The sequence below is a fragment of the Nuphar pumila genome, chromosome 14, assembly GCF_984573655.1.
Source record: "Nuphar pumila chromosome 14, dmNupPumi1.hap1.1, whole genome shotgun sequence".
NCBI classification, from domain to species: Eukaryota; Viridiplantae; Streptophyta; class Magnoliopsida; order Nymphaeales; family Nymphaeaceae; genus Nuphar; species Nuphar pumila.
Genome location: NC_143262.1, coordinates 26,934,254 through 27,006,342, shown reverse-complemented (window position 1 = coordinate 27,006,342; position 72,089 = coordinate 26,934,254). Strand labels below are relative to the sequence as shown.

The 72,089-nt window shown below is 36.2% G+C and overlaps 1 protein-coding gene across 1 annotated transcript; it reads right to left on the bottom strand.

Moving 5' to 3' along the window:
- Positions 1–41,319: 41,319 nt before the first annotated feature.
- Positions 41,320–44,576, bottom strand: LOC149816679 (glutamine synthetase nodule isozyme-like). Its single transcript, XM_089987169.1, has 13 exons — positions 44,503–44,576; positions 44,370–44,409; positions 44,166–44,269; positions 44,021–44,069; positions 43,807–43,913; positions 43,554–43,641; positions 42,892–43,020; positions 42,737–42,811; positions 42,572–42,625; positions 42,186–42,223; positions 41,944–42,103; positions 41,794–41,854; positions 41,320–41,646 (listed from the first exon to the last, which is right to left on the bottom strand). Exons 1-13 carry the CDS (start codon positions 44,574–44,576, stop codon positions 41,555–41,557), a joined length of 1,071 nt encoding a protein of 356 aa, XP_089843295.1. The 3' UTR covers positions 41,320–41,554.
- Positions 44,577–72,089: the final 27,513 nt, after the last annotated feature.

Genomic DNA, 72,089 nt, shown 5'->3' with positions numbered 1-72,089 from the left:
AAAGGCTTATATCTAGCAAAATCCAGTAATTTCTAGATATTACTGGATAAATCCAGAAAAGCCAACATATTTTCATTAACCAAGTTTTCTAGTTTTGTAGGTACATTGAAGACTTTATTTTTCATTTATTTAAATTTCAATAGTGATGTAATTTGTAATTAAACTTTGGAATAAGAATTTACATTTCCTGCTTAGCTTAGGTTGCATTGCATATAGTTTATAATGTTAATGTGTGATGAATGATGATTCATGCATATTTTTATAAATTCACCATGGTCTACACGAATGGCACATGCACTAGCTTTTATGAAGTTTATAAACTTGGTGGAATTTGTATTTATGGCCATAGTCAGAATACGAATGATACTTAGATTTATGATCTTCACATTAGCCACATTCAGCCTACACTTTTAGGCTAACTTCAAAATGCACTGCATTTCTCAAAATACAAAAAGTATTTCTCAATTCCTCAAATCCATATTCATTCATTTCATGCATTTACCAATTCCAATTCAAATTTCAATTCAGAGAAATCAGTTTTCTCAGTCTTATTCAAAAATCGATTTTCTCAAAATATGGATTTGCCAATGATATTTCAAGTGTTTCTCAAGTTCAAAATTCAAAATTTCAAGTTATATTTTCAAGTTCAAAGTTGGAATTCAGAGAAACCAAGTTTTCTCAGAATTGGTTTTCATAAAATCTCAAGATTTCTCCATAAATCTGCTTTCCTCAGAAATATTTTTCAAGTCCTAATTCACGATTTTCCATGTGATATCATTTCCAAGATTTACATTTTTTGAGTATTTCTAAGTATTTCATAGCAAACATCATGTTTTCAAAATGTGCATTTTCAGAAAATTCATAGCACATGCCTGATTCTATGTGCATTTAGAAATTAGAATATGATTTAGACAAGTTGAATAGAGTAGAGCATAAGATTGATCCTTGGTTCAATTACCTCTGTTAAAGGTGGCAGGAACGGTTGAACCTCGTACCGACAGGCGAGTCCCATTCTTTGGAATTATCCCGCATTTTAAAAACGGAGGTGAGTTATTTTCAAAAACTTTTTCAAAGGTCAGTTTGATTTGCAAAAGTAAAATTTTGCGATGATAACAGCAATGGAATCCACATACATGTACTTTCTGGTTCTTGTGGGGAGAGATGACTCTACTACTGGATGAATTTTCAGAGAATATGGGTCTACCTGAGCTAAATGGTCAGCCAAAAGATCCATTAGAGTAGTAGTTTCTTATCATCGTTAAGGAACTTGACTCTTGAAATGGTTTAGCTAGGATGACTGGATGCAGATCCTGGCCACTGATAGAAGCATATGAGAGTCAATGTCTCGACTTGTTTGAGTTATACCAACACTATGGGGCATTTGAATAAGTCAATTCTTTATCTCGAGCAGCGCGAGAAAGGATTCAACATGCAATGGTCTTGTGCACAGTAGGACTAGCCTTCCTCTAGAAAGGACAAAACTACGTCGACATCAGAATAGTGCTACTTTTATGAAGGTGGAGAAGTCGGCAGACCAACCGTCTCTCGATCGCCATGGACACACTTTCCTTCTTGTATCGTGGATTGACCCACTTCACGATCAAAGATTCGATCTTAGTAGAAGGGTGCATTTACGCATTACTGTCTTGGTTCTTTCGGCATGTGCCAGCTTGAGAAAGTTCTTTAAGATATAACAGCAAAGAGCCACTACCTATTCCTCAGTACAAATTCTTGATCGAGAACCTCCATGAACAAGAAATCGTGTGGAACTACTTCGACCGCCGAGAGTCACCCCCTCGATACACTTATGCGCATGGCAAGCGACTCAAGTTACTCAGACCATTCTTCTCCATCTTTTACTAGCCAGAGCAATGCGTCAGACAGTTCTCGTAGAGGCAAAAGTGTATTGATACTCGATTATTATCAGACATTGTGCCAAAATTTGATCTAAAGTCTGCTCATTGGTTCAGAACATACCACTCTGCTAAATATAGTTGGGGTTCTTTTATCATCTTTATTGTCTTCCCTGGTTCTCGAGTGTTCAATGATTATCTTGAGTGATGGTAGATTGTTTTTCAACCCCCTCTTTGTCAAGTTTATTATGTTGAGAAACTATGTTTTGATGATACATGATAAATATGATATGCTTTCATAATGCATATATATGATACATGATAAATACATGATATGCTTTCATGAGATATGATAAATATGATATGCTTTCATATGTGAAACTGAATATGTTATATTATGACTGGATATGATGTGCCATGTATTTAACGAGTATTTGATGCAAGGTTATTTCACTTAAGAAGAGTGAAGACAACTTGATCAAGTGCGACTATTTGATGCAATCATACTACTTTGAAGAAAAAGCTTGATGGGCCATACATTCATAAAGATTATCCAAGAAGATTGGCTACCTCAAGATGAAGATTTTTTTCTTCTTTAGAGTCATATGTAACAGAACCTTCAGAAGCATGCATATTTCATATTAGACTATATGCTTTGAAATCATACAAGCCATTTATTTACAAAAAGTTAAGCTTTCATAAAAGGATACGTTATGTATATTGTAGCATTTCAAAAACACCTTTTTGAAACAAATCATTGTACTTCCTACAAGCATTTATGAAGAAAAGACAAAATGTGAAAAGTTATATTGGTTCATAATACATAAGCATTTATGTAAGAAAAGACAAAATGTGAAAAGATGTATTGGTTCATAATACATAAGCATTTATGTAAGAAAAGACAAAATGCATTAGTTCATAATACACAAATTTTTACGTAAGAAATTTTGGTTCATAATACATAAACATTTATGTAAGAAAAGACAAATTATGAAAAGATAATACACAAGAATTTATTTGAGAAATGACTATTTGTAATGTAAGTATTACTTAAGCATTTAGTGTACTTCACAACCATTCATTTTAGAATTGACGATTTGAGAAATTAAATATTATTTTATTAAAATAAAAAATGACCATTTATTTCTTTAAGCATTAAATGCCACCTCAAAAAGCATTTGAGAAATGACTATTTATTTATAAATAAAACCCACACTCAAGAATGTCGACTTACTTAAAGTCATCATTCCTTCTGTAAACATTAAATGCTATTCCAAAAAGCTTTTAAGAAATGACCATTTATAAATAAAGTACTCAAGAAACATTTATCACACTTACATACATTTATTATAAGTGACGACTTGTAAGAAAAATATTAATATACTAATATTCATTAAATTGAGTAAAGACAAAATTACATGATAGAATATATTCCAACGTTCAATGTACTACAAACCATTAAATTGAGTAAAGACAAAACTACATGATAAACTACACTTCAACGTTCAAAAATACTACAGAACATTTATTAGGAGAAAAGACCTAATACAAACAATAACTCATTTAAAATACATCAACGAATAGTGTACTCCAAAAATGCTTCGTATGGAAAGAAGACTTTTTGAAAAAACAATATAGTACACTTATCTTTTTCATACTAAGTTGTTTTTGAAATGACCTGACTTCTTATATCCCAAAAGGACAATCATTTCAAAAAGACAACGACTAGTTTTCTAAAGACTATATATATACAAACACAACAGTGTGAAAAGACAAGCAAGCTTTCAACGAGAAAAATTCCTGCTCAACACTCTGACAAAAGAGCTTAGAAAAAGAAAGAGAATAAGTCAAGAAAAGCTCTCAAAAAAAATACAAGAGTGTGTAAGAAAAGAAAAAGATTATTCTGAGAATCTTCTTACGTGCATTCATACTCTGCATATCATTCTGAAGGTTCTATAGGAAAGTGTTGTAACTTTCTGATTTCTGTTGTATCCCTTCTCTGTTGAGAGAAGTAGACCTCTGTGAAAGAGGGTGTTTCCCTTCTCTGTTGAGAGAAGTAGACCTCTGTGAAAGAGGGTGTTTTCCCTTCTCTGTTGAGAGAAGTAGACCTCTGAGGAAGAGGGTGTTTCCCTTCTCTGTTGAGAGAAGTAGACCTCTGAGGAAGAGGGTGTTTCCCTTCTCTGTTGAGAGAAGTAGACCTCTGAGGAAGAGGGTGTTGTACTATTTATCCCGGAACAAGGATTTTATAGTGGAAGGCTCAAGTGTTTTACTTGGGGACTGGATGTAGGTCAGTAACTCGGCCGAACCAGTATAAATCCTGTGTTTATTATGTTGTGCCTTATTGCCTTATTTTTTATTTTATCGATCTGCATCATATTTCACTATTCACCCTCCCCTCTAGTGGAATTTCATTTGGTATCAGAGCAGGTTCTGCTGGTTTCGACATAACAAGTCTTCCGGCACAAAAATGGCATCAACCTCTTATGCTAGTGACATCGAAGGTCAATACTCATCTCGCCCTCCTTTTTTTAATGGCACTAACTATGGCTACTGGAAATGTAGAATGATCATATTTCTCAAGTCTGTAGATTTTGTTGTATGGAATATCGTAGAATATCCGTATTCTTCTCCTACATCAGAATACTCTTCATGGACTAACGAAGAAAGAAAAATGGCAAACTTAAATGCAAAAGCCATGAATGCTCTATATTGTGCCATAGACCAAAATGAATTTAACAAAATATCCATTTGTGATTCTGCTAATGATATTTGGCATTCTCTGGAAGTTATTCATGAGGGAACAAACAGAGTAAAAGAAGCTAAGATCTCATCATTGGTTTGAAAATATGAACTTTTCAAGATGATCAAAGATGAAACCATTACTGAAATGTTCACTAGATTCACCAATATCACCAATGATCTTAAATCTCTGGGAGAAACTCATTCCCAGAATGATAAGGTAAAAAAGATCTTGAGATCTCTCACAACTGACTGGGAGAAAAAGACTACAGCTATTGAAGAAGCCCAAGATCTTTTCAAACTTACTCTGGATGACTTAATAGGAAATCTTATGGCCTATGAAGTTCATATGAAGGAAAGAAGGGAAGAAGATCAACCTATAAAGAAAACTCTAGCCTTCCCAGCCCTTTCTGAGAATGAGAACTCAGAAAAAGAGTCTGAAATTGTGCTACTTACTCGAAGATTCCAGCGCTTCATGAGAAAGAACAGGTTGTCCAAAAAGCACAAAGATTCTAAAGAAGACACCATGTGCTATCAATGCAATAAGCTAGGTCACGTAAAACATGACTGTCCTCTACTAAAGAGAAGATCTAAAGTCGAGGAACCAAAGAAAATGGTCTTCAAGAAAAAGGCTCTCCATGCTCAATGGGATGATTCAGAACCATCCACTAGTGAAGAGTCAAGTGATGATGAAGCCGAAACTGCAAACATGTGCTTCATGGCAAACAAAAGCTCTGTAAGTGAAATTTCTGACTTTTCCTTTGAAGAACTTCTAGATACTTTTCAAGAACTATTTGAAGAATCTAGAAAAATGAGTCTCAAAAATAAAGTTTTAAAATCTAAAAATTTAGAGCTTTCCCAGAAAAATGAAAAACTCAATATTGAAAATTCTGAGTTGAAAAAGAAAAATTTTATGCTCACTTCTGAAATCACTTCTACCAACTTCAAGACTAAAAATCTTCAAGTAGAAATTTCAGAATTAAAAAGTAAAACTGAAAACCTTTTGAAAACGGTTTTCAAGTTTTCCAAAGGAAAAGAGAACCTGGACAAACTTCTTTCCTCTCAAAAATTCTCTTTTTACAAGAATGGTATTAGTTACTCTCATTATATTAAACCTTCTTGTACGAATCAAAAGACCACTTTTGTCAAAGGTTCTATTGAACCTAAGCAGGAGTATTATAATTTCAATTCCATGCACTCCTCTAAGATTATAGATAAACCCAAATCAAAGTGGATATGGGTTCAAAAATCTAACAAAAAGGGACCCGATCGGGTACCAAAAAGAATTTCTACTTGATCTATTGCAGATATTGAAAAAGAAGAACAAATGGATATTAGACAGTGGATGTTCAAAACATATGATAGGACATCCAGATCTTTTTGTTGTTCTTCATCACAAAGAAGGATGAACCGTCACCTTTGGAGATAACAACAAAGGTTTGATAATTGGTATTGACAATATTGGTAATATCGATAAACCTCTTATCAAAGACGTTCTCCTTGTTAAAGGTTTAAACCACAATCTCTTAAGCATCAGTCAAATGTGTGACATAGGATATAATGTCAGTTTTAAACATGATGCATGACTCATAGTGGATACAAACGAAAATATTGTTTTAAAAGGTATAAGGAAAAATAATGTATATGAATTATACTTAGATAATATTACTGAACATTGTCTCATAGCAAATAATGACTCTCAAAATTTATGGCATATGAGAATGGGACATGTTAACTTTAAATATATCTCTAAACTGACTAAAAATAACTTGGTTCGTGGGTTACCTAAAATTCCATTTAAAAGAGACTATTTTTGTGATGCTTGTTAATTAAAAAATTGTCAAAATCAACCTTCAAATCAAAGAATGTTGTGTCAAGTAAAAGACCTTTAGAGCTTCTCCACCTGGATCTTTTTGGTCCTTCTAGGGTAGCTTGTATTAATCATAATAAATATGCTTTTGTCATTATTGATGATTACTCAAGATTCACTTGGGTAATATTTTTGAAAAACAAAAGTGATACGTTTTGTGAATTTGAAATTTTATGAAAAAAATACAAAATGAAAAATCCTCTTCAATTGTTAAAATTCGTAGTGACCATGGAGGAGAATTTGATAATAATCTTTTTGTAAATTTTTATAACTTGCATGGTATTTCTCATAACTTTGCCTTTCCTAGAGCTGCACCTCAAAATGGTGTAGTAGAAAGAAAGAATAGAACCCTTCAAGAATATGCTAGAACTATGCTTCAACATAACAATCTTGCTAAATATTTTTGGGATGAAGTTGTTAATACTGCATGCTATATTTCAAATAGAGTACTTATTAGACCTTTGTTGAATAAAGCTCCCTATGAATTATTCTATGACAGAACTCCAAGAATAGACTACTTTAAAGTCTTTGGGTGCAAATGCTTTATCCTGAACACAAAAGATAGCCTTGATAAATTTGATGATAAATCTGTTGAAGGCATATTTCTAGGATATTCAAGTCATAGTAAAACATACAGAGTTTTCAATAAGAGTACTAATACTATTGAAGAATCTATGCATGTCAGTTTTAATGAATCTATTGGTCAATCTGTTCATAATAAGACTAATGATGATGATCTTGAAAGTACAGATTTTCTTTTAGATAACACAACTGAATCTAATGAAGATGATCATCAAAGAACATTTGCTGAAATCAGAGATCATCCTCAAAAGCAGATTTTGGGAGACCTGACCAAAGGAGTTCAAACTAGAGCTCAGCTGGAACATATTGCAAACATGACATTCATTTCTCAACTTGAACCAAAGAAGATTGATGAAGCCATCATTGACGAGTTCTGGATGCTAGCCATGACTGAAGAACTAAATCAGTTCCAAAGAAATGATGTGTGGGATCTTGTACCAAGACCAAAAGGTCATCAAATCATTGGGACAAGATGGATCTTCAGAAACAAGCTGGATGAAACAGGTAATGTCATAAGAAACAAGGCAAGGCTAGTGGCTCAAGGATACAATCAGGATAAAGGTATTGACTTTGATAAAACATTTGCTCCTGTTGCTAGACTTGAATCTATAAGAATGTTTTTAGCATATGCAAGCTATATGGATTTTAAACTATATCAAATGAATGTTAAAAGTGCTTTTCTAAATGGTTTTATAAATGAACAAGTTTATGTAAAACAACTTTTAGGTTTTGAAAATGAACAATTTCCTGATCATGTTTTTAAACTAAAACGTGTTTTATATGGATTAAAACAAGCACCTCGTGCGTGGTACGAGACTTAAAACTTTTCTATTTTACACTCGAACTAAACACATTCAAATTAGACACCACTTTTTAAGAGAACACGTTCTAAATAATAGAATCAAACTGGAATTTATACCCACTAATAAACAATTAGCATACATTTTCACTAAACCTTAAAAAAATGAAGACTTTGTAAGAATTAGAAGAGATTTAGGAATATGTAAATTAAGTGATTTATAAAATTAATTCATATGACTAATTAAAATATAGAAAAATGAGTCTACTCGAGTTCACCTTTATAAAATATTAAAATATAATCTTTACTTGACAAAATTCATCTTAACCAAAGCTGAATGGTAAATTTACTTTATGTCAAATCTTGGTTTCATTTACAAATTATTTTTTATCATAATCGAGTGTTTGTATTTCTTATTATTTTTATTTTGTCTTCATCCCATTCACCACCTTTTTCAAAGTAAAAAAAAAAAAAAGGTCCTTCATGTATTCACGTACATCACATGTTACCTTGAAAACAAAGACTTTATGTCATTTTTTTTCTATCTCTTAAAGTACAATCTACTTTTTGTCCTATCATCTTTCACACTTTTCTATAAAAAAAAAAATCCATAAAAGACTCATTTTCGACAAACTTGTCTTTCATCTTATCTTTTAATTATTAAATGTTCTTTTCATTAGTATCTTTAGTACCATCCTTCTCTCTCTCTCTCATACGAATTAAGCCTCCATTTTTTTCAATCCGTGATTTTGACTCCTTTACTAGTTTAAAACTTAACTTTATTCTCTAAAAACTATGAACTTCCTATAATCGAGTTTCTTTAAAAATATGTTTATCAAATAAACATTAATTCATGTCAATCATAACTTTATTTTATGTCTTTCATCTCATATCAATCATGAATTTTTTCTTGTTTTTTTTTTCTATCCTACTCGAAAATCCATATATGTCATCTCACTTTTCTTTATGTCTACTCTTACTCCTTCCACGCATATCCATAAAAATACTTCTTATATAAGCAATTATTACTCTTCACTTATGAATATCTTTTGTCTCCTCATTTCATCTCTCGAATACATTTTTTATTATATATTTTAGATTTTTGAATCCGACTCCTCCATGTCTATTCTTATTTTTTAATCTATCATTTATCAATTCTTATTTTTTTTCGAATATATTTTTAACTCTTTCTCTTTTTGTCTCATCATCTCTCTTACCACTATTCAAAGTCAAAGTGTGTCCTTCTCATATTTACGTATACTCATAAAAATTACAAATATGAAAACACATTAATCATGACACATTTTTTAAGTCATTCTATTCTTTCAAAAATGTCATATCTTTCAAAGTACACATCACATGATCACCCTATGACCTATTTCCTTTCACGTCTATCCATAAAAACTATTTATATATTAAATAAGCAATCATGACATTTTTTTATCTCTTTCATCTCATATCACCCATTAATTATTTTTGTCCTTTTCTCTATCCATGTCTTATTTGAAAATCCATGTCTGTCATCACTCTCTTCATACACCCAACTTAAAATTTCTCATTATGTCTTTTCAGCTTGACTTTATCTCTATTCATCTCTCACACATGAATTGAGCTCACTTCCTTCTTTACTCTGTCTCAAAACAATGGATCGCCCCGTGTATTTTTTGAAATCCATTTCTTGACTTGTTGTCTTCAACTCTCAACTTGCTTCAACCTGGTCTATAATATTAACTCTTCGACTCTGATCCCTCCTTTTTGTAAATGACAAAGGGGGAGAGAAAACCTACCTCTCCTATGTAGGAGAAAAACGTTTAACTCTTTATCTCAAACACATGAAGTATACACAAACTTTTTTTTGTTAATTCTAGTTTTTTTTTTATGATTACTATTTCTATGCATTTTTTATTTTGGATATCATATTTAAGTCATTATAATATATATGGCTTATTGACAGGGGGAGCATATATTGTCATCATAAAAAAGGGGGAGAATGTTGAGAAACTATGTTTTGATGATACATGATAAATATGATATGCTTTCATAATGCATATATATGATACATGATAAATACATGATATGCTTTCATGAGATATGATAAATATGATATGCTTTCATATGTGAAACTGAATATGTTATATTATGACTGGATATGATGTGCTATGTATTTAACGAGTATTTGATGCAAGGTTATTTCACTTAAGAAGAGTGAAGACAACTAGATCAAGTGCAACTATTTGATGCAATCATACTACTTTGAAGAAAAAGCTTGATGGGCCATACATTCATAAAGATTATCCAAGAAGATAGGCTACCTCAAGATGAAGATTTTTTTCTTCTTTAGAGTCATATGTAACAGAACTTTCAGAAGCATGCATATTTCATATTAGACTATATGCTTTGAAATCATACAAGCCATTTATTTACAAAAAGTTAAGCTTTCATAAAAGGATACGTTATGTATATTGTAGCATTTCAAAAACACCTTTTTGAAACAAATCATTGTATTTCCTACAAACATTTATGAAGAAAAGACAAAATGTGAAAAGATGTATTGGTTCATAATACATAAGCATTTATGTAAGAAAAGACAAAATGCATTAGTTCATAATACACAAATTTTTACGTAAGAAATTTTGGTTCATAATACATAAACATTTATGTAAGAAAAGACAAATTATGAAAAGATAATACACAAGCATTTATTTGAGAAATGACTATTTGTAATGTAAGTATTACTTAAGCATTTAGTGTACTTCACAACCATTCATTTTAGAATTGACGATTTGAGAAATTAAATATTATTTTATTAAAATAAAAAATGACCATTTATTTCTTTAAGCATTAAATGCCACCTCAAAAAGCATTTGAGAAATGACTATTTATTTATAAATAAAACCCACACTCAAGAATGTCGACTTACTTAAAGTCATCATTCCTTCTGTAAACATTAAATGTTATTCCAAAAAGCTTTTAAGAAATGACATTTATAAATAAAGTACTCAAGAAACATTTATCACACTTATATACATTTATTATAAGTGACGACTTGTAAGAAAAATATTAATATACTAATATTCATTAAATTGAGTAAAGACAAAATTACATGATAGAATATATTCCAACGTTCAATGTACTACAAACCATTAAATTGAGTAAAGACAAAACTACATGATAAACTACACTTCAACGTTCAAAAATACTACAGAACATTTATTAGGAGAAAAGACCTAATACAAACAATAACTCATTTAAAATACATCAACGAATAGTGTACTCCAAAAATGCTTCGTATGGAAAGAAGACTTTTTGAAAAAACAATATAGTACACTTATCTTTTTCACACTAAGTTGTTTTTAAAATGACCTGACTTCTTATATCCCAAAAGGACAATCATTTCAAAAAGACAACGACTAGTTTTCTAAAGACTATACATATACAAACACAACAGTGTGAAAAGACAAGCAAGCTTTCAACGAGAAAAAATCCTGCTCAACACTCTCAGAAAAGAGCTTTGAAAAAGAAAGAGAAAAAGAAAGAGAAAAAGTCAAGAAAAGCTCTCAGAAAAATACAAGAATGTGTAAGAAAAGAAAAAGATCATTCTGAGAATCTTCATACGTGCATTCATACTCTGCATATCATTCTGAAGGTCCTATAGGAAAGTGTTGTAACTTTCTGATTTCTGTTGTATCCCTTCTCTGTTGAGAGAAGTAGACCTCTGTGAAAGAGGGTGTTTCTCTTCTTTGTTGAGAGAAATAGACCTTTGTGAAAGATGGTGTTTTCCCTTCTCTGTTGAGAGAAGTAGACCTCTGAGGAAGAGGGTGTTTCCCTTCTTTTTTGAGAGAAGTAGACCTCTGAGGAAGAGGGTGTTTCCCTTCTCTGTTGAGAGAAGTAGACCTCTGAGGAAGAGGGTATTGTACTATTTATCCCGTAACACAGATTTTATAGTGGAAGGCTCAAGTGTTTTACTTGGGAACTGGATGTAGGTCAGTAACTCGGCCGAACCAGCATAAATCCTGTGTTTATTGTGTTGTGCATTATTGCCTTATTTTTTATTTTATCAATCTGCATCGTATTTCACTATTCACCCCCCCTCTAGTGGAATTTCATATTATCAATAAAATCAGTTCCTTTCAATAATTTTCATTCTATCATGGCTTGACGACCTTGCCTAGGTAACAAGGCATATCTTAGTTGCTCACTTATTTCATTAAGAATGGTAATGCAATTGTCATAATTCTAGTGACAACCCAATCCTTGGTAATGGGATATCCTTCAAATTGTAGACCTAATCTCCCTCAATCATTTTCCCTCGCTTCATCCAAATCGTCAGCCTCAAATTCTAACCATCCACTTCATTCTGTAGAGAGCATCAATATTCTTGAGTGGTTCAGACAAGATCCAGCTAGAAGATTGTATCATCTTAATATGTCAGTTAGAGTAGCAATAACGAGCAAGAGATGAGTTCTCCAAGATCTGCCAGAGGACAGGATCAGACTGATAGAGATGACATCGATCTCGCCGCATATCAGCTATTCAAAAAAATGATGATTAAAATGATGTCTGAGCAAGCTAAAGCCGATTCCAGAAAGGTTCCCGTCGAGAAGAAGGCACCTGTCACCTTCTCCATGAGCACCCCCCACAACAATGACAACAGTATGGGAGGTTCTAAGCCCGACATAAATAGCGATGGAAGCAAAATGAGAAGTACCTTCAAGCAAGACAATAAGCCTTTCCAGTCGAGCTCTCACCAGAAATTCTGACAGAAAGAAAAGACAAAGCGTGATGGTTGGAGTTATAACCACGAGTTCACTCTCTTGGATCAGCCACATGAAAAAGTTCTTGAATACATATTGACTAAAAGATTGGCCAAGCTCTCAAGAGTCTCTGATCCTCCCACAGTCATGGGAAGATTCTAAGATCAATTCTGCAAGTTTCATTGTACAATGGGACATGACACCAAGCACTGCTTCATCCTGAAGAACATCATCAAAGACTGCATCAACAAAAATCTCTTTATTGAGGATAAAAAAGAGGACCATTTGATTGTCCTGACCAAGCCTCAATAGAAATCAAGCACTCAACAAAAGATACAGCGCGACGGTTGGAGTCATGATCACAAACTTACCCCACTGAATCAAACACTTGAGAGTATTTTTTAGTACATGCTGACAAAGGACATAATAAGACTTTCGAAGGTTGTTGATTTTTCTGTTACTATGAGAAAATGGAAGGATCGATTCTGCGAGTACCACCGAGCAATGGGGCATGACTTAGAACATTATTTCATCTTCAAGAACATTATGCAAAATTGCATCGACAAAGGACTTCTTGTGCAAGACAAGGAGGAGGATCAACCAGCTATCTCGCCGATACCTTTTTCCAGACGTGAAGAAGAATGATGATGCCAATGCTCCCTCATCTCTTTCATTTTGCTTTTGTCATTTTGAAGGAACAATGTTGTCTCAATTCTTTCCTCGATTTGTCGTTCCTCTTCCAATGCATCAATAAGATATCAACTTTTCTCATAATTGGCGCCATCTTCTTTATATATTGTTGCTCTTTGTCCTTTTGTAATGTCTTTTATGATAAGCGACCTCTTTCAGAGTGCCTCCCGAATCAATCAAGAAGCTCATTGTCAATCTTTCTCCTGTTATCTTCGGAGAGCGCTCTTCAAATATCAATTATTTATGTATTTGTCAAATATCTTACTCCCTAGTTATACTGGGGCATTTTTTTTGAAAATTTGTCTTTACCTCAAAACGTCTTGTATGTAGGCAGGATCAAACAAAATCTCTCACCATTCATTTGCATTAATTTGCATCAAATTCATTTGTCCATTTAGGACAAAGGATAATTCTGAGACCCCGACAGTTGTCTAATTCATCGTGAGGGTGAAGATTGAAAATCTCCCATCACAATCATCAAGTGCTTTCAAAACACCTATCTTTTTCAAATTCGACCTTCGGGTTGAGTCTTTTATCAAAACTATTTTTGTCGGTCATGTTAAAATCAATCTTCTGGTTGAGCCTTTTTTCAAAATTGTTTCAACCAGTCCTTTTTCAAAATTCAACCTTGAGGTAATTTCTTTTTCAAAATTCAATTCCCAGACCAATCCTTTTTTAAAAGCAATTCTATTTCAAAAATCGATCCTTAGGATTTTCTATTTTTAAAGACTGTTTCGAACCAAATCTTTTCAAACAATCTATTTTCAAACTGAACCCTTCTTTCAAAAATCCAACTTTCGAGTTGGTCTAGTTTTCCTTTACAAGATTCCAGTTTTGACTCAAGTTTCCTTTCAAATCCAACTTTCGAGTTGGTCTAGTTTTCCTTTGAAGATTCGAGTTCTGACTCTAATTTTCTTTCAAATCCAACTTACAAGTTCATCCAATTTTTCTTTAAGATTCGAGTTCTGACTCAATTTTTTTTCAAAATCCAACTTTTGAGTTGGTCTAGTTTTCCTTTGAAGATTCAAGTTCTGACTCAAACTTTCTAGTTTTCCTCCAAAGATTCGAGTTCCGACTCAGATATTCTTTTGAATCCAACTTTCAAGTTGGTCTAGTTTTTCTTTGAAGATTCAAGTTCTGACTCAAATTTTCTTTCAAATCCAACTTCCGAGCTGGTCCAATTTTTCTTGCGAGATCCAAGTTTCGACTTAGACGTCCTTCCAAATTCAACTTGGTCTAGTTTTCCTTTGAAGATTCGAGTTTCGACTTGAGTTTTCTTTCAAAATCCAACTTCTAAGTTGGTCTAATTTTTCTTTGAAGATTCAAGCTCTGACTCAAACTTTCTAGCTTTCCTTCAAAAACCCAAGTTCTGACTAAGACTTTCCTTCAAATTCAACTTTTGAGTTGGTCTAGTTTTCCTTTGAAGGTTCGAGTTCTGACTCAAACTTTCTTTCAAAATCCAACTTTCGAGTTGGTCCAGTTTTCCTTGTAAGATCTGAGTTCCAACTCAGACGTTTTTTCAAATCCAACTTCTGAGTTGGACTTACTTTCAAAATTCGGCTTTCGAGTTCGTCAAACTTCCAAATTCAATTTCATGCTTAATGCTCATTTTTAATCAAGCAGACCTTCGGGTCAACCATTTTTATCAATCAAACTCTTGGGTCAACTATTTCATCAAGCAAACCTTTGGGTTACCAATATTATTAGTATCGATCATTTTCTAACCCACAGATTGCATTTTGCCAATCATGGTCTTTCAAGATTCGACCTTCATGTCAGACTCGTTCCTAATTGGCTCAGTACCAAATATCCATCATCTTTCTTGCGAGGGACCCTGTTTCCAGGGAGAGTTCGAGGGAGCTCATTCCTTTCGCATGCAATCAGTTCTTCGTTCGCAAGAACCCTTTTTTACCAAGAAGAGTTTGAAGGGACTCATTTCTTCATGGACAGTTTGCAAAATAATCTTTATTGTTACGCAAGGAACTCTATTTTCAGGGAGAGTTTTGACGGAAGCCCGTTTTTCTTGTGCCCCCCTCCCGCCCCCACAATACCTTTTTTTAGGCCATCCTGCCATCGAGGACCCTCTTTATATGGAGAGTGTGATGAACTCACTCCTATATGACAATTTGTCGACCTTATCCAATCGTTCACCTTTCCATAAGAGAAGCCTGAAGTTGGGGAGTTTTGACGAAAAGTTAATTTCTCTTCGAAAGTTTGTTTTGCAAACACCTCCTCTTCAGGGAAGAGAGAAGTATATTTTTATTACTTGTTCAGGTAAGAGTCAAGCCTGAGTCTCTCCTTTGAGAAAAGGAGAGAAGAATCTAGTCACGGATGCATTAATCGGATGTCAGGCACTTTCTTTCACCAAGAATTTTAAGAATATTTTGACAATTTGTCATAAAAAATAGTTGTTGATCTCAAAAAAATCTTATTACATAAAATTTTACCTCAAATTACCTTTTGTATTCTTTCTTAAAGGACAAAGTTCTTGCGAAGAAAGAATGATATGATCGGTAAAGAAAAATTCAATGATGTTGAAAAGCCATAAGTGAATCAGTATTGATCATAGTTATGGCATTTTTTTAAAGACTATTCTTCTGGTAATAAGGCAATGAAAATATCCTGAGTGATAAAAAGAATCTACCCAATCTCCTTAATCATTCAAGCTGCAATTAACTATCTGCAAAAGGGATCTCTCAACTATTGTCAAGTTGAAGACTGATGGATAAGTTAGACCCCCAGGGCAAAAGGAGACTCAGATCATCTCCAAGTTAAAGGAGCATGTGACGTGTTCTTTCAAGAAAAGTTTAAATCATCACCAAGTTGAAGGCTGATGCGATGAACCTCTCGTCAATCCCTAAAAGATATTTGAGCATTGTTATTATCAAGAGATTTTGACTCAAGAGACAATATTGTCAATCTAATTTCTTGGATCAAAGAAGACTTGAATCATCTCTAAGTTGAAGGAATATGTGATGTGTCCTTCTAGGAAAAATCAGAACATCACTAAGTTGAAGGCTGATGTGATGAAATTCTTGCCAAACCCCAAGAAAGCGCAATCTCTATGTCTCAAATGGGTGCAAAAAGATTATCATGGGTAAACCTCAGATATCAAACTATCAAATCCACCAAGAATTATCTTTATTTATGTGAAATTCTTTTATCAATATCCTTTTATAAATCACTTTTATGAAACTAAGAATAATTCCTCTCTTTTCATATCAAAGAAATTAATAGATTCATTGAAGAAAACCCAACAACAATAAATTGATTTTGATTATGGATTCTACGGAGTTAACCCAGTTGAAAGTAATGCTCTAGGTAGAAGAGGAAATATATTTTCGCACAGATGTGCACATTTCAATTACTTTGAATCAACTACAATTTTTATCATTTTGGCAACATTTTCTAGCTGTCCTAACATGAAGCAAGAGATCGATGTTCATTTCTGACATATCTTGGCATCACCTTATACTTCTTCAAAAGAGTCACCTTATTCGTCTTTCACCTTGTTGAAAGAATTACCCTACTTCTCTTTGAAAGGATCACCTTATTCGTCTTTTGCGTTGTCGAAAGAATTGCCTTACTCCTTTTCGAAAGGATCACCTTATTCATCTTTCGTGTTGTCGAAAGAATTACCCTGCCCCTTTTCAAAAGGATCGCCTTATTCATCTTTCGCATTGTCAAAGAATCACCCTGCTCTTCTTCAAAAGGATTGTCTTATTCATCTTTCGCGTTGTCCAAAGAATCACCTTATTCGTCTTTTGCATTGTCGAAAGAATCGCCTTGCTCCTCTCCGAAAGGATTGCCTTATTTGTCTTTCGCATTGTAAAAAGAATCACTTTGCTCATCTTTGAAAGGATCACCTTATTCATCTTTCGCATTATCGAAAGAATTGTATTGCTCCTCTTCGAAAGGATCGCCTTATTTATCTTTCACATTGATGAAAGAATTGTCTGCTCCGCTTTAAAAGAGTCACCTTATTAGTCTTTCATGTTGATGAAAGAACCACATGCTCCTCTTTAAAAGAGTCGCCTTATTCGTCTTTCGCGTTGTCAAAAGAATCATCTTGCCCCTCCTTGAGAGAGTTGCCTTATTCGTCTTTCGCATTAACGAAAAATTTGTCTTATACTTCTTCAAAAGAATTGCCTTATTCATCTTTCGAGTTGCCTCCTTCAACCCCATTTTCTTCCTTTTGCAAACCCCTCTCAGATTTATCGTGCGAAATCTGAAGGTTCCATCATGGTTTCTTCATTCGAGGATTCCATTTTCATTTCCCGATCAAGTAAGGGTTGCACCTGAGGCTTATTTCATGAAGTATATTCATGCCCGTTCAGGTTAAGGGTTACACCTGAGCCTCCTCTGCGAGGTATCTTTTTCTCATTCAGGTAAGGGTCAAGCCTGAGCCTCATTCTCATGAGGTAATTTTTTTCACCATTTCCTTCATTCCATATCTATTATTATCATCAGAGCTAATTCTTTTATACCTAGTCAGATTCTTCTAACTAGGGTATTTTTGTAGCTCAAATTTGGTGTATTTTTCTTTGTCACTAAGCTCGGCTTTCAATCGACTTAGTAGCAAAGAGAAGCAACTGTAAACACCCCAAATTTTCCTTGTTCATTTTCAAACACCCCCTTTCAACAGATGTCAATCCCCTTAGGTCAGTCTACCCTTGGGTTCGGTCTAGTTTAGGTGTCATTTCGCTTTTTTTGTTAATAAAAATACCATTTTACCCCTAGGTCACCTTAGATCCATGTTAGTTAGACCCAATCAAGCTCATTTTAAGTTTAGAAGAGTTAGAATGTATGTCATTTCTAGTGCCTCTGAGCTCATGATGAGTGAATCTTGTTCATTTCTGACTATTTCAGCTAAAATCGATCTATTTTCTGAGGCATGAGCTCAATTCTAGCTGAAATTCTATCCAATTGTCTCTAAGTCAGTCAATCTTGTTCCCCTAAGTCTAACTTGAGCTCACCAGGAGTTAAAGTGATCCAATTTCAGTTCAAATCCAATTTTCGCAGTCTTGGAGTTCACTTTAGCCCATTTCAACTCATTTCAGCTAAAATTGAGCTAAGTCTTGTTAGTTTTGTTAGTGTTTAAGCTCCAAATTTAGTTCATCTCAGTATTTTTGACCTTTATTTTAGCTCAAACCCAGTGCATTTTCATGATCCACCTCACTTCAATATTCATTTCTTATCATTTCTCTGAGAATTAGGTCATTTATCGATCATCCAGTCTAAGAGTTTAGTTGGGTCAGTGTCTTTTTAGTTCACTTGAGTTTAGAAACCCTAGAATATAGTTTAAACTAGTTTAAATCTCATTTTTTAGTGTCACGCTTTGCCCTGCAGGGGCAAAATCATTTCTCTATTATTTTATCTGAAACATCAATTCTACCATCTTCTCAAGTTGGTACAAGTGTCAATCTGAGCTCAGATTAATTATTTTTCTGAAATTTTAGTTATATACGAGGTTCAACTCATATTTGGATCGGATCCAATATCGGATCTAATGTCCAATACTCAATTTTCGTCCTTAGACTGGATTTTTCAATTCTTTGTCTCTGTCAGAAGTTCGAGACTTCAAATCCCTCATCCAGAGTTTGCATTTTGTATGTCATTTTATTGCATTTCATGTCATTGCACATCATTTTTGAGATCCAACACTCTTATTTTCAAAACATCAAATCCAGACTCTATTTTAAAACCTTTCTTTCGAAATCAATTTCTTGGATTCATTTTAAACTTGATTTTTAATTCAACTTCTAATTTTTACCAATTTTCTTTAAGTGGGGCCCACCCTGTAAGGGCGCCAACCCTATTTTTTCCACCTTTATTCAATTCTATTTTATTTTCATGTTTTGTTTATTTCAAAATACAAAAATTCTAGTGGATCTAGGTGTCTTTTAAAGCCTCTTGAAAATCTTATTTTTAACCCCTTTATTTTTACCCATTTAAAATCATTTTAAAAAAACCTTTTTCAATCTTTATTTTAATCTCTTGAAAAACCAAATGGGGCCCACATTAGGTGGCGCCACATTTGAAGGCATTTAAATTAGTTTAGGTTTAGTTAGCATTTTAACCAAGTTGAAATTTGAAAAGTCAAAATCTAATTGATTTAAAAAAAATCGTTTTCGTTTTAGCATTCTGGCCTTGTTTTTAACTTTTATTTAGGGTTTTTAAAAACCAAATGTGGGCCCACTTAGGTGGAGCCACATTTGAGTATTTACAAGCTGATTTAGGACTTAATTAGGTTTAGTCAAAGCCAAACCCCATTAGGAGTGTTCTAGATAAATCACTCCCCTTGTTTCTCTCTTTTAATTAAGAGAGTTTCGACTAGATCGAAACTCTCTAAACCTAAGCCAATTTTAGTCTATAAATAGAGCCCTCTAGGATTTTGACCCCCTCACGCTTTCTTCTCCTCTTCGGCTCTCTTCCAAGTTCCAGCAGCCTCCTCCATTAAAGTCTAAGGTGAGCACCTTCTTCCCTTTTCGTTTATTAATTTTTTTTACTTGTTTTTTTATGATTTTCCATAGAATCCACCATTGCCGCCCCTTGTAGTTCATCTCTTTCTTTTCTTTTTCATTCAAGAACCATATTCATGATTCAAGAACATGATCAGCTGAGTGTTTATTGCTCTTTACACATTTTTGATTCATGAATAATGTTCATATTTCATTTATTTTGTTAATGTTTAAAAAAGATTGAGATTCGATCCCTCTATCGATCAAATTCCTCTTTTAATGGCTAAATCAAATTTGTGACCATGCTTCCCTGTGTTTTTATTTTTGTTTCATCATGTTCATGTTTATTTTTAGTTGTTTATACATTTAATCATGATCTATGACGTTGGTTACACGTTTTTATTGTTTTTAGTATGCTTAATCAAGATTTATTTTGTTCTAGGGTTTTAGATTCCATATCTTGAATTTTGGCCGTTTGTTAATGCTATTATTTTACCAGCTTATATTCGTTGTTTAAATCTAAATTTTTTATGGTAGAATAATGCATATGCCCACGGTTTTTAATAAAAAAATTGAATTTTTTTGATATCTGTAACTATGTTTTCAAAAATTAAAGTCGGAACTTGTTTTCTGCACCGGCAGAAAGCTCGACAGAATCAGGTACAGCGTGCACAGATCATATCTCCCTCACCGAAGATCGTATTTTAGATCTGTAAAAAGTGACATGTTTGTCAGGGTGTCTAGTTTAATAGGTGAAATTTTTATAAATTTCTATGACTGATTACTATTTTTCTTTAACCCAACATCAGAACCTATATTTCTTAAACCGACAAGCCCGATTTAGAGCCAAGTTCATCTTGCCGGAACAATTTCTCCCTAACCGAAGATCGTATCGACAATCTATAAAAAGTGACTGATTCATCTGTGTGTCTACTTTTTGTGTTGTGATTTTTATAAATTTTCACCATTGTTTTCTATTTTCTTGAAGTCCAAAATTAGAGTATGTGGTTCTTGGATTGCCAGGTATGGTTAACACCCTGGTTTATATTGTCAAAACGATTTCTTCCTCACCAGAAATTGTATTTCTGATCAGTAAAAAGGGCTTTTCTTGTCATTATATATAGTTTGTTTCTGAAAAAAATTATGAATTTTTATGATTGTTTTCTATTTTTCTTGAAACCGGAACCGGGATCTATCTTTTTTGCATCGTTATGCATGGGCTTGAATCAAGTACATTTTGTCGGAGTCGTATCTTCCTAACCATAGATTGTACTTTAGATTTGTAAAAAGGGTTATTTTCATTGATTTGTCTAGTTTCTCTTTGTTAAATTTTATAAATTTTTATTTCTATTTGATATATCATTCTGGTCTGACACCGTGACAGGTATGGAACCGCAGGTAAAATAGCATATTTTCTCCCTTTTGATGTAATATTTATTGTTTAAATAATCTTAATTTTTTTTCAAGTTTATTTTATTTTTAGGATTATTAGAGTGTCCATGTCAAATTTTATGATTTTTGGAATTCATTTTATATGTTATTTAGTTATTTCATAAAAACAGGATGACCGTAGAGTCCTAATTCAACTGAAATACGAGTAAAAATTAATATTTTTCTATTATTTCATAATTTCATGAAATATTTTATATTTTTAGGATTTGATCATATTTATAATCATTTTAGGATGCTCTCCACTTGATTTGGCATCATTTTGAATCTGTTTGATCCCTAGATTAAGCATATTATAAAAATCTTTTCTGAAAACCCTATTTTTAACCCTCTTTTGTAAATAATATCAATTTTAAGGGTATTTTGGTCATTTTTTTTCTCAATTCTGAATTTTCAAATTATTTACTTTTATTATTCATTTATTTATGCATCATCTATTATGTTATTTAATGATTTTTATTTTAGAGAAGCATAGAAAAAGGCTTATATCTGAATAAATTTCTCAATTTTCAGATATTGTTGGATAAATCCTGAAAAAATGACATATTTCTACTAACTTGTTTGTTAATTTTGCAGAAAAGCTTAGGATTAGATTTCTTTTATTTTTCCTTTTTTCTTTTATTCAATTATTGATGTAAATTGTAATTATAATATTGGAATAAAAAATTTTCTTTTATGCTTAGATTAGGGCTGCATTTGCATATAGTATAATTTTAATATTAACTATGATAGATGATGATTCATATGCATACTTCAAATCCACAATAGTTAACATGAATGACACATGCATCTGCTTCTAGGGAGTTGATAAACTGAGTAAAATTTGTATTTGTGACTATATTTAGAATATGAATGAAACTCAAATTTATCATCTTCGTTTAAGTTACAAGCAACCTACACTCTTAGGCTATCTTAGGAAAACATTGCATATTTTTAAAAGTTTTTCTAAGTATTTTCCCTTTTAGAATCAAATGAAGTATATTTAAAATATATTTGTTGCCATAGTCATGGATATATGGCAAATTTATTTCATCTAAATTCTATAAGGCACAAAAATCCTTTTACAAATGATTTTTCTCAAATTCTTGAAAAAATATTTTCACAAACTGCATCCATGCATCATATAGGTTTAGATTGCATGATGAAAGAGTTCATAAGGTCACACTCCCATCCCTTTTGAGTTATTTCAGGGTTTAAAATTAGACAAATCAATTTTCTTAAAGTTACTCAGTTTTCTTCAAAAATCAATTTTCAAGGTTTTTCCCTTTTTCAAATATTTTTCTAAGTCCAATTCACGATTTTTCCAAGTTTCTTTAAATTCAAAAGTGCTTTCCAAGTGTGAATCATGATTTTCCAATCACCTCCTTTTTTCAAGAATTTTCAAATATACGAAGCATACATAATGTTTTCAACTTGTATTTTCCAAAGTTTGTAACACATGTCTGCTTCTTTGTGCATTTAGGAACAGAATAATGATTTAGACAGTTGAACAAAACAAAGCACAAGATTGATTCTTGGTTCGATTACCCCTGGTTATAGCGCTAAGAACAGTTAAACCTCGTACCGACCGACGTCCCGTTTCACAGAATGTTTTCACATTTTAAAACGAAAGTGAGTTCTTTTCAAAACTTTTTCAAAAGGTCGGTTTGACTTGCAAAAGTAAAATTTTGCAATGATAATAGTGTCCTAATGATCGCAAATTCATTGAAGGCTATGCCGTCTACCTTTGACCAAATTTACTTTCATGTAGCTCTAAAAAACAATCAATTGTTGCTTGATCCGACACCGAGGCAAAAAAATTGCAAGCAGGATCAAAATAAGGTTGAAAGTTCGAGATCCAGAAGAAAGAAAGGATGAAAATCACCTGGAGTTTTGAAGAAAATAAAGGAGAATTTGGAAAATTGTCCAGGGTTTGAATAAAACAGGAAATTTTAGACAGTATATGGAAACAGATGGGAAAAATTAGGGATTTTTGAAAATCGTTTAGTATTTTAGAAAACTTATGGAAAAATGTAATAAAAGAAACTGACATTCAATCACATACTGTACAAACAAGTATGCACATACAGCATTCCCTAAAAGCTGACTCTAGATGCACAAGTTTTGACATAGTTGTAGGACCTTAATCCTAACTCTAAGGTTCAGATCATCTGTGTCCAATCAAGCTATGCCTATATACTCAAGTCAAGGCTCGATGTACGTGACATAAAATCAATTTCCCCAGTTCTAGGTTCAAGTTTTCCAACATCCTTGAGCACCTGCCGATATACGTTGGACTATGGCCCTTGGTATGTGGCAGGGGGGTGTTAGCCCAAATAAGTGGCCCAGTTGTGAGGCTTTGTCCCGAACTATGTTTCTGGAAGAAAGCCCAGCAACATGAAGACCGGGTAAATATAGGTGGGGTGGTTTTTGAAAACATGAGCACATGCAAGAAAATTAGAAGGCTCTAAAACCTAAAGAGATAGAGACTTTAAAAATTTTGAAGAAGCAAACATTGTTTTTAATCAAGCCTAGATTGAGGAGGGTTGTATTAGACCTAAGTCTATGTGAGCATGAAAATTTCATCCTCAATATAGTCCTACCAAACCATACTTAGTCTATATGTAATCCATGTCAGCTGGGCTCAAGTCTAGGCTCCTAGGTTCACATGATATCATGAAATAAAAGCTGACATTCTATGGAACACGATTTTGACAATTTGAACTAAGTTAAGCACACAATTGATCAGGCGAAGACAGGTTCCATCTCGGTCGCCAAACCTGCTATCATCACAAAATTTTTACTTTTGCGAGTCAAACTTGTTATCATCGCAAAATTTTTACTTTTGCGAGTCAAACTGACCTTTTGAAAAAGTTTTTGAAAATAACTCGTCTCTGTTTTAAAATGCAGGATAATTCCGAAGAATGGGACTCACCGGTCGGTACGAGGTTCAACCGTTCCTGGCGCCTTTACCAAGGGTAATTGAACCAAGGATCAATTGTGTGCTTAACTTTGCTCAACTTGTCTACATCGTATTCTATTTCCTAAATGCACAAAGAATCAGGCATCTGCTATGAATTTTCTAAAAATACATATTTGAAAACATGATGTTTGTTTTGAATATTAGAAAATATTTGGAGATTCTTGGAAAAGATAACACTTGTAAAATCATGAGCTTAGTGAGAGAATATTTCTGAGGAAAATGAAAATTGATTTCTGAAGAATATAGAGTGTTTTGTGAAAATGGATTTCTGAGGAATTGCAAGTAACTTTGAAAAACTTGATTTTTTTTAATTAGAACTTGAAAATTGAAGCTATAACTTGGAAAATCAAATTTTGAACTTTGAAAAATACTTGAAATGTCATTTGAAAACTTAGAGTTTTGAGAAAATCGATTTTAGAATAAGACTTAGAAATTTTGAGAAATTTGATTTCTTTGAATTGAAATTGGAATTTGCAAATGAATGAATTAAATGAATATAGATTTGAAAGACTTGATTTTGAAGAATTGAGGAAATCCTTTTTGTATGCAGTGCATTTTTTAAGTTAGCCTAAGAGTGTACACTAAATGTGGCTAATACGAAGATTACAAATCTGGGTATCATTCGTATTCTGACTATGGCCATAAATACAAATTCCACCGAGTTTGTCAACTCCATAATAGATAGTGCACATGTAATTTGTGTAGACCATAGTGAATTGGTAAAAATATGCATGAATTGGCATACATAGCAGTTATATATCAAAGTTTAAAACTATATGCAATGTAAATCCTAATCTAAGCAGGAATTGAAATTCTTATTCCAAATTTAATTACAATTTACATCACTAATTGAATTTTAATGACTGAAAATAAAGGAAAATAAAGTCTTCAATGTTTCTGCAAAACTAGAAAACTGATTAGTGAAAATATGTTGGCTTTTCTAGATTTATTCACTAATATCTAGAAATTATTGGATTTTGCTAGACATAAGCCATTTTCCATATGATTCCCTTATATAAACTTAATAAAATATGAAATAAGATGGAATAAATATGAAAATGGAATTTGGAATTTCGAAATTGGGGTCAAAATGACCAAAAAACCCCTGATAGCAAGACTATGGCCTTGAAATGAGGGTTTTCAGAAAGATATTTTGTAAAATACAACTTTTAAAATCCAAATAAGAATAAATCAAACCAAATATGATATTACATGATTAAAAATGTGAAAATTAGGGTTTTGAATTTCGAAATTGAGGTCAAATGACCAAATTACCCCTGATAGCAAGACTATGGCCTTGAAATCAGGGTTTTCTGAAATAGATTTTGATAAAAACTTGAGATTTATGATGGAAATAAACACAAAATCAAATATAAAACATCCTAACATAATTCTAAACATGAACAAACCCTAAAAACATGAAATTATACCCAAAATCAATAAATATCACAAATATCATGATTTTGACAGTGTTTTTGGATCTTTCAGGTACCCTGTTTTGCAATTTGATCTGTTCAAACATCAAATGAATTCCAAATCTCATAAAAATTGGCACATACACTTATTATAACCCTAAAATCAGATTGGAATTGAAAAAACATATTTTTGACATTATTTTAATTCAAAATTTGCATTAACAACCTAAAATAAGCTATTTTTACCCAAGTTCACAGACCAGTTTCAATGTTAGACCCAAATCAAGGATCAAATCACCATAAAAATTTCTGAAATTTTACAAAGACTAACTAGACAAAAAAACAAAAATTTTCTTTTTTTATAGATTGGATAAAGCATCTCCGGTAAGGGAGAAACCGTTCCGGCAATCTGAACTAAAATATAACAAATCTAACAGGGGTTAAAACAGATACTTCGGATTGAAAATACAGAAATAAATAGCAAACGTAATCAAACATTTATGAAATTTCAGAAGTGGATAGTAGACAGAAAAATAATACAACTCCTTTTTTACAGATCATGAATCGAATTTGTGGTTTGAGATCTATGATCATTACAAGTCAGATTAGGGTTTTGGTAAACCCTAACAAGTTTTAAATTTTAAATCTGATTTTCTGACAGAAGAAAAATACTAAACAAAAACTAAAAATCATAAAAATTTTACAGTAAATATTTCACATCAATAGAAATCCACTGCACTTTACAGATCTCGAATCGAATATCAGATGAGAGAAATATCACAACTGCAAGTTACCTCTTGAATTTTAACAATGATTTTAAAGATTGAAAATCACAGTTTAATGTTTGATTTTTCTGACAGAGTTTCCGAATCCCAAAACATCCGAATCTTTACAGTAGTTCATTGACATATCCATGTATCACATATTAAAAAATCAGAAATTTACAGTGAATTCTTCAATACGAAATAACATATTCTTTGCTGATCCATGCTTAAAAACACACAGAAATCTAATGAAACCTAATAAACCATGCATTAATTAATAAAAACAATAAGGAAAATACCAAAACAATAAAATAAAATTGATTTCTATGCTGGAAAACGTGTAATAAACATAAATAAGCAAAGAAAATAAATAAACACAGGGAATCATTGGCTGGAATTCGATTTACCTTTAAAACAATGGATTTAACCCATTAAAAGGGTAAATCTCATGATTTATTGGTTAATAACATGAAAATCGATACAATACTCGATTCTAACAGATTATAATCCCTGTAAACACAATGAAACAGAGTTAGATCACTTTCTTGGACAGTTTTTGAGGTTCTTGAACTTGAATCCATGGTTTAATCTATGCAAGGGTAGGTGCCAATGGCTAAATTGATGTTTAAATCAATAAAAGCATTAAATAAACTAAAGAAATTAAAAGAAATAATTACCTTGGAGTTGCAGCAATGGAGGAAGGGCTGGAGAGGAGAGAGAAGCTCCAAGAATCCTCAAGAGAAGAGCTGGAAAAATCGACCCCCCCTTATGCTTCTTTTTATAATAAAAAATTAGGTTAAAAATTAAGAGTTTTAAAAATTTTGGACTTCTAAAAAGGGGGGGCGATTTTGGGGTGGAGTTACCTATCTACCCCTAGCCTAATTATCCTAATTAAGTCCTAATTAGCTACTAGCTAAACCTAAAAATCCCCCAAATGTGGCATCACTTTGGCGTTTTTCCACATTTGGGTTTTTAAAGTTTTAAAAACCTATAAAAACACTAGTTTAAAAACCAAACTTTAAAAATGAGTTTTCAAAATAGATTTTGACTCTTCTAAACTTCTAAAACTAACCAAGACACTGACTAAGCCTAGACTAACCTTGACTTTCTCAAATGTGGCGCCACCCCGAGTGGGCCCTACTTGAGTTTTTCAAAAAATTATTTTAAAACTTGAAATTGAGAGGATTTTCAAAAGATTTCCAAAAGTAAACTTGAAATTAAAAGTTTTGAAATGGCATAGGGTTCCAACTGGGTTAGAACTCCTCTGGATGTGGTGCCAACTGAGTGGGCCCACATCAGGTTTTGAGAAATTTGAAATAAACACTGAAAATAACTTTGAAAAGGAGTTAAAATCAATAATTGAAATTCAAAATCTTTGAAAATAGAGTCTCAAGCGAACTGGAACTCCGGGTTAGAGTCCTGGATTTTTAGGACTCTGTGATTTTGGTTTTTAAAAGCCAAATGAAGGAGTTTTTGAAAAGATTTCATCAAAAATATGAAACAAGTCAGAAAATACAGTTAGGGTTAGACTCCTAACTCAATCAGAACTCTGAAATAGAGTCCTGAATTAACTGAACTCTACAAAATGACCTATTTTTTAAAAAACAAATGAAAATAAATGAAAATGAAAGTAAAAACGAACTTTAAAATAGACTTCTGACTGGATTAGGACTCTGGGACAGAGTCCTGATCGGACTTAAAACTCTAGATTTTTTTTTTGGTATTTTCTGAAAAACAGATGAAAGAACTTGTAAAAACAGTTAAAACAATAACAAATATTGAAATAAAATAGAGTTCTGATTCAACTGAGACTCTGGGGACAGAGTCCTAATTGGACTAGGACTCTCAGATTTTTGGATTTTCTGAGAAAACAAATGAGAGAATTTTGAAAAGCAGTTAAAAACAGGATGAAATTGAAGTTTTGGTTCAGAGTCCTGATCTGATTAGGACTCTGAGAAAGAGTCCTAATTCGATCAAGACTCTAAGAAATTTTGGTTTTCTGATAAGTAAATGATGAAATTTAAGTAAAGCTTTTGAAAACTAGTGAAAATGAAGTATGAAAACCAAATTTGGATAGAGTCCTGATTCGATCAGGACTCTGGGGTAGAGTCTTGATTTGATCAGGACTCTGGGATAAAACCTCAGAATTTTGAATTTTTTTGATAAAAATGTAACAATTTTGATAGATGGAAAGATTTTTGAAAGATTCTTTCAAAATTGAAATCAGGATCAGAGTTCTGATCCAACTAGGACTCTCCGAACAGAGTCTTGTTTTGACTAAAACTCTGAGTTTCTGACTCATTTTGAAAGATTTGATTGAAAATAGATAAAATAGCCGTAAAAGATTAGAGTCCTAATCCGATTAAAACTCTAAAGAAGAGTCCTGATCTGACTTGACTCTTGAAAAAGAGTCCTGATTCAACTAAGACTCTGAAATTTTGGCCAAAATAGAAGATTTTGAAAGGTTTTCTCCGAAAATAGGTGAAAAGGTAGTGAAAAGTAGAGTTTTGATCCGACTAGGACTCTGGAAAAAAGAGTCCTGATCCAACTAGAACTCTAAAATTTTTGAGAAATTTGATAGATGAAGGAATCCAGAAGCGACACCACCTAGATGGATCTCATCTGAGAATTGAAATCAGTTGAAAATTGAGTTTAAAACGAATCCAGATTGTTTTCTGAGAAAACATTTCAAAATATAAGGTCCTGAGGGTTGGCAAACGACAAAATGTTGATTAAAAACCCAGGTTTTAAAATTGATTTTGAAAGAAAAGTTTTAAAACCCGAATCTGGATTAAATATTTTAAAAACAGGAGTGCTGGATCTCGAAAATGAGATGTAATGACATGCAATGCCATGCAATGCAATGAAATGGTATGCCGAATGCATGCAATGATATGCAATGACACATGAAATATATAAACACTGGATGAGGGTGAAAATTTGGGGTGTTTACAAAAACCCAAAACCCAAAACCAGAAGCAAGAATTCAAGTGGGGAAGGGGGTTCTTTCATAGAATTTCTGTTAGAATAGAAATTTTGTGCCAACTTAAAGAGGTCATATCTCTCGATTAAGACAAATCTTTCTAAAACCAAGTCTCAAAAGAAAGTTAACGATGAAATGCCCATGGGAAAAGAGGAGCATGCAGAGTCTGAGTTTTATGAGTTCAAGCTTATTTTCCAAAGGCAAGAAAACCCTTAAGCAATTGTCAGAGTGGATAACATAGAAGTCAACCTAGGCACTCCCCAATACAAGAACATGTTCTCATGATCATACAAAAACATGTCGGGTTAAAAGAAAAACAAAGTAGTCACGAATAAGCAGCATAAGAAATCTTCTTGGCAAGATTTACACAAGGTTAAATGATCAACTAAGTGCATTATATCAAACATGATCTAGTTACTTCCAATTGGGCAAAGGATATACAAAATTTTGTTGGCATGATTTAATTTCATAAACCCAAAATCTTATTTTTTTGAGCAATGATTCCAAAACCTTGATAAATATCACGTCTTATCATCTTCAGATTAACCCTTCGTAATTTGCTAGAATCAATTGCTCACACTAAGCCTTACAATGTAAGTTCCTACTAAACAGTTGTTGGACACCTTACCACATTGTGATAGATACTGCAGGAAATTTTTTCTTTTTTTTCTTTAGAAGCCAGTAAATCATTCACTATTGATTGATTGGCCAAGAATTAAAATCCTAGTGCGAGTGGTGTGGATATAAAGTACCTTTAATGAACATGCTTGGCTACATTGTGGCTTTTACCATACCAGAAGCTTAAGGCATTCAAGTTGAAGGACACCCCAAGTTCGATACCCAGGGTATATGTTTCTTTCCGCAAGGTCAAACTAGTACTCACGGAGTTTCACATCATGGATACCGAACAGAACCACGGTCAGCACAGCACCTCTCAGCCTGTAACGAGAAGTCCCAACTGTGATGGTGATTTATAATAATCAAATGGCAGATGCTGTCACGAGCTATACTAACGGGCTCCTCTAGAATCAGGTTGATGCATATCATGAGAGCATATTGTAAGGAAAAGAACAAGAAGAAAGAGTCTCAATTAGAAAATATACCTGGGAAGGGATTACATTTTATTAGGTAAATTGGCATTGTTATTGGAAAAGAGAGGAATGTAGTCAACGTTGTTGGGATTATTGGCTTTTTGAATAGGATACATTTCATAATTCATAGCCGACCGTTACTATTTTACCTATATTTATCTTGGATAGTTACCACGTTTGCTTTAGTGATAGTTATCCAGAAAGGTTGTGCGTGTTATTTATTTGTACTGCCTGTAACCAAATGTATCACTGAATCATATCAAAGAGTATTGGTGGTTTGTTCTCTCCGTGGATGTAGGAAAATGCCGAACCATGTATATCATGTTCTCTCTGTGTTATTATCTGTGCTAAGTATATTTTAACATGGTATCAAAGCCCATTGTTGTTTGATCGTGATAGCCGTGACTGGTTGTTGTGCTGTGTTGCTCTCCTCGCTGCCAGATTCTTTTCTTCGAGGTATCCCTCTATTCTGTGTTTTCTTATGGATTCATCATCGTAAATACCAGTTAATGCTAAAATGGTGGTTCAAGAAGCGAACCTCACTCTTAAGATCACGTCTCTTCCATTAGATGGAACCAATTATATCAGCTGGTCCAAGTCAGCCAGCCTATTTCTGAGTGGCAAAGGGAAGCTAGGCCTTATTACGGAAAAAATCCCGCAACCCGAACCAGATGACGCAAAGTATGACGAATGGGAATCTGTTAACTGTAAACACCCCAAATTTTCACTCACCTCCCCGACAGTTCCACCAAGCATCATCATCCAGCCTCTGAAATCGCTGGAGGGCAAAATGGTCATTTTCTGAGCCCGGACCTTGCAAAAGTCCAAATTTCATCTGAAACTCTCAAAATTTCTCTAATTTTAACTCAGATATTCAAAAATTTATTCCTGACAGGAGACAGACAGCTCCAAGTCTTGGTTCAAGATTGCATTTCATAAGACATGACATTGCATATCATTGCATGAGCATTTCAAATCACTGCACTGCACAGCATGTCATTTCGAGGTCCAGAACTCTTGATTTCAAAATTTTCAATCCAGATTAGAATTTCAACTCTTTTCAAAATTGATTTCAAAACCCTGGGTCTTCAAAATTATCAATTCTTCCCATTTTACCCCCAGCACACATACGAGCATGATCGAATCACATATATAGCTTTTTGCCTGCCTTAAAGCACATCTGAGCATGGTAGAATCACATATAGAGTTTTTCTAGCTGCCTTAGAATACATATGAGCATGCTATAATCACATATTCAATTTTTTGACTGCCTTAGCACACATATGAGTATGATAGAATCACATATATAACTTTTTGTCTGCCTTAGAGCACATATGAGCATGATAGAATCATATATAGAGTTTTTTTATTGCCTTAGAACACACATGAGCACATGATAGAATCACATATAGTGTGTAATTTATTTCATTATATTTTGTTTATCAATACTGACTGTTCTTTTCTTGTGTAGGCTGCTAGCGATAATCAGCGTAGCGGAGCTGAAGGGACAGATAAAGACAATGAACAAGAAGACACACAAAATCTTGGTGATGATTAGAGAACTGATAGTTTTCAATATGGATTTCATCCACTTCACCTCAGATTTTGCCCTTTTGACAATTTCAAATATCTTCCTTTTACAAAATTGCCCTACAGGGGCCAACTCTTTCCAAAAATTCCTGTTTTACCAATTAGTCCAGATTTTATGAAAATTCCAAAAAGAAGTTGTTTTATCCTTATTTCAGTAAAGAAGCAATGTGGGACCCACACTGAGGTGGTGTCACACAAGCTTTTCTTTTGAAATTTTGAATTTTGAAAAACCCAAAAATATAGGAGCCTTGTCCCCTGGATTGGTGCCACTTGTCTTTTTCTCTCTCCTCCCATTTCCATGCCAAGTGTCAGTGTGAAGCTACCCTAAGAAGCCGCCACATGTCATCCCATTTATTTGCCATGTGTCACCCTATCCATCCTGCGCCATGTGTCATTCCAAGATTACCAGGAGATGCCAAGTGTCATAGGTTGTCCTGTCTAGAAAAGGTGGAGCTTGTCTCCTCTGAGGTGGCGCCACTTGAAGTGTGTCTCCTGCAGGGGACACGTGTCAACCTCTCCCTCCTTCTAGAAAAGTAGCCTGACATATGTCTCTCCCTACTTTTCTCAGAAAAGTAGGAGACACGTGTCACTCCTAAAATCCTCCAGAAAAGATAGGCTTGTCTCCTCTGAGGTGGCGCCATTTGGAGTGTGTCTTCTGCAGAGGACACATGTCCATCTCTCATTTCCTCAGAAAAAGCACATGCCATGTGTCATTTCCTAGCTCTCTTCAGAAAAGCTAGAATTTAAATATTCAAATCTCCTCATAGGTGGCGCAGATCCTGAACTCCACCTTTTCCATGTTGTCTGAGATGACGCCACATGGCTTGGCCCTCCTTCTCTCCCCTCTGCCACGTGTCATTCTCTGCTTCTTTTAGAAAAAGCAGGTGACACATGTCTCCTTCTACCTCCTTCAGAAAAAGTAGAGGACACATGTCTTCTCCCTACTTTTCTCAGAAAAGTAGGAGACACATGTCACTCCTGGCTTTCTTCAGAAAAAGCAAACCATTCAAAATTCAAACAAGGCCTAGGTGGCGCAAATCCTGAGCTCTGATTTTTCCAGATGGCCTATGAGGGCGCCACATGTCCCTTCCCTCCTTTTCCTCCCTCTTGCCACATGGCATTGTAGGAGCCACCCTGAGGTGGTGCCACATGTCCACCCCCCATTCCTCCAGGGCCAACCTCCATTTAAAATTCAAATCCCCCATGAGGTGGCGCCATCTGAAGAACCTCCTCCAGCAGGCTGACACTTGTCAAGTATGGAACCATCCTGGACTGCCACATGTCCAGATCTCCTTTCTTGCAGAAAAAGCAAAATTTCAAACATTTGAACTCCCCAGAGGTGGCGCCACATGGCATGTCCCTACTATTCCAACTTTACACCTCAGAACACCTTTTGAGGTGACGCCATTCCAGAACTCCATTTGACTCCATTTTGTATTTATTTTATTTCTTTTAATAAAAATAGCCCTTTTGAGGTGGCGCCACCTGAGGACTCCCTACAAAAGGTGAGTTTGAATTTCAAATTCCAAGAGAGCACCCTCTGAGGTGGCGCCATCTGGGAGCTTCCTGCAGAGAAAATCAAGCAAACCAAATTTTGAAAAATTTCAAATCCTGCTGAGGTGTCTCACCCACAAAAATCTTATTTTTTATTTTCTCAAAAATGAAAATAGCACCCCTTGAGATGGCACCACATGGAGGGCTCAGATTGAGCCTGTTTGAAATTCGAATTTTCTTCATAAAGTTTATAAAAACAAGGCTCCACGCTCAGGAGGAGGAGAGTATTTTTTTTGAGAGAAGACCACCTTTGAGACCATTTTTCTGTGGACTTGAAAATTCGACCTAGCCTTCCTAAAAAATCTGATTTTTACACTTTGGAGTTCACGCCCCTTTGGCTCAGTGAAGAAGGTGTAGTGGGTCGATTTTTGTGAACCATCCGAAGTCCGGAGCGAAGGACGAAGGAAGCTCGTGATAGCCGCCCCTTTCAAGAGCTTTTACGCTGCGTAACGAAGCAAGGTGCACTTCTTTTCCCCTTGATTTGATGCCATAATTCGATTCGGAGTCGTTTGAAGAAAGAGCTCATCCGAGAGATGGATTGAGCTATTCTCATAAAACGACATATATAAAAATATTTAATTATGCTTCTTTGATGATTTTTAACATTTATGCATTTAGCTAGGTTTAATTTTCATTTTATTTCATTCATTTAGCATATTTCATGAATTAATTAGGATTAATTTAGCATTTATTTCAATTCTGCTCATTTTCAGTAGGTCTCTGTTTTTGTCAGTCAGTCCATATGTCATTTCATGCATTTATTTTTTATTAAAAATCCCAAAAAAATCACGGAATGCGCCCTTAGGTGTCCCTAAAATTGTGCCAAAATTTCGGAAGCATTTGAATTTGTTTACTGCGGTAAACATTCAAAATGGCAAGTCGGGTTTTGTTACCCGGGAGGCGCTTTGAAAATCATTTGCCGATTTGTAAAATCGAGATCTCCCTCATGGGATATCCGATTTTCGATCCAAAATATGTTCTGAACTCAGGAGAATGTTTAGTTTTTAACCTGATTTTAGCAGAGTTTTATGAGTTTTTTTATGTCTGACAAAAAATCCGAGAGTTCGGGACACGTGTCAGAGCCTGATTTGGGCCTCTGAGATCTTGGATCAACTTAGGGCTATGGTTTCTCTTTGTGTGTTGCTTCAAATCCAAAACTGTAAAAAGTGAAAGTTATGTCCGAAGTGTCCTCTGTTTTCATCTGAAAGCCTGTGATTTTTAGAACAGTGTTGATACCTTCTTCGGATTTTTCTTGTCAGTCCTCTGTTTGGTCATATTAGTCTGTTCTGTCAATTTAGGAACACAAAGTTATATTTTTATCCATGTTTATATTGATCAAATGCCAAAGTCATGAACATGAAAGTTGTTCATGTAGGTGTCGTGAGTATCTCTGATTAATGCCATAAATTTCCATGGCTGTTTTATATTTTTTTAGCATTTTACATCAGATTAGAGTGATTTTTACCTTTGTCAGAACTAAGTCTCTGTTATTGAACTCACCATAGCTCAAATCCTGAGGCTGTAAAAACCAAAAATGTTCCATTTCGGGTCCTTTGACAGTCTGCAAAATATCAGAAGTTTTCATGGTGTAAATCTTGCATTATCATATTAAGCATTGCATTTGGTTCGGATCCATAGGCAAAATCCATCATTTTAGGACTTTTTTTAAATTTTAGCATTTAAATCATATCATTTCGTGATTTTTAGCATTCTAGGCTGTTTATCAGAGTAAAGTAGATACTTCATACCGAATTTGGTGCAATTTGGAACCCATTTGAGGTGTGGATTAGCCATAATATCAAAATAGGGTCCCGCAGGACCTGGATCCAAGTGAAAAACAAGCGAAATTCGTTATTTTGGGTAAATTGCAAAATGTCAAATTCCGATTTTACAGTCTTAATGTGTTTAGCAGCATGTCATCATGCCTCATACTGCATTTCATCATCATTGGATTCAATTTGAATTTTGAAATCTCAATTTTACCAAGTTTTCCTTCAAAAACCCTGATTTTAAAAGGTATAACTTTAATTTTAGGAGTATTTTGGTCATTTTGACCCCAATTCCGAATTACAAACTGTTTTCCACTGAATTCCCTGCATTTTCATCATTTCAAATATCAAGAAAGCATGAGAATAGGGTTTATATCCATTTAAATCCAATAATTTCATAATATTATTGGAAAATCTTGGAAAAACCCACATATTTGAGCTAACCCTATTTCCAGTTTGGCAGGAACATTCAAAAGAAGGAGCTGAAGTCTGCAAATTTCTTTTATTTAGTGATATAATAATGTAAATTTTGGAATAAGAGAGTTAATTTCCTGCTTAGACTAGGATGCATATCATATAGTTTGAATTTATGCAATATCCTGCTTATATGATTCATGCATTTTATTCCAAAAGCACTATGGATGTTCACGAATGGCACGTGCACCAACTCTTAGGGAGTTGATGGACTCGGTGGAATCCATATTTACGGCCCTAGTCGGAATATGGACGAGACCCAGATCCATCATCTTTCTACTAGTCACATTGAGCCTACACTCTTAGGCTATCTTAAAATGCACATCATATTTCTAAATTTTTCAAAATCTTGTGCATTAAATCAAATAAACTCTGACCATATTCATGGCCACAGTCAGAATATGTGAAGGATTTATTTTGACTTAATGCACATTTTCCAACAAATTTCCTAGAAAACCTTTCAAAGTGCATTCTTTCATTCATATCATTTGCATCATGAAATCATTGGTTTTCTTATGATTTTTTTAAGAAAATTTCATTCTCAAGAAATCGATTTCTCAAGAAACTCTAAGAATCTTTCAAAATCGATTTTCTCAAGTCAATTTTTCCACAGTTTTCCATGGGAAAAGGTCATTTTCCCAAGATTTTCAAGAGAAGTCCCTCATCTTTCTCAAAGGCAAAATTGATTTCCACGTATTTCAAGGTTAAGATTCTCAGGTTTTCAACTTCCCAAGTTTCAATTTTCTTTTCCACAAGGGCTTTCCAATGAATTTCCATCATTTTCCTAAGAAAATTCTCAAAGTCCGAGTTTTCCCGAGAAGTGTTTCCCTTTTCAAATGTTCACCTTTTTCTCAAGAATCACTTCTATTTTGCCAGGACTTTCAACTATTCATGATTTTCCCACAACTTTATGAACTTTCCCGTGATTTCAAAAACCCCTTTTCATCTGAGTTTCCTGAGAAATTGACTTTCCACCATTTTCCTGAGAAATGCTTTTCAACTCCAAATGTTTTCCGAGCATACATCATGTTTTCCCAAGCTGCATTTTCCAAAATCTCATAGCACATGCCTGAATTCTCTGTGCATTTAGGATAGAACATAATTTTGATGATTTAACTAAGTCAAGCACAATTTTGGTCCTTGGTTCGATTATCCCTGTTAAAGGCGACATGAACGATCGAACCTCGTACCGACAGGTCGAGCCCCATCCCATGGATTTTCCCGCAAATTTTCAAAACGGAGGCGAGTATTTCAAAACAATTTCCAAAATCCGGTCAAGTTTGAAGCGCGAAACCATTTTCCTCTTTCTCTCTTCCGCAAGGAGGGGAAGACGGGGGAAAAATTTCGCGACGATAACATTAACCACTTGGTTATGTCATGGCTTCTTAATTCGATGGACCCTAGCATTGTTGAGGGCTTCCTTTTTCTAGAAACCGCTCAAGATATGTAGGATAACATTCGTGATGTGTATGGAGAACAAAATAACCCTGCTCGTATTTACCAAATTCAATAAGAAATTTCAATTCTTGCTCAACAAGAAAAATTGTTCCATACATATTTAGGGTCTCTTCGAGGCCTATGGGACGAATTGGCATAGTATCATCCCATCACAGTCGACGCTGAAATCATTAAAGCTCGGATAGAGGAAGACATAATTTTCAAACTGCTAGCAGGTCTCAAACTCGAGTTTGAATCCTTGAGAATCCAGATTCTTATGATGACACCGTTATCGTCCTTTAACACCGTGTGTTCTGTTATTCAGCATGAAGAAACTAGATGCAAAGTCATGAACTCTAACACTTTCATTTAATCTGGTTCCACTGCTGAGAAGTTGGCATTTAAGGCTTCATACTACCTCAAATTTGCTACTACCACCGATCAGAAGGACACTTCTAAGAAGCCCAGATTTTGGTGCAGCTATTGTAAGAAATCTGGCCACACGAAGGAGAGATGTTGGGAACTCCATGGCAGACCGTCTAAAGGCACTAACCAAAGAGACTCCTGTGCTACAAACTTAGCATCCATTGTCGATCTTGCAAATGCCTTACAACAATTCAATAAAACTCATATGTCGGTCCATACTCCTACCAATTCTACTCATGAAGATACAACAAGTATTGCTTGTTACTTTTCTTTCAAAAATTCTCCTGAAAAATGGATTGTGGATACTGGTGCATCTGAGCACATGACAAGGCAGGTATCTCAAATCAATGATATTAGAAACACTACGAAGAAATCCGTATATGTTGCCGATGGGAGCCAAGTCCCAGTAAAAGGAATCGGTACTGCTCATTTTTTTTATAATCATGATCCATCAACAGTTCTTTATGTTCCCAGATTTCCTGCTAACTTATTGTTTGTCAGTCGCATCACCAGGAGCCATGCTCGCATAGCTATATTTTCGGCTAACAATGTGATTTTTCAGGATCAAAAGACTCATATGGTGATTGGTAAAGGGACCCAGCATGATAGATTATATTTTTTGGATGATAATGCTAAAGCTCTAGCTGCCTACAATCTCAAGGAATTGAGCCTCCTATGGCACGCTAGACTAGGCCACCCCTCTCAAAAGTCTTAAAACCAATTATTTCTGCATTTGCCATTTTTTTCTAATGCTTGTGATGCCTGTGAATATGCCAAAGCTTTTCGTCTGCCTTTTTATCACTCTCATAGTAGATCTGATGTTATGTTTCAGTTGATTCATTCTGATGTCTGGGGACCAGTGCCAATAACATCACATTTGAGATATAACTATTTTGTTACACTCATTGATGATCACTCTCATGCTACTTAGATTTATTTCCTTAAACGTAAAAGTGAAGTTTCAAGGGTGTTTTCAGAATTTTACCAACTAGTTTTCACTCAGTTTGATAAGAAAATCAAAGTTGTGCGATCTGATAATGGAGGCAAATTTGTCAATGCCACTATGACAATTTTTTTTTATAAACATAGGATTTTGCCACAACACTTGTGTGCTGGGAATCCCCAACAAAATAGTCGCAGAATGGAAAAATCAACAATTGCTTAATGTTGCCAGAGCTATCATGTTTGAAAAAAATGTTCCAAAAAAATACTGGCCTGAAGCCATTGGAACCGTCTGTTATCTTTCCAATCGTTTGTTGAGTTCCTCTGTTGAAGGAAGAGTTCCCCTGGAAATTGTTTATAATAGACACTTATCCATTTCTCGCCTACCAGTTTTTGGATACAAAGTGTTTATTCACCTTTAAGCCCAAAGCAGAGATAAATTTGAGCCTCGATCGGTAAAATGTGTTTTTTGGGGATACTCTACAGTGAACAAGGGCCACTGCTGCTTTGATCCCCATCAAAACAAATTCTATATCTCAAGAGATGTTCATTTTTTTGAATGCGAATGTTTTTTTCAAGAATCTGTTAATTACTTTAATGAGGTTCACCCTGAGGGGGAGATTGGTATGGGGATCAGAGTGGCCCTTCCAAACATTCAAAGTTGTGATGGATTATCTGCTCCAGTGTTTCAAAACTCGTCTAATTCGACTCCCAATATTCAAATTGAGTCAAACCAGAGCAATGTTGTTGTCGATGAACCAGTTTCCACCAGTAATCCTAATATTGCTCTCACGAGAAGATCTAGTCGTATCCATAGATTGCCTAAATGACTGAATGATTTTTATACCTACCTAGCCTCTTCCTTATATGCTCATTCCATGTCGCACCCCATCCAAAATTACTTCTCCTTAAAAGGTCTTTCACCATCCTACACTGTCTATGCCCTGAGTGTCTATGCTCATCATGAACCCAACAATTTTCAAGAAGCCAGTCTTGATCCTAAGTGGAGAAAAGCTATGACAGAGGAAATTCAGGCTCTCAAAAAGAATGGTACTTGGGAAATCATCAACCATCCTAAAGGAAAAAAACTTGTGGGATGTCGCTGGATCTATAAGATCAATTATAATATTAATGGTTCTATCGAACGATATAAAGCAAGACTGGTTGCGAAAGGCTACACCCAAATAGAGAAAATTGACTATAATGAAACCTTTGCTCTGGTAGCAAAAATGAACTCTATAAGAATCCTTCTATCAGTCGCTGCTAATAAGAATTGAAAAATGTTTCAATCTGATGTAAAGAATGCTTTCCTTCATGGAGATATAGAGGAAGAAATATACATGGAATTACCCCCAGGATATCAAGTCCAAGACAGGGAAAAGACATCTTGCAAATTAAAAAAGGCTATTTATGGTCTTAAACAGTCTTCTTGAGCTTGGTTCACTAAGTTATGTACAACTCTCACTGAAATGGGTTTTAGCCGAAGCACTGTTGATCACTCTATGTTTGTCTCAATTCAAGGATCCAAAACTGTTGTCATTCTTGTATATTTGGATGACATTATCATAACAGGAAATGATGAAGCCTTGATCGAGCATGTAAAGAAGAGACTGCACCAAAAATTCGAAATAAAAGATTTGGGAGTGCTAAGATATTTTCTTGGATTAGAAGTTGCCCATTCAAGCAAAGAAGTATTCATTTGCCAGAGAAAATACATCTTGGACCTTCTCAAAGATACATGGATGCTTGGCTCAAAACCAAATGACACTCCGGTTGATTCCAGCAGCAAGCTAAGAAAACATGATGGAAAAATCAATGAAAAATATTGGTGAGTTCTAAAGACTTGTAGGTTGACTCATTTATCTCACTGTCACTAGGCCTGATATATTATATGTTGTCAATCTAATAAGTCAGTTCATGCATGATCCTAAAGAATCTCATCTTGAGGCAACCTACAGAATCCTTAGGTATCTAAAAGGGACGACAGGAAAAAGAATTTTGATGAAAAGAAATGATAATTTAAATGTTATTGGATATATTGATGCGGATTGAGCCAACAACCCAAATGATAGGAAATCTACTTCTGGATATTGTGTATTCGTTGGGGGAAATCTTGTATCTTGGCATAATAAAAAATAGAATGTGGTTGCTCGATCGAGTGCTGAAGCCAAATATCACTCTATGGCACTCAGAACATGTGAACTCGTCTGGATCAAAACTCTATTGTCAGATATGGGAATTAAAATTAATGAACCGATGGAGTTAAGGTGTGATAATCAAGCAACTATTCACATTGGAGCCAATCCAGTATTTCATGAGAGAACAAAGCACATCGAAGTCGATTGCCACTTTGTTCGAGAGAAAATTCAGACTAAAATCATTAGAACTCTCCACGTCGAAAGTCAAAATCAATTGACTGATGTTTTCACTAAAGCCTTGGGAAAGGAGAAACATCTCAACATTATAAACAAGTTGGGACATATTGATATCTGTGCACCAACTTGAGGGGGAGATTGTTGGGATTATTGGCTTTTTGAATAGGATACATTTCCTAATTCATAGCCGACGGTTATTATTTTACCTATATTTATCTTGGATAGTTACCATGTTTGCTTTAGTGGTAGTTATCCAGAAAGGTTGTGCGTGTAACCAAATGTATAACTGAATCATATCAAGGAGTACTGGTAGTTTGTTCTCTCAGTGGATGTAGGCAAATGCTGAACCACGTATATCATGTTCTCTCTGTTATTATCTATGCTAAGTATATTTTAACAAACGTTCCCTGCTCAACTCAACCATGGAGGCACAGAACAATGCTTTTTAACTATCAAACCAGAAAACAAGAATCACTGTAAAGCAGTCATACAAAATCCCACAAACTGCAGCAAAGAACACCACAACTGAAAAAAAGGTCTTAAGGAGAACACAAGCATTGCAGGTCTGCTTGCTTTTATGGTTGCCACAGGATTGTTGTCTCGGCAATCATGGAAGTGACAGTGTAGGGATCCATGTTGGAAGCAGGCCTCCTGTCCTCAAAGTATCCTGTGTCAAACAACAACGTCTCACCTTTAGAACCCTTGAATTGTGTTGAAGGATGCCAATGTAAAAAAATTGTGATCAAGGTTAATGCAGTAACAGTATCGCTCCATGAAATTCAAGATATTCAATAGCAATATTGTGGTTAAGTACCTTTTCCATCTTTTTCAGTATCGCGGCCAACCCTGATGGATGCACCACGGTTTGCAACACCCTGTCAATTGCAAGACATAAAATCAATCTCTTTGCTTCTGTGCTAATTCAAAGTTTGTTGGCTACCACCCAAACAAATAGATTACATACCCATACGAAAGTGTTGATGTCTGCGGTTTCATGTCGACCAGTCAAACGTCGTTCATTCCCTTCTCCATATGCAGCAATGTGCTCCTTGTGCCTCAGCCCCAGTTTATCAATGGCTGCCTTGATCACATCCAGTCCTCCCTCGCTCCTCATTGATTTTGTACTGATCAGAGAAACTATGAAGTTAGAAAAGCTTAACGAAGCTTGAATTTTCATCCAGCTGTTAAGTGAACCTTTTGCTTTACCTGAAATTTGTATGAGCACCAGCTCCATTCCAATCCCCCTACACATAACATGTATATGTATTTTATTAATAATTGTTACTTTGGAAGTTGCATTCCTAAAGGAATTAATATGTTCAGAAAGAACCAATTCTGTAGCTGATAGTTCTTATCTAATATATTTAGCCCCTTGTGGAAACTTTCACAACTTTCTTGCAGGATGCTGTTCTTCAGAAAATCCTTGACTTCTTTTTACAGATCACAGTATAATCTCCGATATTTTCAAGTGGTTAACTTCGCCATCATCCTTTATGTTTGTTTCAAGTTGTTAAATGTGCAAATGTCTTGCCTTCTCATAATTGTTTACAAGATGCAACGTGAGGAAAAAAACTAAGAGAATATGCACTCACTTTAATTGGTTTAGGATCAAACGAGAGAACCACTCCAGCAATCTCTGTAATCCTCTGTACATAGAGATAGTAACATGATGAGAAGCGACATAAGCCTTCAGTTATATAGCACGTAAGCTAGCAGAAACATCGTGCTTTAAACCAGCTGGAAATGAATGCAATTACCTCAAGAATGTACCGAGCAACCCATAGCTCATCACCAGCAGAGATGCCAATTGAAGGACCAACTTGGAACTCCCACTAGTGAAGGAAGAAATCTGTCAATCGGGATTCAAAGCAGCAAAAGAAATAGTGCAAACAGGAAGAACAGAGGAATCTACCTGGCCTGGCATAACTTCACCATTGATGCCACTTATGTTGATCCCTGCATAGAGGCATGACTTGTAGTGTGCATCTACAATGTCACGGCCAAATGATTTCTCGGCACCAACACCGCAGTAGTATGGTCCCTGAACCACACCCACATTACCACAGTGGAGTGATTTTGATAGAAATTTTATTAAATGTTAGGAAGTTCCTTTAGTCATGCTTCAAAATGATTTTAGTTTATATACCACTCCTTTGGACGTTATGCAAACCCGTCAATATCAATTGGATAAACCATTGCTGGATGCATAATTTTGATGGGCCACTTGCAAATCTGGTTTTTTATAGTCCACCCTTTTAAACACTTGATATCCCAAGTTAAAAATGGAAAACAGTTCATTCATGAGATTTTGCTGTCCAAGTTTTGAATGACATGACCAAGAAAAAGAAGATCCGAGTTCTCAAGAAGATACCTCCAGTAACAAACAGATAACTGCTTAAAAACAAAGGAAATAAAGAAGCATGACTTCCATGTTTAACCAAAGAATATTGGGTAGCATAATGGAAAGCAGAAGCAAAGGGACAAATTCTAGACAAGATTTTCTCAATGAAATAGGAAAAAGAATAGAGGCAGGAAGATGAGAAGGGGAAAGAGTCATTGTTCAAGGTATATTACCTGAGGGCCAGGGTAACCACCAACAGGCCATCCAAGAGGCCAATTAACATCCTTCTGAAGAAGCGTGTATTCCTGTTCTATACCATACCTGTTTTCCATTTGGTTCAGTTAATTTTTCCATCATAAATGCAAGAGAAATGAAGAAAGCTCCACCAAGATCCCAGACAGCAATAGATAAAACAGACTCCATCATCATCACCACTATGCTGACGGGAGCAAAAGAACGGAGAGAGAGAGAGAGAGAGGCAAGTACCAGGGCTCTTCTTCTGCAACATCAGTGTGGCTGAAAATTTTTTGAGCATTGTATCTCTTGTTTGAGCGAATTGGCTCTCCGGCGGGGGTGTATGTATCACACATCACCTAAAGGGCAGTATAGAAATAAATATTAGAAACTAACTATTGTCAAAACAAATACTGTTGAATGGCTATTTGTGTAACAACAAAGAAAAGAATATTGAGAATCTTGCCAAAATGTTATTTCCTCTTCTGAATGGGTCAAGGAAGATGGCCTGAGGGCTGTTTCACGTTTTTGACAAAAAATAAATTATAACCAATGCCAATCAGAAAGCCATATGGAAATAGACAAAAAAGGGAAGAAAAAGAGAAACTCACTATAAAATGACTTCACTGTCTTTACCAGGAGCTTGACCAGTACTAGAACCATCATAGTTCCATTTTGGGAGTTGGTGAGGATCTGTCACTGGGCCAGAAATTGTCTGCAACTCAAATATAAATTGATTAATACATGAAGACTATTTAAAAGTTCAAGAAAAGCTTATATCAAACACAAGAATGAGAAGAGAACAGAAAATCTACCCTTGCTTTGCTCCTCAGATCCATTCCGGAGCCACCAATCCTGTTAAGCAACAAAACCAGAATTCATTTTTTAGAAAACAGATTAAGATGAACCAATCTCATAACACCCATAGAATTAAAACATGGAGATTACCATATGTACTCAGCAATGATCTTGTCTGTTGAGTCAGACAGGTTCAAGTTAACCAAATCTGAGATAAGAGACATCTTGAATCCTTCACAAGGAAAACCAGAAAGAAAAACAAAGACAGAAGCAGAGCCTCTTCTCTCTTGTTAAGCTCTCTAAGAATATATGAAGATGACCATTGGATGCACAACACTTTATACTGGTACTCCCGGCTTAGAATTTCGTTAAAATATTATTTTATTGCAATTATTTGAACTTTTTTACATCACAAATAAACTAATTAGTTTTTGAGGAAATTTGCAGATGTGCCACTTGAGATCACGATTCGCTTCTTGACTTTGCTAAAACTATTTATTGATACGTCATAGAATACGGTGGAGTTGGACCCCGCATGCATGATCTGTGGGGCCAATGGGCTAGCTTGAATTGCTGGTTTACCAGCACCATCTATATAACGTCGGTTACTAAAACCGTTGGTATAGGGAATATTGCATGAATGGTGACATATGGCTTGCATCATTACCTAAATTCCATTAATTCTATGCACCATCTCCCCCACCCTCCCGCCTTTTTTTTTTACTTTTGGAATATCTTCTCTCAAGTCGACCTTTTTTCAACAGAGAAAGCTGGGGTTAGGCAGACCCCTACCAGTTATACAACCTTACCATTGTGATTCGAACTTGCAACGTCTCATAGCAAGGTGACGTGCATTAACTGCTCCTGAGGGAGCCCCCCTTGGTTTCTCTCCAGTCAACCTTGGCACCTCACAATAAGAAATTTAATGTTTTCTTTTTTTCTTGAGAGAAATTTAATGCTGATTCTACATGAAATCGAGATCCTTGCCCAACTTACGGTCTTGGTTGTAAATTGGATGCCTATAGGAAGCATATATGAAATACCTTAAGAATGCATAAGATGAGGAGAATGATCTGCACAATTAGGAGAATCATGCTGTTAATGTTTGGTTGTGTTATTTCGCAAACACAATGCCCTCCTTTTATTACTCGTTACCTTCCCTTTTCTCTTGTGGTTTTATTACTACGTACGCCAATTAGAGATTATTTTCAAAGTTCTGTTCACATGCATGGTATCCTACTCAGTGGAATTCATCAATCACTTGGGGTGTTTTTCGATAGGTGGCAAATTAATAGTAAAATGGAATTAGTAGGTTACTTCATGTGTTTAGGATTCTTGGTCCTCCATGGTTTATGACTCAATTTGAAAAATTGAAAAAAGTTTCAAAGAAATTTTCAATGAGGCTTATGGCAGTCCTATTTTGTAACCTTCCCTAGTAACCTGATCGGGGTTCTTTTCTTTTTCTCTTAAGAGATACCGCTTCCTTTTCAGAGGCTAAAAAATGTTTCAGATGGATCGAGGGTTTATGGTTTCCATGAAAGTATTTTCTACGTAGTTATATTCATCTATGTTTTAGTGGATTTTCTTTTCTCTTTCGCTCTTGAACGTAGGCCAAAGGTGTAACCACGTAAATATAGTCTCTCTCTCTCAATAATTTTGTGGGTTTGCTTTGTTTACTTAATTTTTTGGCAAGATCCTGTTTAATGGATTTTTGCTTTCTCTTAGAAAAATATTTAGGGCATGATGTTTTGATCATAAGTTGTGGAAGTTTTGAAAGTGATTTATGTGATTCACATTTTCAGGCATTAATTTTCTCATGTTTGCTTTTAGGTTGTAACTGTGATTTGTGTGAAAATGTGTTGTGTCATGTCATGACACTGTTTTATCACATTCACAACTAAGCATTTAATGATTGTGAAAATTATTTACAGGGTTAGACCTGCGTAAAATTTTTACAAGCTTCAACATTCACAGATGGAATCACATTTACAGGTTGCATTTTGCATGTTTGCAATGGCCCTATGAAAGTTTTATATCACAAGAAACCTATCAAAGTTTAAAAAATCATATGCTTTACAAGCATGTGTAACGTGCCCTTAATGAATTTTTGTTAAATTTTAGCAAATGATCCAGAGATGTAATGCTCCATGGGTTTTATCACTTAACAATCTCTACAGGTGGGTAATTCTAGCCAATAGGGCTAGTAAACCAACCAAGCAGCTCATTACCCGTCTCAGCTAGTCACAAACTCATTCATGATCCATTTGTATAACTGGCAAGTCAAGTCATGAGCAACTCATTTAGCTTAAATGACTTGAACCTGAACTCAGGGTTTTCGGCTCGGCTAGGCTTGGCCCAAGAAAGCTCGTATAAATAAAATATATATATTTTATGTGTAACATATATTTTAAGTATATAATATATAAAAAATACATAAAATGCTATACATGAAAAAGTATGCAATGAAAAATACATACATAAAATATGAACTATTAAACATTATATATATATATATATATATATATATTCTATGTATAAAAAACATGAAATGTTTTTACATAAGGCAGCTCGTGTTTGGCTTTGTCTCATCTAAAAACGAACACTAGTCGAGTCACGAGCCCAATCCATTGGTAAGCAAGCTGAACCCAAACATGCCTTGTTTAGTTCGTTCGGCTCTTTTAGCAGCCCTACTGGGCACCATTGAAAAGCTTTTTTTTGTAGTTAGAACCTCCTTCAGTCATGCATTGTCATGAATTGAATCTGGTTCACCCTTCATTGTAAGAATAGGTGACACAAGAGTGGGTGTAGTGGGCCCACATAAGCAATAAAAAAGCAGCACAGCGTGCAGACCCATCTGCCAGGGATGCGTGTGAATCTATGAGTCGCAGGCGGTTCGTGGCATAAGGAATGTGCACACGTCGTTCTCTTATTTTATTGACCCAAATGTATGACCAGAATATTCAAAGGCTATTTTATATGATTATGCTTACTGTCAACTAACTTATAAGACATGGCCAAAAGATTCAAAAGCCATACATGATTATGCTCATTGTCAAATAACATCGAAGGCATGCCCAGAATATTCAACAACCAATTAATTTATTGATTCATCTTTATTGTCATCTAGCGACCATGATCGCAAATCTAAAAAAGAAAAAAAATAGTATAGATTTGCATTTTTGCATTATTTAAATAAATGTAGCTTTTCAAGATAGAATTCAAAACTATTTTTTTACCTCATGGCTTTTCATTTTTCTTTTAGTTTGGTGGTCATGGTGTTATCAGAATGTCAAGGTTTGGTTTATCAAATGAAGTGAGCAATGGCGTATTGCTTTTTTAAATATGAAAATCCAAATAATATATCATTAATTAAGGCTACTATTAATTGCTTTAGGTAATTAGTTTATTAATTGTTTCACTTGAGTTGGGATGATATGCGACCAACTTTTTTTCTAATTAATTACGCTGCTGATGTAGCATAAAATGAACACGACTTCTTAAGATTGATGCAACCAAATATTGATTTGCACGTTAAAGAAAGTCCACTAGTTGCCAACAGAAATTATGAAGTTAATGGAGTTAGATGACGATAGGACTGCAATTAGTGATCTCAAAGGAATTCACCCTGTTCGACTAACAAAATTTATTCGACAATATATATATATATATATATATAAGCCTGTAACAGTGGTCGGGCTTCTTGGTCGAATGATTTGCGCAAAAACAGTAAATTAGCCATGACCGCCGCTAATGCCTCTTTTAGGTTGAATTTTTTTTCCGCCGCTGATCCATGCAGGAACAGGCCCCAAGAATTAGTCGAGTTGTTTCTGAAATTTCCATGCACACACATACATACAAGGCTATTCAAATGAGGGATCTCAGATCAAGGATATGTGATTCCTCTTATAATAGGCTCAGATCCTAGGATCTAAGAACAGGAAGGAGAGGCAGGCCGGTCTTTTTCGGATCCAAGGATCTTTCTCATGAAAGATTTGTGATATGATCTTTTTAAAAATAGCTTGTTTTATTTTAGAATTTTAGACACTATCTCCATAATAGTTGTCACTGGTACTGACGTGCTGTTTTGTTTTGTTTTTATGTCAGGGAAGCATACTTCAGTAGGATTAGATCGTTGGCATATAAAGCTGATTAGTTGATTAATCGGCTATTTAGTGCTTCCATTGGGCCAGTGATGAGGAGATTCCAGCCGAACGGGTCGACCATTGGGCAACTTGAACTTCTAATTTTGTTAATGAATATTAACAACTATCATACTTTACATCTTGGTACTATGGTTTCATGTTATGGCTTTCTGTTGATGTTTATTGACAAATTGGTGTGCGTTAGAAATCATGATTTGGCAACTTGAACTTCTGTTCTTGTTAATGAATATTTAAAAACTATCATACTTTTATTTGACTATATAGTCAGTAGCTACATCTTGATGATATGGTTTCATGTTATGACTTTCTATTAATGTTTATTAGCAAATTGGTACTCTGTTAATGTGTCTTTTTGTGTTAGAAATTTGTTTTTCTTTTTATTCTTTATGGTGGTGGTACTGGACTGCTAGTAAGATGTTGGTGGTGATACCCCAATATGTAAGGTGGTTTTTTTGTGATATTTTGCACTGTTTGGGAGTCTTGCATTGGGAAGGAAACAACATTTTCATGTGTTGCCAAAGTATAGTTTTGATCAAAATGTGGTGTTGAAGATGGAGTTTCCAAAAACATCCTATTATGAATGGTGTTAAAGCTGTCAAATTCATTCCTAATGCAGTGTTTTTGCAATACCACTGCTCCCAAACAGCAGACAGCATGCAGGCATTGAGGGAAACCGCAACACACCATAACCCGTGAAGGCATAATTCTTGTTTTGAATTTGATGATAAATAAAAGGTGAACGATAGGGCATCATCATTCTTGCCCACCTCCCTCCATAACCCATCAAAATGCCTTCATTGTTTTCGTTGGTATACGCCCTGGGAATTGCTGGTTGGAATGTTACCTAACTGGAGCATTTTTTTAGTATTAGGCCCAAGTGGCACTGGTGACTCAAGTTTCTCAAACTCGAACCAGCCGAGTCAGAATCGCTTTCTGCTCATTATGCTCTAACCAGCCAAGCTGAGCAAAGTTCAATACCCAACATCAGCCAGGTTTGGGCAGGGGCTCATTAGGCTCCAATCAAGCTCAAGCCAAGCCTGAACATCCAGTGGTTGGGCCGGGCTTGGATTGTGCTCGGTGTGCGGCCCTAAACACATCCTTAGGGAGTATCAAACACGCCCTCTTGCCCATTCTTTGCTATTGCACTACTCAGCTCCTAACCATTGCTTTTGTGGCGTCACAACCCTTATGTTTGGTTTAGGGTGTGCACGTGCATGCGGGTGTGTGTGTGCGCGGGCACGCTAGAGTAACGGAAGAACGTTTCATTAAATTCTTGCATACAAAAAAAACATGTGCATGCAAAAAAACATTATGGACCATAGTTGCCGTTTAGAAGAAAATTTGTGCAATACAACAATAACAACAACTACGCCTTCATCCCAAAACAATTGGGGTCGGCGATATGAACCAAAAACGAAAATCATTTTGGGTCTTCCACATGAATCCTTCTCCTCCAATCATTTCTACCCAATGCCATGTCCTCGGTGAGGTTCAAAGCATTCATATCCTTTCTTATCATTTCCATCCAAGTCTTCTTAGGCCTACCCCCACCTCTTTTAACTAATATATTTTCTCATTTCTCTATCCTTTTAACTAGAGCATCATTAGGCCTTCGCCGAATATGTCCAAACCACCATAAACGATTCTCTCTCATCTTATTTTCAATGGATGCAATGCCTACCTTCTTAAGTATCTCCTCATTTTGAATCTTATCTTTTATTGTATTTTCACACATCCATCTAAGCATCTGTATCTCAGCGACACTCATTTTTTGAATACCATGTCTCTTGGCAGCTCAACATTCCATACCATATAATAAAGCGGGCCTAATTGTTGTTCTATAAAACTTTTCTTTCAACCACAATGGCATTCTACGATCGCACAACACTCCAGTTGCACTTTTCCATTTCATCCACCCAACCTTTATCCTATGATTTACATCTCCATCAATTTCTTCATACTTTTGAACGATAGATCCCAAATATTTGAAACAGTTATTGACTGGTATTTTTTGCTCACCAAGCTTCACTACACTCACATCACTACTTCATTGCTTACTAAACCGACATTCCATATATTATGTCTTACTCTTACTCAACTTAAAACCTCTTGCTTCCAATGTCTGTCTCCACAATTCTAACTTAGCATTAACCTCAGCTCTAGACTCATCAATCAAAACAATATCATCAGCAAACAACATACACCACGACACTTTTTCTTGAATTGATCTCGTAAGTTCATCCATAACTATAGCAAATAGGAAAGGGTTTAATGCAAATAATTGATGTAACCCAACCGTTATAGGAAAATTGGTTGTCACCCCTCCATAAGTGCGGACATTGGTTACTACTCCTTCGTACATATCTTTAATTATATTAATGTACTTGAGAGAAACACATTTCTTCATCATTGTCCACCAGAGAACATCCCTTGGTACTCTATCATATGCCTTCTCCAAATCAATAAAAACCATATGCAAATCTTTGTTCCTCTCTCTACATCTCTCAATAAGTTGTCTAAGAAGATGTATAGCTTCCATAGTTGATCTTTCAGGCATAAAACCAAATTGATTCTCCGATATCATGACAACCTCGAATAATCAATTTGGTTTTATGCCTGAAAGATCAACTATAAAAACTATACATTTTCTTAGACAACTTATCGAGAGATATAGAGAGAGGAACAAAGATTTACATATGGTTTTTATTGATTTGGAGAAGGCATACGATAGAGTACAAGAAAATTTGTTCAATAAATTTTAAAATTTGTTTTTTTGATAATATCAACATATATGGAATTAAGGGAAATATAAAAACATAAAAATTAAAAAAGTTTTAGTATCATGATAAAATTGTGATACTTTTTAAAAATCTTTTCATCGGTTTTTTAATATCATGACATTACTGATGTTTGTGACCGTGCAATTGTCAATCGGATCCTTACCAGATGATCCAAGGAGTCTTATAGTATGTTATTTGTATTTTATTTAATATGTTCAAGATCGTTCAGACCCACTTTTTTACCATGCCAATGTTGAAAATCTCGTTGTTAGCATTCTCTCGGCAAAGGAAAATATCATAATAAATTAAAATTTTGTGTTTTGGAGAAAACCTTGGGAAAATATAGACCTATATAAAATTAAATCATTTATGAAAAATATATAAAACCATAAAACTTTACTGCAGTATAAAAAATTGAAAGCTTTCTTTAGGAAGGAAATTAAAAACACGTTAATTTCATGATCAAATGGCATTATTTTAAAAACATAAGGATTTTATCAGTTTGAGAAAAATACTACAATATAAGCACGATATTTAAGTGGCAACCCTTAAATATACTAAACTTGGAAAATCCTTTTTTGCTGAAAACAACTTTCTAGAAATATATAATTCAGCTTCAGTAGATTGGATGCAAGTTGGAGGTGCACAGACCTTGGGCAGTTTTGCATTTTGAACTGCTACCAAGGCTGCAAAATGCAAGGTCATGGGCAGTAAAGCACTTGCCAGGAAGTTAATAATTGGATTCCAATTGGTTGGAAATGAAAAAATAGGCATTATTTTATTTGAAAGGCAAGCTGGGTTTAGGCAGACCCCACCAGTTATTATTCAACGTACCATGGGGTTTGAACCTGCAACGTCCCATCACAAGCAGACGTAGGGATGGCAGTGGACTGGGGGAAAGCGGCCCCACCTCGCCCCGTTTGGACCGGGGACGAAGGGTATGAAACGGGGATGGAGGCAGGGACGAAGGTTAAAATCCATCCCCGTCCGGGGGTGGAGGCGGGGATGGACGTGCACTTTTCTCTGCCCCGCCCCATCCCTGCCACGATCCCCGCCTCATCCCCGCCCCAACCCCACCCCGACCACTTTTCCCTGCAATATCCCCGCCCCGCCCCGCCTCATCCCCGTTTGAACCCGGGATGGAGGACATGAAACGGGGATGAAGGCGGGGGTGGAGGATAAAATCCATCCCCACCAGGGAGGCGGGGCGGGGGTGGAGGATAAAATCTTGAGGCGGGGCGGGGGTGGAGACCTTAAGCAGACGTGCACTGACAACTCCTACCAACCACACGGAGCATTATTATGTCAGTCCAAATGAAGTAACAAAGAAAGAGCAGAAGATGAGTATTGTGTAATTCTAATGTTATCCAAATTATTCCATCTAAATGGAAAGATATGTTCAGATCCAGACCCGGCTAGTGGTGTCTTGGTGCTCATGGTCCACACACTAAAGTGGACTCTCATGCTAGCCTACACGATGGGATAAATTCATATGAGAGGTTCAGTGAGGCTGCACAAACAACGAGATCCAGAAGATAGAAAAAAAGAGTCCATCAAAGCAATTTTGTAATCCCAAGAAGTCCAAACAAAATATGAACTTCTTGTATTCAAGAGTTCCCGAATATTATGTAACTCTTAAAAAACATCTATAAAAAGGGAGGTAGAGACTGAGAGAGATCCCAACAATGGACACAGGTCACGTTTGGACCGAGCCACTAGAAAATTTATGTTCCATGTGTGTGGGTGTTTCCTAGTGCTCTGCATGTTTTACATGATATTAGAGCTAGCTATCTCTCGCAGGTTTTTTTCAGTGATCAGTGCAGTATTTTTTTCATTCTCCAGTTGCTATGATGTCAAGTTTGTCCTCTTTAATGGTGTTGTGTCCATTAAGCTCGAAAGAGATAACTACCTGTTGCGGCGCTCATAAATGTAGTCTGTCATGTATAGCCAAGACCTCATCAAATTCTTAAATAATATTTCTATCTTGTGACAACTTCATTCATTAGAGAAGGTGAACAGGTAAAATTTAATCCAGATTTTATTATATAGAAACGTGTTGATCAACTCGCATTGAGTTGGATCAAGGTCATGGTTACGGAGGCCGTATTGAGACAAATTATTCGAGTCACATATGTTAGAGAGGCATGAATTCATTAGAGCAATCCTATGTATCTCACTCTAGTGTGAGAATCCTTGGGTTGAAATGTGATATTGAGAACATAAAAAAAGAAGAAAAGAGCATGGTAAAATATTTAAATCATGTTAAGTATTTTGTGAACTCTCTTTGCACAGTCGATGAACCTGGCTTTGTTGGAGACCTAGTATAATACACTCTAAATGGTCTAAATTGATACTATGAAAGTTTTATTACAATAATTACTACTTCGTCTTTCTAAGTTTTATGAGATCTTTGATCTTCTACTAAATCAAGAAAAGAGACTTCAAATGCTAAATCTTAAGTCATTCTAGCATGCATAAACATCCACTACTACCTTGTTCTAAAAAAGAGGGCATGGTAGAGGCTCTAGTGGACGTAATGATCAAGGAAGAGGGGGCCTATCATTTTAATCCCTTATTCCAAATTTTTAAAAATTTTGATGCTAGAGATAATCAGGGGCAACTAAGGACACCCCAAAGCGATCAAAGAGATGGTCATGTCAGTTTTGTGGTTACAAGAATCACACAGCATATATGTGTTATGATATTCTCAAGGCATTTACAGCTATGGCCCTAAATAGTATGCAGGACATTTCTTGGTACCCAGACACAGATGCTACACATCACATGTCTTATGACGATCATGATATGGTTAACAAGTCTGAATAGCATGGAAGAGAGAGAGTTGTCGTTGGCAATGATGCAAACTTGCCAATAACAAGCATAGTTAATATTTCTTTGGCCACTAATGGAAATCAATTTGATCTCGTGGGTGTTTTACATGTTCCTCGCATTAAGAAAAAAATGTTATACGCTGCCAAATTTACTTAAGATAATAATTGCATTTTTTAGTTCAATGTTGGCATTTTTTCTGTTAAGAATTAGAGGAACGAGACTACTCTCCTAAGTGGTTCGAATAGAGGAGGATTGTACTCATGGTTGTCCCATCCTCAAGACAAAAAGAAAAGAAATCATGAGTTGTTCTGGGTGAAGCTAGTTTTGTGAGGGTTTCTCATTAGTTTTTAAGGATGTTTGGCACTGTTGTTTGGGACATGTCAATTCGAGAACCTTAAACCGCATGAACAAAATAAATTCATTGCATGTGATGGTCATAGTTCAAATTCATGTGATGATCAATTATGTTCTAGTTGTGTTGTGAACAAGATTCACAAACTTACTTTTGAGAAAGCAGTTTTTTCTATATGTTCTCCTTTAGAAGTGATCCGTGATGACCTATAGGGGCTAATCTCTCCTTTACGAGAAGGATATGTCTATTATTTACTATCATTTGACAATTATTTCAGGTTCTCTTAGATCTTTCCCTTGTATAGAAAGTCTGATGCTTTATCATGCTTTAAATTTTTCAAAACCATAGTAGAAAATCTTGAAAGGAAAATAAAAAAATTTCATAGTGATAGTAGTAGAGAATTTGTTAGTAGTGTTTTTTTGAATTTTTGAATAAGCACGGAACTAAAAGGTGGTTGACCTGTCTACACACACCTCAGCAAAATAAGATTGTTGAGAGAAAACATAGACATGTTCAAGAGACAGGTATGAGTCTTTTGATATATGCTTCCTTAAATCATAAGTTTTGGGTTAATGCTTTTTGTATTGTTATTTACTTGATAAATCGTCCCCCTACTCAAAACCTAAGTAAGAAATTTTCATATGAAGTGTCCCTGACTATGATCACCTAAAATTTTTTTAATGTACTTGCTACTCTTATATTAATCCTTATGTAAATTCTAAATTACTGCCCAGATCCAAAGCCTGCATTTTATAAGATACAACGTCAATTATAAAGGCTATATTTGCTATGACCCTGTGACAGGTAAAGTCTTTATTTCCAGACAATAAATGCTTAATTAACTAAATTAATTTTAATTAATCTTCTAAAACTAGAGGACGTTTCTTAGGACTATCCAATATCACATGCCTGCTTAAGTGGACTTCACTCCTTAATTGTCATGCCTTCAGCTCTTGACACATGTTTGACTTCTGATCTTTACTGAGACTCTAGATCTTTGACTTGTTAACCACTAGGGAAGTCATGTTAGCTTATTTGTCAACATCCTAGGACCCACACTGTGTTGGTCAACCCCGATTAACTTCAGAAGGTGGCATTTGAATCTTGGCACTGGATCTATACCATCTTTTGAAATTTGAGTCATAACAAACCATTACACTCTACACCACTTTGCCCCCAAAGAGAGAGAGAGATCACAACCCAATTGATTGGTCACTCCATCATGATCAAACATGATGTTTTGATCGACTGCACATCAGATCTCATAACAATTCTTGGCACCACTTGTAATGAGCTTGGCTTGTTTGCTATCTCATAATCTGTTGGGGCAAAGTTCCAAGATAATAGTAGGAACTCCCTCAAGCAAGCAACACTCTTGATGCTGAATTCCTCCTGGATAAAATATCACATGGACTCTGAACTTCACATGGACTTCAAAGGTAGGAGCTTGATATGGATCTGGCATAAGGCTCACTCCTTGGGGCTTCACGAGCACATATGAGCAAACCTCAATACTTTTACATTTTGTCTCATCCCCAACCATAAGATCGAATTCAGGGTGCTCTTTGTAATGGCCCCCGATAATATTTTTTCAAACAAAACTATGAGTGATCCCCATAACAACAAGCATGTCCACCCTATGACTTTGCACTGCATCATGGATCTCCACCTCAATGCCCTCAATAGTAGTTGGTTCTTCGTTCGACAACATTAACTCACTACCTAATTTTCGAACAGGTGAATCAGTGTGTGGGTTTAGTGTTGCACATAGGGGTGTAGCCCTGCTACGCACCAGAGTGTTCTCAGCAGGCTGAGGCATCCGGTCTGACTGTCCATGCTCTCGGTCTGTGGTTCACTATTGTGGCATCGGTAACGACCCTACTGGGGAAGGAATCACCATTAGTGTCAAGTCTACCGATGAGGTATTCAACTTCATATAATTATTATGCATGGATTGGGGCCTCCATAAGCCACTATCATAGATGCAAAATCTATTAGTAATTCAGTGATCAAAATCATCTCATATACGAGGTCAAGCCACTCATACCATCATAATACGTACCACATTCAAGGTAGGCGATCACTTTGGTAACACATGCCTCGAGGGGCACATTGTAACATGTGAAAAGGTACTTGATCTTGAAAACTCACTCATGCATGATCTCAACAGCAAAAGAAGAGACTTTGAATCGAGGTTTCTTACCCATGCATCACACGAAATCATGAGGTGGCTCCTCGAGACTCGGTTCAATCGGGTGTCCCCTTCGACTACTATTGAAGTCGACATTTCGGTCAGTACCATGCCTTCGCTTGCGGAGAGTGTCCAGTTGATCTCCTAGGTCTACTATAACCCTCTCAATGCACTACAAGCATCTACTCTCTTGCCTTTGTTGAAACAACTTAGCTTGGGTTCGCTCGACAATCACCCGGGCATTTTTGGGATGTCTACGAATCTCTTTGAGTTTATCATCACAAATGGGTTGAGATCCTTTCATGGTATGTTTTTCACTCTAATACTACTTGTTAGACCCTCTTCAAGGTCTGGTGGAATTGGTATGGAGTTTGGACTATAAGGGAGTCCTGAACTAGCAACAAACAGGTACTCTAGTATGAGCCAAACGAAAGCAAGATGATTAAATATGAGGTTCTTGGCCCTCTAAAGCTGGTTTGAACGTGTTTGGGGTACGGACTCCCACTGAACACGATGAAGCAATGGTCTAAAAGTAACCATGGTGCAGGTGCTTAGAGTTTCTGGGAAAAAGTCTATAGAAATAGAGAAATTAGGTGGGCTAAAACCAGTTCAAGAGGCCAATAAGAGATGGTTTTGGTTTAACTCTTATATAAACTCAACCAAGTGTTTGTTGGTCACCTAAGAACATGTACAATAGGTCAGAAAATAGTATAATAGGTCATAAGAAGGCTGGGAAGGTCAAACAATGAAAACTAATATAAGAGGGTTAGATGGCTGGGTGCCTAAGTTAAGCTTCAAAGAGGACACTACAGCATAAACATGGTTGTAGAAACCTTCAAATAGCTTTTCCAAGCAGTGTAGCATTCCTGAATCTCTAAAAAAAACTGTGAAGGGCTTGAGCCCCTTGAATAGGCTAAATCCACCACCACACACGTGGTTCTAGGTAAGACCAAAAGAAGAGAAGAGAGAGAAAAAAGGGTGTCAAAGAGTAGGGACACCAAGGAGAAGAGTAGGGGACAACTAGGCCTTCTGAGAAAACTCAATTCATAAATCAATAATTCATATGACTCCCCATGTTCCCTTGTGACTTACATTGTACAATTGTGCTTAGAGTTTGTTTGGCATTTGTTGAGTCTGATGTAAGCTGCCTAGTTCAGGTGAATCAATACCCCGAAGGGGCAGCCCATATACTTGAACTGTAATAGTCTGCAGGCAAAATTGTGAATAAAGTAAATGCATTGAGTTTTCTTTTGTTCACCCTCGTTGTTATTGCAATTTCTCCCCCTCTATTCTCTCTTGCTCTCTTGCACTCTGATTACAAGCTTCCGCGATCGGCAAGCGAGCTGACAAGTAGGCTTGTGGCGGTAAAGAGGGATCATCGCGTCGCACTGGCCCATTGAAGGAAATAGGCCCATGAAAAGTGGTACCAGAGCCCATTCTCGTTCTGGGGAAGGGACTCTAGAGTCAGTGTCGATAGACATGCCGACAGGCTGCGATTTGTGAGCAAGATATCATGACGCCTTATCAAAACTTGCACAACACCAAAGGCAAGACAGTTGTCAAAGCTGAAGAGATGGGTTCACCTCGGGACCAAGAAGAGTTGGCTGCAAATGTTAACAAGCTGGTGGAAGATGTGACTTTTCACAAGGAAGTGATTTCACGCGCATGTGAATCATTTAGTGTACTGAATGATGTGGCAGCAAGCTTGCAACAGCAGGTAAACTTACTAATGAGGCAGGTCACTTCGTTGACGACTATAGTGGCCGACTTGCAGACTGAAGTAGGGGAGCTTCAGTTGAAGAACCATACATTGTAGCGGACAGTGACCCTAAATGGCGGAAATGGTGAGAGGCCATCAAGGATTGATGTGCCAAAACCCGTGAAATTCAATGGTTCTCGTGATAGCAAGGCCATTGAAAACCTTTTGTTCCAAGTAGAAGACTACTTGGATATCCAGAATGTGATCATTGAGGATCTGAGGATTAAGGCCGTAGTAGCCTTACTTGATGAAGATGTCATCGCTTGGTGGAGGCGGAAGCGCAGCGACATGAAGAGGGGTCAATGCGTGATAGACACATTTGATGACTTCAAAATGGAGTTACACAACTATTTTATGCCAAGAAACGCGCAGAGACAGGCGTACCGGATGGTTCGTGAGCTCAAACACTCTGGTTCATTGCAAGACTATGTTAGAACGTTCCAAAAGCTTATGTTGAAGATACCTAACATGCCAGAAGACGATATGCTCAATTGGTTCATTGTGGGACTTCAGCCATGGGCACAGTCTGAAGTGGAAAGAAGCAACCCTCATATTTTAAAAAATGCATATGTGGTGGCCGAGCGCTTAGTTGACACTCAGCACAAGCCTTTCACTACATCCACCAAAGTCGGGAAGAAGCCTGACCACGAAAGCAAGAAGGATGAGCGACGCGATGATAAAGGTGAGGAATCAACACACCATCAATCCGAAAAGAAACATAACTACACAAAGCATAACAATAGCAACAAGGGTGCAATTGTGACATGTTGGTTCTGTGGCGATAGGCACATCGCCAAGCAGTGCCCAAAGCGCCTCGTGAAGGACGATGGGCAAGCCAACGATGTACAGGAAGAATACAACGATACTGAATATAGTGACACTGAGACGATGCAACCAAGGATGGGGGTCATGCGATCGATTAACACAAGTAGAAGTTACGCGGCTAAGAACATGCAGGTCAGTAAGAAACTTATGTACTTGGAAGTCATTATGAATAGAAAGTCTACTTCAGCAATGATAGACTCAGGGGCCACACACAACTTTGCATCGCAGGAAGAGGCAAAGCGGTTGGGCTTGAAGCCTGGGCCAAAGCAAAGGACCATCAAAACGGTAAACTCTGAGGCCAAGCCCATCATTGGTGAAGCAAGAGACGTGGCTATTCAAGTGGAGAGTTGGGTCGGCAAAGCCAACTTCTTTGTGGTGCCCCTAGACGATTTCAAAGTGATTTTGGGTATAGAGTTTCTGCGAAGCCAAAATGTTATGATGCTGCCAAAGTTTAACATGTTGACGATCATGGGGTCAGACCTATCTCACACAGTGCAGTGCCTTGCATAGAAAGGCAAGTCTTCAGTGCTATCGACAATGCAACTGAAGAAGGGTGTCAAGCATGGGGAGCAGACATTCTTAGTTGCAGTGAACGCAAAAGAAGGAAAGGTAGAAGCAACAGTGTCGTCGACCCTAGCCCCACTATTAGAGGAATTTCGGGGGATGATGCCTCCAGAATTGCCAAAGCATCTTCCGCCAAGACGTGAGGTCGACCACAAGATTGAGTTGACCCCGGGAGTGAAGCCTCCTGCAATGGTTTCATACCGTATGGGGCCAGCTGAGCTGAAGGAGCTATGGAGGCAGCTAGATGAGATGTTGGATGCAGGCATTGTTCGTCCATCAAAAGCCCCATTTGGTGCTCCGGTCCTTTTTCAGATGAAACATGACGGCTCCAAGCGGTTATGTGTGGATTACCATGCTTTCAAAAAGTCACGCTGAAAAACAAGTACCCATTGCCATTGATAGAGGACTTATTTGATCAACTAGGCAGTGTCTGTATCTTTTCCAAGTTAGATCTATGATCACGTTACTGGCAGGTGAGGATTGCTGAAGGTGATGAGCCGAAGACAACTTGTGTTACTCGCTATGGTGCTTACGAATTCTTAGTAATGCCAACCGGGTTGACAAATGCTCCAGCCACGTTCAGGACTTTAATGAACCAGATATTCTACCCTTAGTCAAGTTCGTGGTAGTCTACCTGGATGATATCGTGATCTATAGAAGCAACATAGAAGAACATGTCTGGCACTTGCGAACCGTGTTCAAGTGCTGAAGGAGAATGACCTTTGTGTTAAACGAGAGAAGTGTCTCTTCGGGCACGAGGAGATCAACTTCCTTGGCCACGTTGTGGGGCGTGGTGCACTGCGTATGAATGGGCAAAAGATAAGCGTTATTCATGAATGGATTCCGCCAAGTAAAGTGTCAGAATTGTGGTCATTCATTGGTTTGGAAAACTACTATGAGTGTTTCATCGAAGGCTATTCCCTCACTGTTGTGCCCCTCACTGATTTGTTAAAGAAAAATCGAGAATGACTCTTGACAGGAGCGTGCCAAGATGCCTTTGATGGCTTGAAGAAAGCCTTAGTGAGGGAGCCAATGTTGTTACTGCCTGATCATTCGAGACCCTTTGAAGTCCACACGGATACCTCAGACTTTGCCATTAACGAAGTTATTATACAAGATAGTCATCCGATCGCATATGAGAGTCGCAAGCTGAAAGATGTAGAGAGGCGTTACATAGTGCATGAACGTGAGATGACTGCCATTGTGTACTGCCTCAGGACCTGGCGGTACTACCTCTTGGGTACTGAGTTCATCGTCAAGACGGACAATGTGGCCACGAGCTATTTTCAGACATAGAAGAAGTTGACGCCTAAACAAGTTCAATGACAGATGTTTTTGGCTGAGTTTGACTTTGCCTTGGAGTACAAGGTTGGAAAGACCAATGTTGTGGCGGATGCCCTGAGCCGTAGGACTGAACTGACAGTTGCGCGCATAGAACCTTCTGAAGTGCATTTGGAGGGCGCATTGCTGAGCCGCAACCGCAAAGGTACGTAGCAGGATATGATTACACAACACCTTGTTTCTCTAGCGCAGGCAGGGAAGACTCGACGATTTTGGCTACAGGATGGCCTCCTTGTGACAAAAGGGGGACGCATCTTCGTGCCGAAGTGGGGAAGCCTCCGCCGAGAACTACTTAAGGAGTGCAATGATACACTATGGGTCAGTCATCCTAGTTAGGAGCGAACCATATCACTCCTTGAGCGTGGCTACTATTGGCCGCAGATGAGAGACGACGTTGAGGGGTATGTGCGGACATGCCTAATCTGCCAGCAAGATAAGGGAACAAACCAGAAGGTTGTTGGTCTCTTTGAGTCTCTATCAATTCCAGAGCATCCTTGGGATAGCATCTCTATGGACTTTATTGTTAGTCTGCCAAAGGTAGAGGGCCTTAGTTTTATTTTGGTTGTGATGAATCGTTTCTCAAAGTATGTCACCTTCATCCCAGCTTGCAAGGAGTGCCCTGCAGAGAAGACTACAAAGTTGTTCGTAAAGCATATGGTGAAGCACTGGGGCATATCAAAGAGCATTGTGAGTGATCGTGATACTCGCTTCACAGGCAAGTTCTGGCGTGAAGTATTTCGGTTACTTGGCTCCGATTTGCTATTTTCAATAAGCTTACATCCGCAGGTAGATGGGCAGACAGAGCGCATCAACGGGATACTTGAGCAGTACCTTAGGCACTTTGTTAGTGCCAATCAGAAAAATTGGGTGAAACTCTTTGATGTGGCACAGTTTTGTTACAATTTGCAGAAGAGTGAGTCTTCAGGCCACAACCTGTTTGAGATAGCCACGGGGCAACAACCACTGACCCCGTACACTCTTACCGCACAAGAAAAGGGAAGGTCATCCTTCGCCTATCAGTCTGTCTGCAATTGGCACGAGCAGAATGAGTTGGCGAAGGCATTCTTACACAAGGCGACAAAGAAAATGAAGAAGTAGGCGGACAAGCATCGTCGGCCCGCGGGGTTCCAAGTTGGGAACCAAGTGTTGGTGAAACTATATCCTGGTCATGAAGGCATCTTCCGCAGGCGGCACTGTGGACTACTCAGAAAGTATGAAGGATCCTTCACCATCACAAAGAAGTTGGACAAGCTGGCATACAAGCTGGAGTTGCCCCCAGACTTCAAGGTGCACCCGGTGTTTCATGTGTGCAACCTCAAGTAGTTTCATCCGGATGATGGAGACCCGGAACGCAGTGTGCCACAGCGCGCTCCCATCATGCAGAGGGCCCCAATAGTACAACATGCTGAAAAGCACCTCAGTTAGATCCTTCGCCACAAGGTCAACTACTTGAGGGAGGTGAAGAAATACTTGGTACAGTGAAAGGAAACAGCGGAATCAACGTGGGAGCCTGCATTCCGAATGAACAGCCGCTACCCGGCTGAAGTCATAGCTTACCACGAAACAGATGGCGCTGAGAACAACGCATGATTTGAAGGGGGGAGCATGTTCCCTTGCGACTTACATTGTACAGTTGCGCTTAGAGTCTGTTTTGCTTTTGTTGAGTATGATGTAAGCTGCCCAGTTCTGGTGAATCAATACCTCGAAGGGGCAGTCCGTATACTTGAATTGTAATAGCCTATGGGCAAAATTGTGAATGAAGTAAATGCGTTGAGCTTTCTTTTGTTCACCCTCATTGTGATTGCTTCTTGTGATTGCAATTTCTCTCCCTCTATTCTCTTTTGCTCTATTGCACTCTGATTACAAGCTTCAGCGATCGGCAAGCGAGCTGACAAGTAGGCTTGCGGCGGTGAAGAGGGACCGTCGAGCTGTGCTGGCCCATTGAAGGAAATAGGCTCGTGACACCCCAAGACCTCCTTATATATAGAGAGCTTGAGTTAAGTCCTACTTTAATAAAGAAAACAACTAGACTATAACTCCTTAGCAATGGATTCTTTAAAAGAATAAACCAACTAAAAGACTTTTATAATTAATTAACTAACTTAATTAAATTTAATTAATCTTCTAAAACTAGAAGAAGTCTCTTAAGACTCTCCAACACCACACACATCCTTAGGTAGACCTCACTCTTTAATTGTCATGCCTTCAGGGCTTGACACATGTTCAACTTCTCCTGCTCTTGACTGAGACTCTAGATATTTAACTTGTCAACCACTAAAAAAATCATGTCAGTTTCCATGTCATCATTCTGGGATCCACACTGTGTTGGTCGACCCCCATTAACCTCTGGAGGTGGCGTCTAGATCCTAGGGACTAGATCCACACCATCTTCTGAAATTCGGGTCATAACAGTGGATGCTTTGCAATATGCCATGTTTACTCGGCCTGATATTGCCTACTCAGTCAACAAGGCATGCTAGTTTATGCATGAGCCATACAATGCACTACTTTAGTCACTTCAAACATATATCAACTTAAAGAGACTCTTAACTATGGTTCGCATATTACACAGTCTAACAATCTTAGACTCTCAGGATTCTCTAATGCGATTGGGCTCAGTGACCAAATGATAAAAAATCCACCAGTGGATATCATACTTATATTGAGCTAAATTTTCTTTCTTGGAGTTTGTCTAAACACTACATTGTTGCTCGTTCAAGCACAAAAGTTGAATATAAAGCTATAGCAAAGGCAGTTTATGAACTAATATGGCTTATACAACTTTTGAAAGACTTGAGATGTGACTCTCCTGAGGACCTTGTTTTGTAGTGTGATAATTTGGGAGCTACATACCAAATGACAAATCTGGTATTTCATGCAAGAACAAAGCATATAGAAATTGATTTCCACTTTGTATGAGAAAAGGTTTCCCATCAAGACATTGAAGTTGAATTCATTCATTCTGAAGATCAAATAGCTCTTGTTCTTACCAAACCTCTCATTGAACCAAAATTTTAGTACTTTTGAGACAAGCTTAATCCTAGAAAGATTAACTTGAGGGGTATGTAAAGATATGTCTAGATCTAGACCCTACCAGTGGTGTATTGGTGATTCACGGTCCACATGTCAAAGTGGACTCATGTTGGCCTACACGAACAAAATATGAACTTGTATTCAAGAGTCTCCAAACATTGCATAACTCTTAAAGACATCTATAAAAAAGGAGGCCCCCTCTCTGTTGTGTGAGAGAGAGTAAGAAATATCCCAATAGTGGACGTAAGTCACGTTTGGACTGAACCACTATAAAATTTGTGTTGTGTGTGTGTGGGTGTTTCTCATTGCTATAGGGTTTTTACAATAAATATATTTATAACAATTAGGAGATTGTGGTCCATAAATAAGCAATGAAAACATTGTATAAGGTTGTTTCATACACATCCATGGTGGAAAGTTATATGCAATCATAGCAACTAGCCATACACTATTCAATGTACTTAATGTTCTAAAAGGATTAAAACCATGACTTAAAGTATTATGACTTTTTGAAAGCAAAAGAAGGATGTGCTTGATCAAAAGATTTCCAAGTTAGTGAGTCTAAAGGATGCCATAATACTTTTTTTTTTAAAGGCAAACATTCTCATTTTATAATTTTTTTTTACAACATATACATACATTGTTTACAAATTGACGCTTGACAACTGAATTCAAATAATGAGTTGTCATTCGAAGTCCCTCTTAAAACTGTTAAACATTGGCATGTTTAACCAACACATCTGGAAGCACGATACTGACCCGTTATTTGCTTGTTTCAGCATCTTCCATTTTCTCCATTCTCGGGTGATTCTGAACTGTAATAGCTTCATACTTGAAGGTGCACCCTAAAAAATAATCTTGTTCCTGTGTAACCATATCAGCCTCCATGAGATCAAAACCCAACTCATTCACTCATAGTCCCCTTTACCCGGCTCTCTTTGTTGATGATGGGAGAGAAACACATCTCGCGGACTGCATAAGCAATCAGAAGCCAAAAAAAATCTGCATATTCCTAAACCATATGCACCCAACAAAAAGGTGCTTATTGGATTCCACAGCACACTCACAAAAATGACACCAACTAGCCAGTTGAAATTTTATATACTGAAGGTTGTCATGCATTCTTGCCCTAACCTAGAGTATGAGCCAGCTAAACAAAATTGCCCTTGCAAGTAAGTCAGCCCCCAAAGGCATCAATCAGGGATGCCATAATACACCATCTCTAATGTGGCCTTCATCATGCCACCTCAATTGAGAAGCTGTCTTGGATGACATAAACAACCTTTTGATCCTTGGTATCAAAGGAAAATGATGCAAAATCTTCATAGAAACCTTGCAAACTTTACCAAAAGTTATTTTGGTCTTCATTTTGCCTCTATCTTGAGGCACAACACCTATTACATTCCCTCACATAGCTTTTTTGGTTTCATAATATGAATTTGACAATTGTACACCAACAAGAAAAGCTTATTGCAATAGCTCTAGGAACATTTCAAAGGATTTGTTACTCCATCCATCAAGGCATTTTTGTTGGACATCAGGAGTTCTGATAAAAGCAATATCTTGGATAATCCATCACAGGTGAAAAAATAAACCCCGGCTAACAAAAACAAGGATACATACATTCTATACAAAAACTGAAAATACAGAGAAATAGAAACATGTACCTTGTGTCCCTACCATTGATTGATGATGGAACTCGGGCGTCTGGAGTAGAGCAGAAGAGCCTTCTCCTCTAGCTTTTCTCTATCTTAGGTGAGTCACAACACTTAATGAGAAAATTAGAGTAGGGACCCAACCGTGTAGGTTAAAACCTTTAAGAAGATGTATATCGCACACACTGCCCTCAACCACACAGGCATACTTGTATTCTCTTCTGTAACTAACTAACAGTTACAGATAAGCCCACCACTAAGTGGGACTTAATGTGATCATCGCAAAAAAATTTCTCTTGTAATGTTCTCTCTTTTCCTTCTCTTTTCCTTTCTAATCCCTATTTCCTCCTTTTTGAAGGGAGAAAATAAAAGACAAAAAAAGAGAGAAGAGAAAAGAAAGAAAAGAAGAGAGAAGAGGAACTCTTTTGCGGGGTCTCACTTGACCTTGATTTTGAAAATATTTGAGAAAATAACTCGCCTCCGTTTTGAAATATTTGTGGAAAACTGGGAGACGGGATTCGCTCGTTGGTACGAGGTTCGACCGTTCCTGGCGCCTTTACCAGAGGTAATCGAACCAAGGATCGAATTCATGTTTTTTTTCTTTGTTAAAAGATTATATAAGAATTTATTCTAAGTCTAGATGCACAAAGAATCATGCTTATGCAAATGCAAGAATGTATGCTCTTTTTGAAAAAATTATTTTGGAAATTTTCCAAGTGTTTCTGAGATGAATCTAATGATTGAGTGAAGAAATGGTTTCTAACTTTAGAACTTAAGATTTAAAGTTCTAAGTTTTTAGAATAATCAAAGTTTGAGAATAAATCTTGACTTTGAAAGGAATGATTCTGAAGTTGAGATAAAAGGAAAAAGAAAAACTTCAAAGTCATAAATGGACTTTGAATAAGAATAGAGATGAAATGGAATTGAATTCTAACTTTTGAAGTTTGAAATCAGAATGAAATATGGGAAATTTAAATAGAATTAAGAAATAGAATTGATTTGAAAGTTGAAATTCAAGATGGAATTTGAATCCAAAGTCTGAATTCTAAATAAATTTCAAAATTGAATTTTGGATTTAGAACCTGGAAATAGGAATTGGGTTTGAAAAAAATGGAATTGGATTCTAAATTTTGAATGGAATTGGAACGAAGATTTGGAATCCAAGATGGAATTTTGGATCTGAAGTCTGAGATGGAATTTGGATCTGAAGCCTAAGATCCAAAATGAAGTTGGATTCTAGATCCTAAAATGAAATTAGATCTGAAGTTTGGGATGAAATTTGGATCTGAAGTCTAAGATCCAAAGTGAAGTTGGATTTTGGATCTAAAATCTGAGAACCAAGGTAGAATTGAGATCTGGATCCTAAAATGGGTTTTGGATCTGAATCTGAGATCCAAGACGGAGTTGGATTCTGGATCCTAAAATAGTTTTTTTTTATCCGAAGTCTGAGATCCAAAAAGTGGAGATTGATACTTGGAAATCTGGATCCAAGTTGAGATTAGGATCTAACTTTGGATTTTGGAATTTCAAAATTGATTTGAGAATGAATTTCAAAGTCAATTTGGACTTTGAATTTGAAACTTGAATTTAGAAAATGAATCAAGTTGAATTTAAACTTTGAATTTGGTTTTAAAGTTTGGATTTTAAAAATGAGATAGAATTGATAAATTAAAATAGGAATTTGAAGAAGAGATATTCACAATCACTTGGATTTTGAAAAGAATTTTTTGAAAATTTGATGTAATTCTATCCTAAATAATGAATGAAATTTGAAGAATTTTTGAAATTGGATTTTGAAAAGTTATTTCATTCTTTAAATGAATTAAGAATGAGGTTGAAGATATAATATATCCCTGACTATGGTCATTGAATATATTATATAATAACCACATTTAAATTCAAATGAAGAATAAAATACATTTTAGATGCTTTTATAGAATTTAAAATGAAACTAACTCTCAATATACCCTGACTATGGTCATTGGTATATATATTGAATTAATTTTAGATTAAATTCTGATAAAAGAGGAAAATATTTAACGAAAATATGATGATTTTTTTTAAAATGATTCGGTGTGGATCCAGTGTTATTTTATAAAAGATAAAAATACTAAGTCTTGTTTACATCCTGACTATGGTCATTGATGTAAATCATCAACTTAAGATTAATTACCTCTTACGAAATGGTGCACGTGTCATTCATGTTTCACCATTGTGAGATTTTGAAAAATAAAGGTAAAAAGCATGAAAAAAAGCAACTTATGATTTACTATGCTCATCTATTCTATCCAAAACGGGAAATGTAAATTCTCATTAAGATCTAACTATTACAATATTTAATAGAAATAAAAGACCTACTCTAAGAAGACAAGTAACACTTCTTCATGTATCTCCTGCAAAAGATGAGTTAGTACATGATGTGTATGGGAAATGATTTATATAACATCACCTTGATCTAAAGGCATAATTTGATGAAATGCTTATGCATGGAGATGTAATATAAATGATAAAATATACACTAGAACGATGTTTGTGAATTAATGAAGGATAGAGGTGAAGTGAAAATATTGATGCAAAAGGATAATGGAAGAGGCTGCAGTATTGTGGATACACTGGGATTTAATAAGTGATAATATATAGTGCAGAGAGATGTTAGGTAATGAGTGTAAGAGGGGACCTATGGTGTATTGTCACTATTGTGGGTATACAAGAAAGTACACCATGTTGTTGTAAATGATAGAGATGCTGAAAATGGAAGCAAGATGCTTTAACCAGCAGACCTATAGGTGAGGGTAATGTGACAAGTGGAGATGGAGGTATATGGTGTGTGATGAAATAATGAAGTGAATGCATCAAATGTCATGACAGTGGTAATGTGCTGCAGCAGGAATTAGTGAAGTGTTGAAGATGTTGTGAGGTGGGTGTGATTGAATGAAGGCTGAGTATAAGTCCTACAACAGGTGCAAAAAGGAGACTGGTGAGGTTTTAGTGAAGAAGGTATGGTAAGATGATGTATTGACTGCAGAAGGTGACAGTGGATCAGGCAGACAATGAGTGAGCCAATGAATTGGTGGCTGGATAAACAATGCATGAAATAAATGGTTGAGTTAAGTAAACAAAGGAACTAACAAGATTCATGTATGAATCAACAAAGCGGCAGCAAATCTGTGATTCGATTGGTCCTATTGACATAACACGAGACTGAAAATCATGGCTTGAACTACAGTCCCCAGTAAAACCTTGTTGAATGAATTCCAGTAAAGCCATCTATTGAAGTATTTGAGCTCTTCAAAACTTTAGAGCTGAGAGGGTGAAGGCATAGATGTGCTGGGATGTTGCTATGAAGCTGGGCTGAAAGCATGGTTGCTATAAGATGCATGGTGAGTATGCAAAATGGAGGGATGAAGATATATGATAGCAGCACCAGTACTTTAGCATCATATACAATGATCCCAGCCCTGCCGCTGGACACTACATCAGGAGTTGGAACTCCAGTCAAGTTTTTGCTCTTTTCGCTAGCATAATAAGCATAAGCTGTCATGAAAGCATTTGAAACATTATAAGCAAAAGGTGCAATAACAGTTCTTAACCCCTCAAATGGAGATCCTGAAGGGACATATGGTGAATCCCATGGGAAATGCTCTCTCAACTCATCATCTTCTAAAAAAAAGGATTTGATTTATGAAGAGGTTGACAATAGGCCCATTGTTCCTGTAATCCAAATTTATCAGCAAAACGTTGGAGTGTAAACCTATCCATTGGAATGTTCTTAAGAACTTCCACATCATAACCACGATCTGGCCTATGAAGATCATCCACTGTTTCAGCTAACTGACTCAGCAAATCAGTATTAGAAATCAGATATTCAAAGCAAAACGATTTCATTTGTTGTGCAACAGAGATGATCCACTGAATTGTGAATCGGATTAGTGCGAGATTTGCTTTCACAAGGATTTAAGCTATCGATAACAGGATAAAACACTTGTGACAAATTCTGCAATATAAGGTTTTATTCCCAACAACAAAAAAAAAAGGATTAATGATAAATCAATATGTGAAAGAGGATTAATCAAAAGATACCTCTGTACCAAAGCAAAGGAATGCAAATGATGGCACCTGGAGCCTCTGTGCTGCAATGTGCAGAGGTGTGAAGCAAAATGGGATGCAAGAATGGGTTTGCCAAAATGTAGGGATAATGATGCAGAGCCGATTAGTGCGAAAATGAACGAATGCCATACAGATCATACATGGGGAACAATAATGAAGATGAAGAGGATCCACATGCTAAAGATAAAATGAGCATTTGAGAGTATTACAGAATGTGCAGAAGATGTGAGTAATAAAATACAACCTAACGAGATGAAATAGAGGAATGAAAGGAAGCACCTGAAATAGATTCAAATGTTACAGGTAGATCCAAACGTAAGGCATAAGCTACAGGGGAGAAAGCTATAAAACAAACAATCAGATTAATTAGCACTGAGATGAGAGTAAAAAAAAAATGCAGGATGATCTAATACCACAAAACAAAATAAGTAAAGGCTACAGGAGATCAAAAAGCCCGATCAGAGAACTGGCACATATTACAGATGTAAATCTGAAAGCACGATGAAGATAACTCAGGTAATAGATGTTGAAATTAAAAACCATTAACGAAATGATAAATGATCAAGTCAGAAAGCAACGATCGTGTAAAACTAAGGTGCGTAAGTGGATTTTATCAAAAAGAAAAAAAATAAGATCAAATGAAGATTGATGCAGACCCATTTGTCCAGCGAACCCATAGTTAGATGTCGGGTCTCAAAGTCACCCTGATCTGAGTTTCAGATCACTAACTGCTGCAGTGGGCAGCTGGTATCGGACGATGTTCATATGAGGTCTTAAACATCACAAAATAAAAAAAAAATGCTAAAATGGAACAAAGACGATGCTCTACACAGGAACGTAACAAAACAAACTGGCAATAATGCTGACCAAAGTAACAGAAATGGGTTAAGAATTAAAATAAAATAAAAAAGTAAAAGAAAAGAACAAGAAAGAAAAAAAAAGAAAAGGAAGATATAACAGAAATCAACGATGCGATGATCGGAAGAAAAATGGTGACAGAGAACCAAATAGCAAGAGGAATGGGTAGGCTGTAAACTGGAACTTCGGATCAATGTAATAGAACAAGATCAATGGACGATTGATATAAAAAAAAAGAAATAGAATGATAAAATAAAATAAAATAAAAGAAATTAAAAAGGGATCGATGCACTACCTGATTATCAAGAGGGAACAGGGCATCATTAAAGCAAAAGATCAACCGAAAGCATAATAAAAAAAATGTGAACATCTGAGCTGGTGTTGGGCTAATCCTATCCCATTTCTGTTGCACAGGGATATGTCAAAGTTGCTAAAGGCAACTTAGGCACTACCCATGGTGCGTCAACAGGGTAAAACAAATGGACAGGAAAACTTCGATGGGATTTCTATAAAAAGAAATTAAACGAAAGGGAATTTAACTAAGAGGAAATGAAGAGGAAGAAGGGTGTTGGCCTTACCAGAAGTGCTAAGGATTGACTCTCTTACAGATGACTGCAGGGAAGATGTCTTGCGGAGATGCTCTTCTTCTCGTTCTTGCAGGGACTTTGATAATGAATAACAACGGATGATGGATTAGCCGAGACTTCCTTGATCAAGTGAGGGATGGATGTCGGCAATGGATCCTTCAGCAAAACCTTGATAATGGGATGGAAAATGGATGTTACTCACGGATGTGGGCAAGGGATCAGAAGGGAAAAACTTGATCAGAGGAAATATTGGACGAAAAATGGGTGAAGTTCATGGATTGTAATGGATTCTGCCGAGAAGCTCGATGTCTTCCAGGAAGAAAAACCGATGATGCTGGAGGAGAAATTGCAGTGTGAAAGGTGGATGATTAATTGTATGAACCGTTAAAGAGAAGATGGATATTAGCAAGGAAAAATGGATGATGTTGCTAGATTGTAATGGGTATGTGAAAGCTAGATGATCGACACCAGAGGGAAAAAAAAATGGATGATCAAAGTATGCCCAGAAAAAGTTGCTGCATGAAGATGGGTCTAATGGATGCCCAGCCCTTCTCCTTCACGCCCTTTTTAAAGAAAGGGAGGAAGCTTCAGGAATTCCTCCGTTGAAGATGGAAGGTGTGAAGAAGAAGGGTTCATTTTAGATCAACGATGGAGAGAGGAGAGAAGAGAAGCGCGGGAGGAGTCCGTTAG

Bases quoted from the DNA above. Each gene is read 5' to 3' on its own strand.
- LOC149816679 (XM_089987169.1), bottom strand. From the start codon at position 44,576: ATGTCTCTTATCTCAGATTTGGTTAACTTGAACCTGTCTGACTCAACA. The intron at 44,270-44,369 runs GTAGATTTTCTG...TTTGAGTTGCAG, and splicing joins ATCTGAGGAGCAAAGCAAGG to ACAATTTCTGGCCCAGTGAC. The intron at 41,647-41,793 runs GTACTTAACCAC...TGTTTGACACAG, and splicing joins TACTGAAAAAGATGGAAAAG to GATACTTTGAGGACAGGAGG.